The following is a 72,089-nucleotide window of genomic DNA, read 5'->3' as shown; positions in this document are numbered from 1 at the left end:
CACGATCAGGATGTGATCTAGAGGAAAGGCACTAAGGAGGTGGGTTTATCGTCATTTAGTGTCACCATACTTGGCTCAAACTTCTCCAAGAAACTTTACTAATAAAGTAATCAAATTATGAACCAATTACTATAACAATTCAGTTGACCAGGAGCTCATTGACATTTAATATTCTTTCTTTTGTTTCTACATTTAAATTGTTAAAGTACATTTCTTCTTCTTGAGAACTAATCTAGAAGCTGGAAGGTGTAATAAACATTCTAGATTTTTCTTATAGGTTTTTCAGAAATTTTGATTCTTAATGGAGGAAGAATCAGTTATTGTGATTATTCTTGAACAGTCCTCTGGATTTTAGTTGTCTGGATTCAGAACATCTCAAATCCAGATTCATCCAGCTTTGCAGAGTACTCCCTTTTTTGCTACAGTCTGTAAAGGTGGGCCACGATTTCTAAGAGGGTTAAATACTTTTCTATTGTGGTTGCGGTGGTAGGATGTCATGCCACCAGTGTGGACCTCCCGCATTCAGGCTCAGGTGAGGAAGGAAAGTGTATCAATGGCCTGGAAGATTCCACTGTCATATATATATGGCACCACCCCCCAGAATGCATGTGTATAATTACCCGTATGACATCCCTTACAATTTTATTTTACCTCCACAGCATGACAACCCCAAAGAGAGGCCTGATCTTATGTCAGAAAAGTCTAGAGTTCTACATCATAGGTTCTTAACATGAGATCTACCTATACCACATACTATCTATGTGTCCTTAAGCAAACAATTTAACTTACATTAACCTTAGTTTCTCAATCTTCAAGATGGGGAGGAAATAACACTTCACAGGGTTATGATCAAAATTAAATGAGAAAACACAAAAATAGACTCTCATGCATTATTTCCATGGAGGGGGCTTTGTAAAACTAGGAGCAGACATTTAACACCGTTACAATGCTCATTTTAATCAGATTTTACCCGTGTGACTGCGAGGCAGAGGAGAACGGCCTGTTCTCCCCAGGTTCAGCTCTACCCCAGATCCTCAGCCAGTGTTAAGTCACCTAGGTTTGCATTTCCAATGAAATTCTACAGATCTTTCTGCTAGAGTGGAGGACAGGAAGAAACTTTATCCTGCAGGCCAAAGTGGACCATAAACAAAACAGAGGATGAAAAAGATCAGCTCTCCCTCCCTCGTCCTTTTGTTGGGATCCTTCTCCCTTCTTTTATTCCTTTGCGATAGCAAGCTGACCTAGCTTTGAGCCTGATGTCTCAGCCGGTAGTCTTTAATGATGCTTTATGTAGCAATCAGAGATTACTTGTCACATCTCACCAAGTGACTGCCTACCTCTTATACTAAATTAGTTAATCTATACTAAGATATTAAAGGGTATTAATGTCTTAATGCATTAGCTCTCTCGGATAACAATTTTGAATTTTTTATAAGCATCTCTAGGAACTTTATTCGAGGAAGAAAAGAATTTTGGTGAATGAGAGTTTTAGCAAACCATAGAAGGGTGTTTGAGCATTAATGTTGGGGGCCCCTGAAATCACACAGCTGAGTCATGAGCCTGCTCTACTGAAATACTGCTGGCCCCAGACTAGAGGATATTGAAGAGATGATAGTTTTGACTCCAAAATGCCATATTTTATCTAATATAAAATGCCATTGATAAGATGAACCAGGATTTTATGACACTTAAGGAAGAGCTGAAAAAAATATTGAAAGAAATATTTGAAAGAATATTAGTTGAAAGAAATATTTTAGACTGATTTAGAGAGAGATTATTATTATATATATCAGTATTATGTATGCATAAAAAGGAACAAATAATAAAGAGCAAATAAATAAATAAATAGGTTAATATATTTCTAAAACTTTTTCAATTCCAAGTCCTACTTTTCCCAACCACTTTCAACTTTGAATCACTGGTATTTTTGTTTTTCCACACAATATTTTCCTTTATGCCTTTAAAAGTGTTGGTGACATAGCATTACTTAACAGGGTGTTCCACTTTGGTCTACAGGATTTTTTTCTAAGCTTTTGAAACTATGCACGAGCAATGACAACCTCATTATAACTGCTGCCTGACAACATCAGAGAGGTGCATCCTGATGTCAAAGATGTTAAAGTATCCAAAAAAAAAATCTTAGAATAGATAAATTCTGAATTTGTTATGATTGTTAAGGGTAAATATTCACATTCACAAAACATATTTTTCAATGTATGAAGCTAAAATGAGAAATAATCATAATACTTCACTCTGTGTATAACTTTATAGTTGTCAATGAATTTTCATACATATTATCTGATTAAAATATCAGCCTAAAACCAAGATTAGAAAGAGTATCATTTTCTCTGGTGATAGATGATGTTTTGAAAACCAATAAATCAATGTTATTATCCTGCAAATATGTATTCACACATGTTTCTTTTTCGTTTCATTTGCTAGCTGTGGCAGAGACTATATGTCCACCAAAATCCATTCTCCTCTTTTCCCTGGGCACAAAATCTAAACACAACAAATTTAAAGAGAGATATTGGCTTTGTTTTTTATAGTTTAGACTTCTTTGCACTTGTGGATTACAGTTCTTTGAATCTCAAAGATAACCACTTATGCGGATCACCATTAGGTGGTAACTCTGAAGACAAAATTATTAAAGACATCTTGTAGTCATCAGCAGGGACAATAAAAACTTTCAATATACTGGGAAGACAGAAGACAATAATAGCAGAATATTCTGCAGTTATGATATCATATTTTCTGCTAAGTCATTTGTGAACATTTGACACAACTTTTAACATTTTTAAAATACTATATCTAGAGACAGATGGCAGGCATATATTACAGGGATAAAGAAACATTTCAGAACAAAATTACACTATGAGAAATATAAAGGCAATTTAAAGGCATCATTAAAGGAACACACATGGTTATCTCTGAAAAAAGGATTGTTAGGTTGGGACATAACTGATTTTTGGGGAGGAAATCACGAGAGCCACTAAATTATATTAAGATTAATAACTATATTGACGTTTTCACCTTAAAACAAAGGAAGAGTAAGAAATGATCATGGTGCAAAGATAGATATCACCTTCCTTGCCACTCCACTCCTTTGAAATACCATTCTGCTTCCATGAAAGATCTTTTTAACAAGTTATTTCAAGCTCAAGCCTCTTCTCCTCTGCTACTTTGCTGCTTCCTACTTCTTACTCTCTCCTTTCACCAGTTTTCTCTCCTAAGAAGTTGGAGGAAGGACAGAGAATGACCATGTAAAGCCTCAGTGATTTATATTCTGCTTCCTTTATACTGTAAGCTCATTGAACATTAATTTCTTTGACTTCAATGATTAATTCATTTCTTTGGACTTTGGGAAACTAGATAGCTTATTTACTTAGGACTTCAAAACATAGTACTTTCTGTTTACTCTTTGACAAATTATTGTATCCTGGTTTATATGCTGTCTTGGTCTCCAAAGAGTTGAAGGAGGGAGAGGTGTGAGAAGGCAGGAGAAGAAGGTCAGAGGGTCTAAGGGAGTACAAAGAGGCACAAACAGTGCCCAAATCCATGGAATTCTAGGTTCAGTGTTACTTTCCCAGCAGACCTTTGCTCTGTGCTGTTTCCTTCCCTCCATTGCAACTATTGGTAAGAGAGGGTTCGTGAAGGACGCCAGTTCCTACTGGTTCTCTCTATGTGTCCTGTAAATAGATTTTAATACTAATGTAACAACTATAGGTCACTGAATAATTTCCAATATGCCAGATTTTTGCCCTAGAGATTTATATCATTGTGAATCACAAAAAACTGTGCAAATCATTACCATCACATTTGATAGATGAAGAAATTGATGCTCAGAAAGGTGAGTAATTTGTGATCCAGGCATTCAGTGACAAAGCTCCAATTTGAGCAGACTGAACAGACTCCAGTACCAAGTGTACCTAATATTCCACCTTTGTTGTCCAACCCAGAGGAGTGTCTACACTGATGGGAATCTGGGACCACGAAGGAGGGCGTGAAGCTGCTGTGGCAGGTGTATTAGGGGTGGATATCTAGGGCCTTCCTTATGATAGCATTAAAATTATGCCACTTGGGCGCTTGCCTACTTAGTCTACAACTGGGGCCAGCAAAAAAGCCCAGATTTTTTTTTAATCAGAAGTATCTTTTTGGAGTATGTATGAATATGGTCAAAGAAAAGATCATAATGGTGAGCTGAAACTAGTAGACATAATATCACAGAGAGGATTCTATCTGAGATTTATTAAACTTCTATTAGGCTGCCATTTTAAAAAGACAGCAAGTCAAACAGATTGAGGCTTACATATAAAAGAATACATCCCTGAAAGACTGATGAAGAAGGTACAATAAATGGTAAGAAAAAGGTAAGAAGGTAAGGAAAAAAAAAAGATAATAATCCCCTCCCCCCAGAAAAACTGGATTGTAAAACAGAATCACCTGAATACAACTATTAAGCAGTGATTTTTCACTGGTTTTCCTTAAAGACTGATTCAATAGTTTCAAATAGAATATTTGAAAGCTCTGTACGTATATTGTACTACTAATTTTTAATAATCTATTATACATAATGTTTATCATAACTATAAAAACATTATTTTTTTAAAAAGTTCTTCATATTCATATTTCTTTACAATCATCCACTCTTATTGAATTAAACAATGTTAATGATCACTAGGAAATCTTCCTATACTGCTGAATGACTTAGAGTGATAATTTGGAGAATACATGCTGACCTAGAATGAATACATTCCAGAATTTTCCTTTCTACCACCACATGTGTGTCTGTTTATGTGTTGTGCCCCACAAATAACCACAAGCTTATTTTGTCCTGTCCCGAGGAGGGGGAGGAATGTTCTAGTTGGATGCTGCTCTGTGTGGGAAGAGAAAAGATTGATGCTTAAAGGCTCTCCAAAGGAATCCACTTAAGCTTCATACCAGATTTGGGAGGGCTGGTTCTACTAGCCTAAAGCTGGCACAGGAAAGACACCATTCAGGCAATCCCTCGCTTGGGGATACTGGGGACACAGTTCTGCCTTGTGACTCTGGTGTAGCTTTAACTTATTTTTCTCTTAGAAACAGCTCAGCTGACAATCTAAAGCATTGAGACACACCTCAGTTACATGAATGAGGCCCCAGGAAGGTCTGTTCTTACCTTCTACACTTCCAAAGGTAGTGGTTGGATCCCAGATTTACCTTCCCCCATGAGTGAATGAAATGAGAGAGAAAGAGAGAGAGAGAAAGCAGAAGGAGGAGGAAGGGGAGAGGGGAAGGAGGAACAAAGGAGAAAGAGCAGCAGAAGCAAAAAGGAAGGAAGGAAGGAGAGAGAGAGAGAGACAAAGAGAGAGAAAGGAAGAAAGAAGGAAAAGATGAAAGGGAAAGTCTCTTGACCTTGAAGAGATGGGACTTCTGGTGCAAGGATTTGGAAGGCATATTCTCCGGAGTACTTATTTTATTTCTGGCAGTAAATAAAGCCCTCAGGAAAGGTTATTAACTTATCTAGCCTATTTAGTACATTAAATTACACTATTTCATACTCTAGTGGCCTGAAAATTTAATTTACCATTTGAACGACATGAATGATGAACACTTACACCAAGTCCTGGCACTTTACAATACTCGACAAACATTTGGTATTTTTTGCTTAGGTGTGCTTTATTTTTTATTAGCATTTATGGCAAATGAAAATAAAATAGTAACATTCTGTTGGGCATAGCAAGACAGCTGCCGGCTAGGGTGCCATCTCAGAGTGAAAGATGCCTTAACATAGAGCCCTGAAGGAGGGAACATCAGCAAGGAAAAGAGAGGGAGGGAGATGATGCCAAATCCCTTGGCATCCTGTGCTCCTGCTCTTTTCATCTGGGGGCAGGAACCTTCTATTGCACAACCTTGGGTTTCTCTAACCCCAGGCCTGCCCTCTCTATCAATGCTTTATGAGCTGTCATGTGGGGGCTAGACTGGGATTCTGAAAATTAACAGCTGCTTTTTATTCCTCTGGATATATCGGTTGCCTGGGGCACAAGACAATGTGAATTGGTTTTGAAATGAAATATCACCAGTGGAAGAAAAGTGCAAAATATTTTGTTTACTTTAAACAATGGGGAGGAAGGGGCAGACATCTGAACTGCCTTTCCTATGTAAATGAATGTTTATTGGACTTTTGGATGCTCTAGATATACAGTTGCTGTACTGAGGGGGCTTGATGAAACATATTGATCTTGCAAGAGGAATACAGATCAGCAAGAAAACAGCTGTACCCGTTAGTTATTTTGGAGGCAAATATGTTAATCACATAAGGTAACATTAGAGGCTGCTTTCTATCTTTGAAGGCTGTGAGGCTGCCTTTGTGTTCCAGAAAATGCTTGGTGCAGAAGCATCAGATTCCACCTCTCCATAAAGAGGAGGTGTGATGTTGGAGAGAGAGAATTTGGCAAGCCACAGGCAAAAAGCATTCTCCTTATTTTTATACATCCAATAGAGTAAATGAATTAAATAAATGAAAATATAATAAAATATAAATGAAATTTCTAACGTAGCTCTTGGTGAGCCAAAACTCTCAGATATTCGACAAATTATATATGTAAAAGAAAGGCTTGTAAATTGTCAAATGCCTGAGGTTAACCACAGTGAAGTTGGCTCTAGTCCCTCCAAGAAACCAGCAATTGGCAGAAATAAGGGAAGTTAGAATTCCAGAGTACGTTCGGTCTCTGATTCTCTCTCACTGGGTTCCAGGAGTCTAGAGAGGCTTCTTTCTGTCCTGCCTGCAGGCCCCACCAGGCACATCTGACATTCCTCCACGTGCATGCTCTCTGCTCCCTGCTTACCTTGTTTACTCCCTAAGGGGGAGGGAAAGGAATAGTCAGGTGCGACCCAGCAGGGGGAGCGGGTGAGCTGGCCCGAGGGCAGCCCGAATTTGTCCTAACGTGTGGGTGTGGGTGTGGGGTAATTTGGGTGGGAACAACGTGGAGGCTACCACGACGGAGTCCTGCGCCCCGTTGGTGGGGTGTGTGCAGAAAGAGCGGGGATAAATAGGAGGCTCCCTCCTCCCAGCGACACTCTGGGAGCCAGCCGCCCGCCGGCCCTGGGTGTTTGCCTGCCCTGTAGCCAGGGTGCCAGCCTGAGGAGTAGTTTCGTTTCCTGCTGGCTCCGGGATTAGTTTCCAGGCACCCCCTCGGGAGCCGGTGGCCGGGGAAGGGGGCGCAGGAGGAGGCGGGGGACTCGTCTAGGGGCTGCCCGGCCCCGCAGCGCGGGGTTGATGGACCGGGCCGCCCCGGGCAGCGGCGCCAGCTCCCTGCCACTGCTCCTGGCCCTCGCCCTGGGTAAGTGGCCGCGCCGGGCACTGGAGCCCCAGGAGGAAAGTCTGGGGTGGAGTTGCAGGGAGCGCGAACCCTGATCCTCACTGGCATCTGGACCCGAGGGCGCACTGGGGCTGGCAGGGGCGGGTCGGAGAACTTGGACGACGGGGAGAGCGCGAGGCTAAGGATCCGGCAATTGGGCACCTGGGGCTGCACCTGTTGGGGCTGTCCCTGAGCGCGTGGGGCGGCTCGAGGGCGGAAGGGATCCCGCGGGCCCCGCTGCTGCTGCTGCCGACGTGGGCGCAGAGCGGAGGGCCGGGGGCGCAGTGCGGGCGAGTGAGGAGTGGTGGGAGGGAAATCCACCAAAGGAAGAGCGTGGGAGACTGGACGGAGAAGGCTATCCCGCGGGAGGAAGAGGAAAGGGAACTCCTCGGCTTAAGATGCAGGCCGCGAGCGCGGAGCAAGGTGGAGGCAAGGTGTGTGTGCCCTGCGTCTCGGCGAGAGCTAGGAGGTGGACGACCCCTGGAGAAACGAGAGCTGGCCATGGCCTGGGAATGAATTATAACACCTGTTTCTCGCTGGGGCAGTTGAGAAGAGCTGGAGGAGAAAAGAAGACAACTTCTGAGACCTGACTCTCCTGTTGCTGACAAGGAAGGAAAGGGGAAGGACATATTTTACTTAGGACACTGTGGATGAAATACATAGATGCTTTACTTGGAATGTATTATTTCCTAGTTTAAGGAGAAATTGTGGGGCGGGATGGGGGGACTTGAGGTTAAATCTGGGTTGTTAGGTCAAGGACCACTGGGGTTTAGTCACCTGGTGTGAGGGCAAATGGCCAGAGGGAGGAGCAGCAGGATGCCTCCTCACCACCTTGGGGGGTCAGTGCTGGGGAGAGAGTGCTGGAACTTCAAGGTCCTGGGAAAAGTTTATGCAGCTGAAAGCAAGGCCCCCCTCGCCCTCCAGTGCAGGAAGGCAGCAGGAAGACATCTAGGTGGGAAAATCCTACTACATCAAGGCATCCCCTCTGCATCGTGGTCCTTCCGAGGGGGTGAAGGGAAGGGAGACTAGCAATATTTTGTGGTCTTAGCTGAGGTGAGGGGTAGGGACACCTGGGCTTGGGGCATTAATGTGGGAGGAGGAAGGTCTCCACAGCCGAAGTGTCTACAGCTTCAAGCCTGGGAAAGGCTGGAATTTCTCTTATGGAGGGAAAAGAGATGGAATCTAAATGGAAACTTGCATTTGGCTGTGCCCTTGGAGTAAGAGAGGTGGCTAAAACGATGCCATGAGCTTGGTTGGAGGTGGATGAGACTGAGGACCAGGATTAGAAAGAAGGGACTGATTTAACAAATCCTGCAGAGGAAGAAGTCAGGAACAACTTAGTGGTGAAGTGATGTGGACCCTAAAGAAGAGCAGTGGGTCTGAGAGCTAGGCCCAGTAACAGTACTGATGCTTTTGCCAGTAGTTCCCCCTTATCCGCGGTTTCACTTTCCACAGTCAACTGCCATCAGAAAATTTTAAATGGAAAATTCCAGAAATAAACAGTTCATAAGTTTTAAGTTGTGTGCTGTTCTGAGTAGCATGCTATCTCGCACTGTCCCCTCTGTCCTGCTGGGGACATGAATCATCCCTTTTTCCAGCGTATCTCTCTGTATATACTACCAGCCCGTTAGTCACTTAGTAGCCATCTTGGTTTTCAGATGGACTACCGTGTTGTGTTCAAGTAACCCTTATTTTACTTAATAATGGTCCCAAAGCACAAGAGTAGTGATGCTGCCAATTCAGATATGCCAAAGAGAAGCTGTAAAGTGCTGCCTTTAAGTGAGAAGGTGAAAGTTCTCAACTTAATAAAAAAAAGAAAAGAAAATCGTATGCTGAGGTTGTTAAGTTCTACGCTAACTTTATTACGGTACATTTTTATAATTGTTGGATTTTATGTTGATCTCTTACTGTGCCTAATTTATAAATTAAACTTTATCATAGGTGTGTATGTATAGGAAAAAGCATAGCATATATAGGGTTCAGCACTATCTGCAGTTTCAGGCATCCACTGGGGGTCTTGGACCCTATAGCCCCCAGATAAGGGGGGGCTACCATACTGGATGACAGTGGTGTTCTCTTCTTCCACCTTGTCTGGACTGTCCAACAGTCGAAGTATTTACTGGGAATCTATTACAGTCAGCAGGATGCTAGAGTACATGGGAATGGGGCTGGGAAGAGGGCTCAAGAAATTCCTAAGACATGATTCCTGCCCTAAAAGATGATATGTTGAATTTGGGAATGCAAGACTAACAGATATGAAACAATAAGAGAAAAATTCATGAAACCAGACGAGAGAGCTCAACAGTGAGGGTTGGAGTAGTGTACAAAGCTGCACGAGGATATAAGTGGGTGCTTTGAAGTTTGGGGAGGATTAGAAATAGTAGGGAAGACAGGCCAACAACAGACAAGAGAAAAAACTTTTGGTAAAGGGTTGGTGACGGGAATAAGATTGCTTTACTAGAGAGACAAGCAGTCAGCCTGCCAGAAAGTAGAATCTTTGAGAGACAGACAGATTATGAAGAGCCAAAAAAGCCAGATTAAAATATTTGGACATGAATCAATAAACAGTTACACACCATCCTAGGTCTTGAATACGGGAGTGATATCATGGAAACAATGATTTAAGGAGGTAAATCTGACAGTGGGGCGCAATTTGGGAACAGAGGAGGGGGGCTGTGGGCCAGCTGACCTGACTGTCGCATAGGTATGATCCAGGTACCAGCTAACTCAGGCCTAGATTAGGGTCAAGTGCCAGCAGAGATGTTATGGTGGAAATGATTATTCCAAGTTGATGGACGTTCTTCCCTCTTTACTATCACACAGTGCTTTATTTTTTTCTCAAAACTTGTCAAAAGGCAGAAATGAAAAAAACAAAACAAAACTCTAATCCAATGCTATTGAACACTCAGGGTTACCCAAATGTCCAACTGCCCTGGGGAATGTTTGGTTTAGGGAATTGAATTCAGTCTCTAGATGCCCTAACAGCTCCACTCCTTGCAAAATGCCACAGGATGTGATTTGTTGGCATCAGTGTTGCCATAAAGTGGTCCTATTTTTCTCATACTCACTTTACTTTTAAGTCTCATTCCTAATTTGTCATGTTATTTTATTTACTTTTGAAAAGAATGTGAGCAATGAGCTGTGATGCACTAGCGTGTGTGTGTGTGTGTGTGTCACAGTGGAAAGTGCCTTGAGAACTGGCATTGAGCAGCCATGAGACCTGCTTCCAGCTCTGCCATTCCGTGACTCTGAGATGTCTGTAAGTTACAACTTTCTGGGCATTATTTTTCTCATTTGAAAAATGAAGGGGTTGCTTTAGGTGAAACTAAGATCCTTATGAACTTGATGTTCTACTGATCTTGAACCAACTTTTCTACTGGGAGATTTAAATGAAAATCATTTTACAGTCGTATTTAACTTCTATTTACTTTGTAATGGGATCTTTGTTTCATGCGAACTTTATCATAACAAGAGAGAATCATAGATGCTTGCTTCTTTGATAAATATGATAAAGGGGCAATAACTTTGTTTAAAATGTTTTTTTTTTATCTTGAAGAAATTAGATTGCTCCCTTTTAATTTTGTTTTTTAATTTCTCCCTCTCATCCAGTTGCTATATAAAACTAAAGCTAAAATCATAACCAGTTGAAAAAGGGAAAAAATGTTTCTTTTTAAAAAATGAATGAGTTTTGGGGTCAAAAGTATGTTCCCTTCCTTATTAAAATCTAAAACATTAATATTTGTAAGTTGGTTTTAATTTCTGCTTGAAATATGAATGTATTCATGACGTAATATCTAGCTTTCAAGTTTCAAAGTAGGTAGGTGACAGCAAGTAAAATTACCATTGTACAAAGGAAGTAACTGAAGCCCCAAACATGGAAAGATTTTTGGATTTGCCTCCTCAGTTGTACTTTTGGTAGAAGAGCATTAGGAGGTTTTATTTTTTCTCCTCTTCAACAATCCTGGGTTTTGCAGGCAGTGCTTCCACATTAACAACTGTTCCAAGTCAATTTTTGCTATTGCTCCATTCTCGCTTGTTGCGTGGAAATTCCCAAATAATTCTGGAAGACCCCCATAGTGCAGGCATACATTGTTGTGCACACTGAAGGTGCCCCTGCTGAAGCACCAATGTCGGTGCTGAAGATGGAGGTGCAGAGGCCGCAGAGCACTTTGTCCTGGGGGCCCAAGCCTCTGGCATTGCCCCATCTCTGCTACGCTGCTCAGCCCAGTACTCCTGTGCTCCTAAGGTCCGTAGAGAGCCCAGTGGGGAAACCTCATCTTGTTTTTTCTCACCCTTTTATTGTAGTCAGTTCATGCCAGGACATAGGTATGAATGTCACTTGGAGGCTAGGCCAGGGGACAGTCAGAGGGACAGGCACCAAGCTGTACCCTGAGTCACCCCTCTGATCCATGAACCATGCTTGTAAGCTTCTCCATTAGGATTAGTGTCTTCCTAGGAGGTTCCAGACAAACCAGAATCCGGACTGCATGCAGTTTAGGCTTAAGCCATGATCCTGATACACTTCCCAAATTGCCGTGACAAACCCCTGGATCCACAAAGAATCCGTAGATAAGTTGGTTAGGAGTGCTCCAGAGTAAAATAAAGAGGAAGTAATTTGATTAAAATGGGTATGCTTTGTACTGCTAATGACTGCTAGCTTTCCCAGGCATATTTGTATCTTTCAAAGGGAATCTTGGGGGCCGGCCCAGTGGCATAGTGGTTAAGTTCAAGTGCTCTGCTTTGGTGGCCTGGGATTCGCAAGTTTAGATCCCGGGTGCGGACCTACACACTGCTCATCAAGCCATGCTGTGGCGGCATCCCATATACAAACTAGAAGAAGATGGAAACAGATGTTAGCTCAGGGCCAATGTTCCTCACCAAAAAGAGGAAGACTGGCAACAGATGTTAGCTCATGGACAGTCTTCCTCACCAAAAAAAAAAAAGGAGAATCTTGTTAGCTCAAATGAATTCCTAATTGCTACAATTTAGAGAAATAAGGAGAGATTTCTTTAGATGATTGGAGAGAGATGGGGTATTTAATCTTAATTCACATCAATTAGGCAATAATCGACTTTGATTATCAGCAAGGCCAAGTCAAATAGCTATGAAGTACTTTTATTCATTCTTTCCATATTTTGGAGGATATGTAGTATATTATTTATCTGACCTGTAGATCAGAGGCATTGATTCCAAAACAAGGACGAAAAGTATAACAAAGTTTGTGTTCAGCCTTCCTATTTCAAAGTACCCGAGTTGGTTGTATAACAGGATGAGTTACTCATGTAACATTTTCCTCTTTGCAAAATCATGGATGTATTCATTCATTTAGTCTTATTTACTTTTGAAGGGATGCATGAAGAGTGCCTGGCACATAGTGGAAGCTCAAAACATATTAGTTAATTGAATGAATGAATGCAAGTGGCTGTTGGTGATAATGCCCAGTCATTAAAAAGACAGCAGATTCAGTAAAGAAAGCAGTTCTTCTTGTGGGCAAAACACACTCACAATTCAGAGAAGTTGTAGAAGGACGGATTTCTTCATCTTTTTTTACATGGGACTTGCTTTCAGCTGTGCTAGAGGTTCACAAAAGGACTTTTGTTTTGCAAGTAGTAAGTCTCCGTCTTCTGTTTCTATGTTCTGCATTGGAGATTCAGAACGGCTACATCTCTCTCACATATGTGGTTCAAGGGCAGATCTCATTAGTCAAAATATCGTGTTTACATAATTAAAATAAGTCTTTAAAGGGGGAAGGGAAGGGCATTGGCCTCAGGGCACTCTCTAATGGTTCATTAAATAATACCCTTTAAATTCTGTGTGGTGTGAGGTGATTTGCTTTCTTGTTTGATGAGAACTTTTTCTAACATACATATGTTTCATTAACTGGGAATAACAAAGTTGTTATATTTATGGGTTTCTATTTAGTATTAAGTAGAATGAAAACCTTTGGTGGATCCTATAGAAGTTGAGATAGATTTGCTGTGGAGGCTGGCTGTAGTCTGACTGGTTAGCCTTGAGGAATTCCTAACTAATCTAACATTATGTATAAATATTTCATAACCATGAATTGTCTGGATTTCTTGATGGTTAGATTTAAGCACCTGATACACAGACCCATGTCCTCCATGCTTTGGGATGAGCCACACGTTCCAGGCCTTTCAAGTAGAAAAGGACAGCTCGCCTCGGCCTCTTAGTGCAGAAAGCCCGGTAGCGAGGCTGAGAAATTGTCATGCAAGCTGAAGGAGGCACTTTTAGGAGGTCCTGACTTGTCTTATTCATGACCACCTTCCTGTTGAAATGTCATTCTGAGTTTCTGATACTTGATTGGCCCAATCTTCTAGATTGCTATGTACTCAGATATCTGCTTGACCTTCGATGTGGAATCACAGCATAATAATTCTTTACATATGGGGGACATTTACAATTGAAAAAGCATTTTCATACCATTATCTCATTAAATTTTCACACCAAAAATAATAGCAGGGTGGTTATGTAGTATGCATGCCGGGTACTATGCTTAAAGCATAATAACTCGTTTCGTCCACATAACACTACCCACCTAGCACATAAGCTAGGCATCATTATTATTCCCATTTATAGAGGAGGACATGAAGCCCAAAGGCATTAAGTCACTTGTCTAAGGTTCTGGCTTTATGGGCATGAACTATGAGGGTGAGGTGACAGTGCCTGGATCATAGTAGGTAAATATTTGTCACTGAATGAGGTATACAGGGAGAGATAGGACACTAAGGTGCAGTGTAATGACAATTCATTGCATTTAAGAGGAAAAATCAGCACCGGAACCCAATTCTTCAGACTTATTCAAGAAGTATTTGAGTTCATTCTAGCTGTGTCCTAACCTCTTTGCTTTCTCTGCTGCCTACCCATACATCTGTGGTGTTGCTGGCTCTGGCTCTGCCTCTGCCTCAGATCCTTGGACTCCTGGCTCTTCACCCCAGCCAGGAAGCCCTGCCTGCTCACATCCCAGGCCCAGGCCATCCCAGCTGATAGTGAACAGTTGGTGTTGTACTTTGGTCTGTGCCCAGCGTCACTTTGGCCATCCTCATCTGACCCTGTCCTTAAACCTGAACCTGGGGGGTGACTCTTGTACTTCCCTGGACTGCTTGCAGCATTATGACATTTAGGAGACACTCCTTAGGGCACATGGGGCAGGGTGACCTTGCTTTATATTCCCCCTGATTGGACCTACAGGCCTATTACTGAGAACGGGTGAAAAGAGCATGTCCTGAGGCAGTGTGATGTTATGGTCAAGAGTGTAGACCCTGAGCCAGACCCTCTAGGCATGACTTGGTGCTGTGACTCACCACCTCCTTAATCTGGGGCAAATCTCTTAAACCCTCTTGGCCTCAGTTTCCTCACCCATAAAATCCAATAGTAATAGAATCAAGGTTATTATGTGGATTAAATGAGTTACTGCATAAAGCACTTAAAATGTGCCTGAAACATAGTAAGTTTTGGGTAAACATGAGCTATTAGAATAGATAATAGGAAAGTATAGAAGAAATCACTAATTGTGATCAGTATCTTTTAAAAATTGTGGATATTTTGATTCTGGGTACTTCCTGACTATAATTAGGGTCTACCAATAGATGAAAAAAATTTCTCTTGCTTTTATTTCTCAAATTCCTGCTCCCACTGGTTATGAAATAAGCAATAGATAAAAATTCTTAAAACAGTTCTATTTTGACTGGCTTCGTTAGAAAGGGACAAATGTTAAAAATAATCCTGCAAAAGCAAAATGCATTCTGCTTTCTAAAAATGTCTCTATAAATTCTTCTTCATCTGCCAATTCTGATCTTAGTTTTATGCAGTGAAAAGCTATATAGCACTTGCCTGGCATTGATACCAAAACCCAGCATCTTAGGGTGAATCACACACAAAATTTAGCCTGCACTAGCAGAGGAAAATGAAATATTTAGAAGATAATTTTAATATTTTAGGTAATCTCATCAAAATGAGGTTATCTCATTTATTTGAATTTTACAAATAATTATCTTGATTAACAAGAAATAAAACTCATTTTGGAAGAATGAATGTTGACACAATGTCAAAATTTCTTTCTAAATATCAAAAAAGTGGAAAAATAAACAGAAATTATTTTAGAAAAGTTTTCTTTTGACAAAATAATTTTTTCAGATTTTCAAGAGCAGAAAGCCATGCATAAATATTAAGTTGTTCTGTAATAATTGCCTTGTAACATTGAAAAAGTTGCTTAACCTCCCTATACTGCATTTTTTCTATAGAATGATAATAATAGTAATAGTACCTATCATCTAAGGACACAGGATTTTTTTGAGGGTAAAATGAGATAAAATAAAGAGGAAAAGATTTTAGCAGAATAATTGGCAAGTAAATGTTCAATATATTACTAATATTCTCAACTTTGTATAGGTGTAGGTAACTTTTAAATTATTTCATTGGTATTACCTAAAAAGAAGAAATAGAATCATCATATTCATCAAGCCAATCAGAGTGTCAGCGTTTGTACTTTGATCAAAGGAAATTGCTGTAATATTCACCACTGGAAGCAGGCAAAGGAAAAAAAAAGCAGGAATCTGTCCATCATAGCCATGCGTTCAACAGTGCTCTGAACAGTTCCATTAGAATCTAAGTCCCACGATAGCAGGGGCTTTTGTCTATTTTATTCACAGCTATATTCTCAGTGCCCAGAACAGTGCCTGCGCATAGTGAGTGCTGAATAAATTATTTGTTAAATGAATGAATCTGAGTGCAGATAGCCCAGGAAGTCTCCCTAGACCTGTAGCTTCTCATTGTGCATCACAAAGATCTTGATGTAAACTTCACAGTTTCAGCACAAGTACGTACGTGTATATACACACACACACATTTGCACGCATGCACGCACACTTTTGTAGCTTCCATAATCAAAAACTAAGAATGCTTCATGTTTTTGAACAACTCTTCATATTCCATCTTTATTGTCTTCGGATTTGCTAACAATGACTTATTTCAGTCAGTGCCTCGCTGAGATGGTAGTTTTGTCTGGTTTTGCTGAGTAGGCTGACCTGATAGAACAAGATTTGTTCATGAAATTTAGGTATTGACTACCACCATCAGCAAAACGTGGACTTATCCAAAAGCACAACTCTGTTGCCCATGGCGTGGTGTTGGGTGTGTTGTTGGAAAGTACTATCTTTATTTCCAAAACACGTAATAAGGAAGGCATATCTAAAAATTTTTACTATTTTAAAGTATCTAATACTATTATAAAGGGTGTCTAATATCTGTGTTTAGTATTAAGGAGAATTGTCTAAGTCATTGTCTTTCCAAAAAGAGTTTGTACTGTATTGGGTAAAAATTGAGTTATATTAATATATATATATTAGGTTATATTAACATATATATATTAGGTTCATCACAAATGAGATATTGTATAATAGCTCAATATTTAACAAAGTTTAAACTACGTAGTACAGACTAAATATGATTGCAGAGAAGGAGAATTTATTATGGGTTGGAATGATTGGCAAAAATTCACCAAGGAAATAGGAATTGAGTTAGTTTTGCCATGATGGTGGTGGAGGAAAAGATGGGAGAAAAATTAGAAGGTAGAAAAATAAATGATTACAATTTTTTGTGCAGCGGAGAGTGAGGATACCAAAATGCTTAGAACAAAGAATTAATTTTGTGTGGTATTAAGGGAAATATCAACTGAATAAGGACCTGGTTTCCAGAATGAGGACACTAGTCAGGCGCCTGAATTCTTGATGCAGTGTCATCTTTGCAGGATATCCTAAGAATTGGAGCCAGGAGATTTTGGAATTTACATAAATTCATGCTTTCAATTACATGTTAAGACTTTACTTTAAAATATTATATGGTCTCTTACCCGGGGAACTTGTTTGAATACTGTAGAAATATCCAGACTTCATTTTACTGTATGCCCTATAGCTTGGTGAAGAATTGGCTTCACCCTTGCTTAAGTCCAGATTAGAGGCTGACCTGAGTGGTTTGCTTCATGATTCTATCTTCTTGGTCCCTAACCGTGTACTGCTAGGCTTTCTAAGGCTGGGAGTGGCTCAGAATCTGGAGGTAGCCGCTGGCCTATCTTGAGTAGCAATAGCACCTGGAGAAAGAGACTAATCCAAGAGGATGAATTTAAGAGAATTGACTTATGACCACAGAACAGTTACAGAGATAAAACCAAAAGGGAATGAACTTTGTTCTTCTCACTGAAAACTCCACCTTATTCTATTGCAGCTCCATTCTCTAACATTAAGGTCATTTTATCCCTAACTCATGTCAGAGGGCCTCTTTCTTAGGAGTGCAATAATAATGGATAATGGGTAGCTATTGTGGTATTTTTCAATAGGGGAATGATACAGGAATGCAGTGCTTTAAATATTGGTTTTAGTGTGCAGAATGGATCAGAAGAACAGAGACTAATGTAATAAGAGGAAGATAGAGGAAGTTGCTGTTAACTAGCCCAGGAAGTCTGGACCAGGCAATGGAGAGAAAGGAATAAATTCAATAAATATTTCTAAGCAATAATTTATAGGAGATAAAGACAAGTCATATGAGAGAAAGGAAGGGGAAAGAATTAAAGCTGTCTCCAAGACTGCTAACCTGAGAGAGAAAAAGAATTTATGGTACCATATGTGAACGAGAGCTGCTTTTTTTGTGATGTGGGATGTGAACTGTTTTGGAGACATTCAAATGTCCTATGAGCATTTAGAAATATGGAAGTTGACTTCAAATGACAGCAGTGGAACCCAAATCTGATTGTTCTCCCAAGAAATGCAAAATGTGCATGTTATCAGGATTCTCCCCAGACCCACTAAAGTCTGGTTGATATGTCCTTATGAATCTTAAGTTTTAAAGACTTTCCAGGAGAAGAAACAAATTTTCCTTACAGAATAATTGCAAATAATATATGAAGATACTTCCCCAGGAGGTAGATCTTGATTCTTTGCTCCCTTTGAATATAAGCTGGACTTAGTGACTTGCTTCCAAAGAATAGAGTATGAAAAGGAAAAAAATAGTAACTTTACAGTGCAAAAATCTGGCGAACACTACGTTAACCAAGTGGTCAGGGTTAACATCACCAATGATATCATGTGAACATCATGTACCCCTCACATAATGTGATGGAGGAGCACTTCTCTATAGTGTTCATTCCAAAAACCCATAACCCTAGTCCAATCATTATAAGAACATCAAACAGTCCCCAAATTGAAGGACATTCTACAAAATACCTGACCAGGACTCACTAAATTTGTTTACGAAGTCATAAAAAACAAGGAAAGACTGAGAACCTGTCACAGACCAAATGAGACTAAGAATCTTAACACAGAAAAAGGACATTAATGCAAAATTGATGAAATCAGAATAAATTCTTGAGTTTAGTCAATAATAATGTATCAATGTTGATTCTTGGTTTTGATAAATGTACCACGGTAATATGAGATGATAACATTAGAGGGAATAGAAGTGGGTGAGGGGTATACAGGAATGCTCTATACTTTGCAACTTTTCTGTAAATCTAAAATTATTATAAAATAAAAAGCTTATTACAAAAAAAGGCTTTATAAGAGTTTCTAATGACTAGCCAGTTTGAACAATCACTTAGAAAATACAGCTGAATATGTAAATGAATCATTTAGCTGATTGTAATTTCAGGATCTACACAGTGCCTAGCACACAATAACTCTTCAGAAAATATTTATTCAAATACCGATTCACTGGGTATTTTGTGAAATTGAATGGCATTATAAAAAAGGAGACCAAGGCAAAATCACAGAGATATAAAGTAGAATGGTAGTTTCTAGGGACTGGGAGAGGAGGGAATGGGGAGTTGTTGGTTAGTGGGTATAGAGTTTCAGTTTTGCAAGATGAAAAGAGTTCTGGAAATGGATGGTGGTTATGATTGTACAACAATATGAATGTACTTAATATCACTGAACTGCACATTTAAAAATGGTTAAGATAGTATATTTTTTATGTGTATTTCACCTCAACAAAAAAAATTGAAGAAAAATAAGACTGAGAGTAGAGTGTTAGTGGCTTCCATGTTTATGGTGTGGGCGTCAGAAAAAGAGCTGGCATGGTTGAGTGAAAAGGGAAGGATAAGTCAGGAAGCCAAGAGTGGGGGTGGATTTTAGATGGAAGATTTGGGAATGTCAACCGTATCAAATACTGTGGAGATGGAAGACACTGAGGCTCAAGAAGAGGCCACTGGTGAGTGAGCTCTGAGGAAATCATTGGTGCTCTTGAAAGACCAGTGGCAAGAGATTGGTGGTAACTGAAGAAGCCAAACACATACGCACATGTGCGCATGCACACACATGACTGAGAGGATAGAAATTGGAGTAGTGGATAGAAAAGGGAGACTTTTGATTTATTGAGAGCCAACTTTCAAGTACTGTAGTTGAAAAATTGTTTTAACAATTTTTCCTCTCTTTAGTTCAGAGGGCACAACTTGGATTAATGAACTAAATTTCCAGGAAGACAGCTCTCACCTTAATTTAGGAGGAATTTTCTTCTAAGTAGAGCTGCCTTAGGATGTGGTAAGCTTCCCATGCCTGGATATGTTTGTGGCCTGGATGGCACTTACAGGGAGTTGTGTAGAGGTGATTCCTAGGTGAGGTAGGAGGTGGACCAAGTGACCATCAAGGGTTCTTACGTCTCTAAGAGCACAGGATATGTTACTGCACTTTGGGATTGCTTTGAAGGTTGGTAAATAGAGTTTCAAACCAAGAAATTGTTAGCAGATTTCCCTAACCTAGGAAGACAAAAAGGGGCAGGGCACTCGAAGACCTGGGAAACCAATGGCGAAGAATTTTGAAAATGAAAATTACTTGAGTTTTTCCCTTGAAAACTGGATTCAGTGACCATGCCTTCTCATGATCCTCATCTTGGGATGTAGGACCAATCCTATGTCCCAGGTTCAGTTTTTGCCTTAAAGTCTCTGCATTCTTTATATTTTACCATCTATTAGGATAATAGTTATCAACTGGGATCCTACTGTGGAGGGGAAAAAACCCAGCATCACTATAATTGGTAAATTATATTGACAAAACTTTCAAATGTTATTGTTTCAGGAGACACATTTCTAACATTGCCATCCTGTGATAGAAAACGTCTGTGAGAAAATTCTCTAATCATTTTTAGGTAAATGACAATTATCCTGTAATGGAGGGTAAGAAGAGCGATTGGAAGTGTGATTTAGATGCAAGATGAAACTACACACAAGAATGATAAGCTCTACTTCCACATGCCTTTACAGAAGCAAGGACAAAGGAAATGCACTCCATTCTTTCTTACCGATTTCTACTCAGCAGCATTCACCACTATTAAATACTTATTGAGGGGTTTTCTAGACTAGTCAGATTCTTTATTGGGAATCTATCTTTCAGGGTGTGGTGAACAGACATTACAAAGCTTCAACGGGAAATATGTGGTGTGACTATTTCTTAATGAGTCTTATTTTCATAGGTCACACAAGAAAATCAATTCAGTTATTTCACAGTCACACCACAGACATCAAGAAGGTCCTTGTTTCTTAATACTTCTTTGTATATAATTCTTGACTCCAGCTGGACAGCTTTAGTCATTGTCTCCCAAACACACTAGGCTCATTTCTGTGTCATTGCCTTCCATCCAGTTTAGTTCCCAAAGTCTTTTGTGAAACTTTTCCCTACGATTTCTCCAGCTTAACACATTGCATTTTTTAGGAATACCAATAGAATTTATTTTCTACATACCTTGCACTTAAAATATACTGCCTGATTTTATTTATTTATTTAATTTCTTGTTTCTGCAAATGATTTTATCAATAAAGATAATAATGGATTAATGTTAAATTGGGTTGGCTTACCCTAACTCATTTTAAGGGCCAACATTCTGGGGTTTTTTCAGGTTTAGTAAGCACCTACTCTGAAATCCTATGTTATTTTCTTTACCATTATTAAAGTTTGCTGACTATTTCCTCCTGGGTCAGAGGCTGTGTTATCGCTGGAACCAGAGGCCAACTCCACTGTTCCTCTTACTTTGCACTTGGATAATCCTCACTGATAACAAATTGTTCTTTTTCCTTGGTTCCTTTTTTGCCTCCTCTCTTTTAACTATTATGGAAATTCAGCAAGCCCAGAGCTTTTCATTTAAAGTATTACAATGTCTGACTGTCTGGTCCAGTCTTATCATAAAGGAATGGGAATCAAAAAGTCAAGCTTTGACAACTGATGATTTCTAAGAAACTAGATCTAGGTTATTATGGGGCTCCCATTCAATTTAGTCATTGTTGTCACAGATTTAATAATGATCATGGTGGGGGAAATAAAGAGGTTGATATACTGGCAAAGGCATTATTGTGGTGTTGGCAGTTTTCAGATATATGAGTTAGTTTATGTATGACAGGTTGTTAAATTACTTCTCTCTCTGGGCTTTAAAAATATAAGATTGTGGAGTACTTTTATGATTTAAAAGACGTGTTATCCATCATTCTTAGCCTTTCCTAAACAGCAAGATATTGTTTCCACCTTTTGGGATAGAATTTTACATTGGAGGAGGAAGGAGTTCATATTTTATTTTCCTAATTTTGAATGGTCATAAACTATTTGTGAAGACCTTCTTATTTTTTCTCTGCCCTTGTCTCTGCTTCCCCTCCCGGCCCTGAAAATCCAGAAGCCTGTCTTTCAGTTTTATAGACTAGGCAGTTCTCCAGGTGGTGTGATTTGTGGGACCTTGGAAAAATCCCTCCTTGTCCTGGAAGCTGGCTCTCCATGAGATGTCCTGATGCCCCAAATCCTCACTGTATTGGGGCGCAAACATTATGCACCCCTTAAGAGCCCTTCAACTACTTCCTTTGTCTCTTGCTCAACTCCCCACCTGTAGCAAGTCACCCCTCTTTGTGGACTTGGATACAACACCATGTTCCAGGGCATGCATTCTGGCCTCTCACTTACCAAGAGACCAGAGACTGAAGAAGTTAGCACCCAGTAGGGGAGATTTTGTCTAATTAGAAATAGGTGATGAAAGTGATTGGGGCAGGCAAGTTCCTCCTTCCTTCTTTCTTCCCTGGACTACTTCAAGGCAAAGTTCCTTTTTGAACCCTTTACATAGCCCATATATGAGGGACCATGTCATCTGAACAAGTTTCTGTGTCCCTATATGGCTCGTCTTGGAGCTGCACCAGCATGAAGGGTACACATATTGCGTCGCTTTGTCTCTTTCCATGCTTCATTTCCTTTCTTCTCATTCTCATGGCCCAGAGTTTGTACCTCCCAAATTAAGTGATAATCCCCCAATCTGTATCTCAGGCTCTGTTTTCTAGAAGACCCAGGTTAAGGCACTTGATTCTGGAGTATTCATTTTGAGTTAAGCAATTTCTATCCTTGCAGGTATGCTTTGAAAGAAAATACATTTAAAAAGGCAAATATGTTAAAGAATTATGCTCTATTTAAGGGAATGTTAAAGCAGGTTGAGGATACTTGTTTACAGGAGGGCAAAAGATGACAACAACAGAAAAAGATAGAAAAGGAGCTAACAAAAAACGATGGAAGAGAACACCAGTGCCAAACTTGACCTATTTCACAGTTTTTATCTCAGCCAACCACAAGCCCACGATAATGTTAAACATCATTTCCACCCTCTAATATTTTTTTCAACTCTATGTTAGACACGATCTCTTTTTGGACTTGGAAAATGCTCTGTGTCTAGTATGTCTCCTAAAGATTCTGTTTTTCTTTTTGATGATGTAGATACAATGGGAAAATTCCCCAGATGCTTATAGTTTTCACTCTGAATGTCGATTTAAACTTTAAAAACTTTATTAACTTTATTTTTCTGAAATGAGGGATATGATTTATAATCCATTTGGTTGTTAGTACTATCTAAGATCTGACTTCTTCTGCTCTATTTGTATGGTTGAATCACTTAACCAACCAACTGAATCAGTAATCCCATCTGACATAAACAGTACACTGAGTCACTGGCAGAACTGTACTGAGAATACACAGAACCATCCATGTAGAAGATGCCATATTTCCATTAATCACTTGAGGCGCATTCTCTTCAAATATCTTTAAAAAACACTAGAAGGAGGGCCGGACCCATGTCGTAGCAGTCCAGTGCACGCGCTCTGCTGCTGGCGGCCCGGATTCCGATCCCTGGTGCCCACCGGCCCACCGATGCACCGCTTGTCGGGCCATGCTGTGGCGGTGTCCCACATAAAGTGGAGGAAGATAGGCACAGATGTTAGCCCAGGGCCAGTCTTCCTCAGCAAAAAAGAGGAGGATTGGCATGGATGTTAGCTCAGGGCTGATCTTCATCACAAAAAAAAACTCACTGGAAGGAAACAGCATGTGGAAAGACCAACATACAGTCTTGCCTGGCTAAGTACATACATATAAGCCCACTGTGAAATGTAGCATGTATGTATGTGTATTTATCTTTTGTAATTTATTTCATAAACATATTTTATACACAATTCAAATCATACTATAAATGTAGCAGTTTGTCAATAGCCATTTATAAGAACGAGAATCTAATTTAAAAAAATTTTTTTATTGAGGTAACATTGGTTTATAACATTAAATAAATTTCAGGTGTACATCATTATATTTTGACTTCTGTGTAGACTACATCGTGTTCACCACCCAAAGACTAATTACCATCCATTACCCTACACGTGTGCCCTTTTACTCCTTTTGCCTTTCCCCTGGATTAATTAGAATTCTGTTTTTTTCTTTTTCTGAGGAAGAGTCATCCTGAGCTAACATCTGTTGCCAATCTTCCTCTTATTTTGCTTGAGGAAGATTGGCCCTGGGCTAGCATCTATGCCCATCTTCCTCTACTTTGTATGTGGGATATCTGCCACAGCATGGCTTGATAAGCGGTGTGTAGGTCCACGCCTGGATCCCAACCTGCAAAACCCTGGGCTGCCGAAGCAGAGCGAGCGAACTTAACCACTATGCCACCTGGCCAGCCCACACTAGAATTCTTTTTTTTTTTACTTTAGGTCTCTTATAGCTGCTACTTTATTGGGTGCCTACCCTGTGCCAGGCATTACCAAGGCTAATAAATCATAATCTATTTTTTCCCTTTCTTTAACCACATAGCTAAATCTTTACCACATAAGTTACATATTATGGGTCTCAGTTTACAGATAGGGACCCTGGAGTTCAATGGCTGAGTAAATTAATCATAATCACAAAACTAGTGATTAAAAGGTACATCTGGGATTCAAATCCACCTCCATTTGACTCCAAACCTATCCTTTTCCTGTTAATCTATATTGCTTCCCCTAATATAAGTGAAATTTCAGGGATTTGAGTGTGAAATATTCTTCCAATTTCTGTTTATATTCATAAGTTGATAAATTCTCCTTTGGTTTGTAGTTGGATTTGCTAATGGGACATGGAGTGGATTCAAATCCTAAAATGAGATTGATATGATATCATAGGAAATCACTGAATTTAGGTGACACAAGTAGAAGTTAGGATACCTAAGAAGATGTCCTAAATCATCAGACTATAGATGAATGGACATTTTGTGATAATATATTTACTTTTAAAATACAAAATGCACTGGGCTCTCAAAGTGGAAAATTCAGCTCAGAGATGAGGTAAATACAACGTCCATGACTGTTTAGGTTCGTCACATTTGATCTTTGTAAATAGTTGACCTAGCTGGTGTACAACTTACCTTAGCATTAGCAGTCACTTTGAGACAGTGGATCACGCTCCTTGCCAGGCTGTGTCTCTTTGAATACTTGCATTGTTCCCAGTGACTTCATTCCCCATGCTGGCTGACAGGGATAATACTTCCAATACATTCTGTAATTTTTAATTTGAGAATCTCAAGGTGCCTAAACGTATGGAGCTTTGATTCACTCAAGTAGAATTGGGTTTCTTTTCCTTTTTGTCTTTAATTTTATGAGTGGAGTTGGTATTTAAACACTAGCCCCAGAAATAGGGACTCAATTTCCAGTCACTTAGCAAATGCAGCTAATCTAACATTATTCTGTTTTATTTTGTTTTTATTGCTTTAATGCATCTGAGAAATTTTGCAGGTCATAGGAAGCTGGAAGGTATGGATAATAGATTGAATGAAAGAATAAGAAAGCAAAAAGATTATGAAATATTTGAATGATAGGTGAAATTTAACACAATAACATTTAAGAGGGAAAAGTGTAAACTCATTTTTTAGGTGAAAAATAAAAATGAAACAGAACAACAATAACAAAGAACAAACCCATCAATATACTGCTTTCCAGCAGTGTAAGAGATTTAGGAGCTTCATTTTATTCTAAGCACAGTAAAACCCTAGTATGTAATGGGACAGCCAAAAAGGGCTGATATACAATGGGGCTGCATTACTAGAGATAGGGTGCCCACAACGTGTATCTCGGCCAGACCATGTGAAATGGCATTTTATTTTGACCTTGCATTTAGGGGAAGATGACAAGGCTTATGAAGGGTCTTGATGATGCTAGTTAAAATATGGTTGAAGGAACCAGGATGTTTAGCCTAAAGAAGAGAAATCCTTTCAGGAAGACCTGATAGCTGGCTTCAAATATATGATAATCTATCAAGGGAAAGAGAGATTAGCCTTATTCCAGGTGATTCCAATGAGCAGAGTAAAATTACAGGAAGGCAAAAAGCAGTTCAACATAAGGAAGCATTTATAGAACTTTAGAAATAAGTGCTTAATAATTTTTTTGAATGAATGAATGACTGTGATTGAAAGAATGGATGAATGGTCTCACTGAAATGGGATGCCTTATAGACAGTGAAGTCTTGGCACTGAGATTTTAAAGTTGGGCTTGACAACCTCTCCTGGGGATGATTTTAGGGGCATTGAGACTTGGTTGGTAGGAGATTTTAATATCTCTAAAATTCTTACTAATTTTGAAATTTAATATAATCTGACACACTTTATTTTATTTCATTTTTTTTTGGTAAGGAAGATCAGCCCTGAGCTAATGTCCATGCCAATCCTCCTCTTTTTTGCTGAGGAAGACTGGCCCTGGGCTAACATCTGTGCTTATCTTCCTCCACTTTATGTGGGATGCCGCCACAGCGTGCCCTGACAAGCGGTGCATCGGTGCACACCCGGGATCCAAACCTGGGCCACCAGCAGCGGAGCGCGCGCACTTAACCACTACACCACAGGGCCAGCCCCTTGTGACCCTTTTGAATGAAACTCTTATTATGTTTTTCATATCTAAGTACTATGTTTTCTTTCATTTTCTCTAAAATGCAGTCCATACTTTCACTAATAATGATTATTTTAATAATGTATGATATGTTCTTTAAAAATTATTTTACGACGTTATTTCATTTGATTTTCATGAACTAGATTATGAGATAGGCAGGGAACCTATGATCCTAATTTTTCTTGAGGAAAAAGTTCAGGATAGTTCATTAATTAGCTCAAGGTCACATGGTGAATTAATGACTGAGTCTAGTGATCTTTCTACAAGATAATGATACTTTCCCTAAGAAATTTTTTAAGAAGTCGAAATTTGAGCTTTTGAGGCTGTGCAATTGATTTAGATTAAAGGAATATATTAAAAATGAAAGCTGTATTTTGGATAAAAAATATTAAAGGAGGTTGGAGAAAATTGCAATGGTTCTCAACCAGGGTAATTTCTCCCCCAAGGAAATGTTTGGTAATGTCTGGAGATATTTTTTATTGTGACAACCGAGGAGTGAGGGGAGGAAGGGAGGTGGGATGCTACTGGCATTTTGTGGATAAAAGGCAGGGATACTGTCAATCGTCCTACAATGCACAGTCTCTCATAATACAGAATTATCTAGCCCAAAATGTTAATAGTGTGAAAGTTGAGAAACCCGTTAGATGTTTCCCATTTATTTTAAACCAGAACTTGGATTTCCTTAAACAATGAGGTGAGATGTATACGATATAAAATAGTGAAGTGAGATGTATAGAAGATAAAATAACTTTAAGCTCTTATTTTTCAAAGATTTTTCATTCACTCAAAATAAAGTTATATTTGCCCAAATTGATAACTTTGACTGCAAAGGGCTATAGATTGCAATTGCAGAGGAGGCCTCTGAGTTTTGGGCTAAACTTTTTAACCTCTTCTGCCTCTGTTGGTAACCCATCCTTTGCCTTTCTTCCGTACCTTTGGCTCCTTCCTGTCAATTATCTTTCCCATTATAAACAGAAACAAAAACAAAACAGCTCTCTTTTTTTCTGTGTATATTGACTAATCTTGCCTCTCCCTTCCTCAATTCAACGTCTTTGAAGACCAGTCTACAATTATTTGCACGTTCTTCATGCCATTACTATTTCTCTAGCAAGATGTTACTAGTGCTGTTTGTTGTCAAATCCAATGCATACATTTCAGTTCTTATCTTTAATTCTCCATCAATTTTTATACTGTTGATCAAACTCATCTAGAAAAATTATCTTTTCTTAGCTCTGTGGCTGTTCTTTCTCAGCCCCTTGAGGACTCTTTTCTTTCTGGCCCTCTATCCTATTGGTATTCTTCAGGATTCTGTGCTTTCTCTTTTCACATGGTTCTTTCTGAGAACCCACTCCCATGGCGTTAAATACCAGTTTATTTTTCCATGACTCCTAAATATAGAAACTGTAGCTTTGAGTTCCTGACCAAATATCCACTTACCATCTCCTAGATGAAGAACAATCATCTCAAATTCAGAGTGTCCAAAACTGAATTTCTCGCTGCATGCCTGTCTTAGTCAGTTTGGGCTGCCATAATAAAATACCATAGACTGGTTGGCTTATAAACAGCAAACATTTATTTTTCACAGTTCTAGAGGCTGGAAAGTCCAAGATGAAGATGCCAGCAGATTCCATGTCTGGTGAGAGCCCTCTTCCTGGTTCATAGACAGTCATCTTTCTGCTGTGTCCTTACATGGCAGAAGGGGCAAAGGAGCTCTCCAGGGTCTCTTTTATAAGGGCACTGGTCCCACTCATGAGCACTCTACCCTCGTGATCTAATCACCTCCAAAGGCCTCACCTCCAAATACCGTCACATTGGGGATTAGATTTCAACAAAAAATGCAGTCTATAGCAATCCTCAACCTGTTTTTCTTCTTGTATACCTTACATCTGTGATTGGTGCCACAATCCAGCCAGTCACTCAAGCCACAAACTCTGGAGTCATCCTAGACTCCTCTTTCCTCACTTCCCACCCTATCCTACCAGTCACCAAGTCTTTTATATTTCACTTTGTGAATATCTCTCATAGTCATTTCTTCTTCTCCGTACCTAGTGCCACAACCTTGGTTTAGGTGTATCTGAATCATCTGTACTGGAGTTAAAGATTTGTGCATCTATCTTCCTTACCAGAACGTGAGCTCTTTGAGGTTAGTGATAACATCTGTTATTTTTGAACCTTCAGTGTCTTGCACTAGTACCAAACACAGGGCTTAATAAATATTTGTTGAATTACGGATGGAACAAGAGTGTCTTTTCTCTCTGAAGTAGCCTTCAGTATTGAGTAGATGGTTTAGTGAGCATTTCTCTGATTTCTGAGTCACCTCATACAGATCACAAACTCAAATGCCTTTCAGAGTCTAGGCAATTAAAATAAGAGTACAGCAAGCCTGGTGGGGTCTGTGGCATTTAAAGGAGTCATCTGCTACTTAGCTCCAGACACTTGTTGCCATGAAGGTGTTTCAGACTTATGTTGCCAGTCCTTCTGTTTTCTCAGTGGAAGCAGAAAAATCCAGGTTTCATATGAACTATATTGATTCAATTTTTAAAAAGCATGCAGACCAAGAAAATGGTTCTTCAGGCTGGATTTGGTTCATGGCCACCAGCTTATGACCTGAAGAGAGTTGGGTGGGAGTAGGAGGAACTGGTACACACTGCCCCAGCCCTTGTGCTTGGTGTCTGGTTTGCTGGAGGATGTCTCCTCCCCAGAGGTCCTCTCCAGGGGCTCTCCCCAGTGGCATCCCTTCGCCAACTGATGCCAGCGTGTGGAGGGAGCCTCAGCAGAAGAGAGCCTGAGCACAGGACCCAGGCTGCCAGAAGGTTCGGAGGCACCAGGCAGGGTTTCAATGGAATCAAGATTCCCTCTGTTAGGCACAAGTGGAGAATGATGAGATAAATTATAAGTGATAGTGGGAAGGAAGGTGAGTAGATTGAAATTTGTATGCTATGTGCCTTTTCTTATATTATTTAATTTAAATGTTACAATAAGCTTGAGAAGGAGATATTGTCATCCCCAGTTTGCAGATGTTGAATCTCTGTGAGATTTAGAGGTTTTTTTTTTTTTTTAAATTCCCACTATTAGAACAGATTAACTCCAGAATTAAGGCCTCCTGATTCTGCCCATGAAGAAAGCCCATGTATGGGGTTTTAAAAATGAATTAAATTTCTTTTATAAGAATAAAGAAATTGATTGAAATTTTCCACTAGAAATTGATATTGAGATTTTTTGAATTTGAAGGTTGTTTTGTTTGTTTGTTTATAGGTTGACTTATTCATTCTTTCAACATTTATTTAAGATCCATTGTGTCTGTATTAGATACCGGGATTGCGAAGATGGGTAATACATAGTTTCTGTGCTTGAGAAGCCCTCAATGATTGCTTGTTTCTGCTTTATTCTATGTGTGAAATAAGGAGGCCAGATGTTGGGTAAAAGATATGAAAAATCTAGAAATTTGGTGGCCAAATTGCATTTAAAAAAAAATTTGAGTCACTCTTTTTTTTCTTGTTGCAACAAGCAAAATACGCTAGTAAAAAAATTAGAAAGTGCAAATAAGGAAAATTAAGGAAAAAGTCTTCTAACAGTGTGAGCAACTCTCTGTCTACCTGCCTACCCACCTTTTCGACTATTTATCTATATGGATATTTTTCACACTTATGCACACATGCAGACAAATGCTCTCACAGATCACACTACATTGCTATTCTATAGCCTGTTTCTCTCACTTAGGAATATATTGAAATGCTTGAAAATTATTTTTTCTGGCTGAATAGCATTTTATTTCATAAAAATTGTTCCATATATATTTAATCAATTCTCTATTGTTAGATATTTAGGGTAATTTCTAATTTTTTATAACCTATGTCATATAGAGAATTTTTGTAGCTAAATTTTTTATGTATCTTGAATTATTTCCTTAGGAAAAATTACTAGAAATGAAAGTACTGGATTTAAGCACTTGTATATTTTTTGAGTTTTTTGCTTTTAGTGCATATAGTGCTAAATTGTCCTCCAGAAAAGTAGCACTAATTTACCCAACACCAGTGGATTTGAGTGTTCGTTTCTCTTCACTGTTTCCAATGCTAGTTACCACCTCTTTTAAAGACCTTTTCCAATATGATAGATAGAAAAGAATCTCTGTTTTGAAGGATTCTTTTGGAAATCTCTTTCGGCCTTTGAACTTGCTAGGTACTATTGTGTTATGGCTAATTGGTTGGCTGATTACCTGCCTTCGTAGCTTTGCAGCAATTTGAGAGTAGACCAGTCCCATCCACCCGTGTGTTTCTGCATGCTCATAGATGTTTGTTGAACTGAATTGAACTGGAGAACATGTGTAGTTTAGAAATGCATAAATGTGGGCACGTTATTCCTACTATTTGCATAATAATGAGTAATTTGAGCATTGTTTACATGCCAGCACTGTGTTAAATGCTTTGCATACTTACCTGGTTGAACTCTCACAACAATGCTCTGAAGGAGAGATAATAATCATCTCCACCTTGCCATTGAAGAAACTGAGAGGTTATGAAACTTGCCTAAAAGTCACATGGCTGTAAAGTGGCAAAGACAGGTCATGAATTCAGGACCAGCTAACTCCCAAGCCCGCCCTCCCCTGCCCTCCCATCTCCTGTCCAACTTCTTATTACAGACATTTTCAAATATATATAAAAGTGGAGAGAACAGCATAGTAAACGTTGGTATACCCACCACCCAGCTGCAACCATTATCAATATGCGGCCAATCTTGTTTCATCTATACCTCTCCCTCACCACTTTGCACCCTTCTTCCCTTGTTGGATTATTTTAAAGCAAATCTCACATACATTAATTTCATTAATATGTATTTAAATATATATCTCTAAGAGATATGGACTCTGTGTTTTAACCTAAGCCACAATATTATTATCACACTTTAAACTATCCTTAATATTATCTAATGTCCAGTCAGTGTCAGATTTCCCTGGTGATCTCATAAGTGACTTTTTATAGTTGGTTTGTTTGAATCAGGACCCATGCAAGGACTACCTTTTATATTTTAAACTGTTCTAATCATAACACAGCATTCCTCTCTTCCCCATACTTTTCCATGAGGCCTATCCTTCTCAGAGACAGAGATACTTAGCTGGAGAAACCTGAAATTTTTAAGTAATTCCCATGAATTGAATATCTAGTTCACATCTCCCCATAAGGAAGCACACTCAATAGTTAATACCTGAGAAATAGTGGGTCTCTGTGGAATGGAGAGAGGACATTGCCACATGGGTTCTGTTGATACAAATAATCTATAATCAATCTATAAATCAAAATTTGGAGTGAGTTTATTATGAGCCAGGTCTGAGGACTATAGCCCAGGGGCTTCCTTCCCCCAAGGAAGGAAACACACCCCAGAAGTGGGGTGTACAGAGTGGTTATATACTGTCTTGGAACAAAGAGCATACATCACATATGACAGGAATATCCCTTTTACTACTGTCACAATATACTTAGCTAGCACAGCAGATCAGTGGTCACAAGGCGAGCACAGCAGGTCAGTGCTCAGCAGGTCAGTGGTCACAAAGTGAATGCAGCAGGTCAGTTTATAGGAAGAAATGCTTATCTTTAAGGAAATAATGATATGGGGGGAAGCTACATCCCTTTCTTTAAGGGTGTCATTCTTGTCCTTGGGACATTGTAAATGTTTAAAGCAGATGTACAATGTATGTTCAACAGGCCACATCAGGCCCTTTTGGAAAAACTAGGTCAGGCTGAATTAGTTTTAAACCAAATGACTTCATCATATACTCCAGTATATACTATTGCTTTTCATTTATTCATCAGTTCATCATCTGTTCTCCCTGGAAATTAATCAGTATATTCATCCAGTGGCTGAGAACTCCCTCTATTTTTCTGCTTGTATGATAAAGCTCCATCACAAGCTATGATCAAGTCTCCTCACTTAAGGTGCATAGTTAGATGTAAGCGATGTTGGCTTGAAAATTCTGTCTTGAGCCCTGAGCTTGAAAAATGAGACAAACTGGCCAGTGTACCCCTCACTCACTGTGGGAGAATGACTTGGAAATGGAAGCCACAGACATGTTATTTTTACAAATGGGATATGACTTCGATAGAGTATTTCACATTGAGCAAATTTTCAAGTTTTTGTATTTATTTTGGTTTTGTTTTGAACTTGAAGGTCTAGTGATCCTCCACTGTGTTGTGGCAGATGGGAATTCAACCAGAAGTCCTGAAAATGATGGCCTTCTCTGTGGAGATCCCAGAGAAAACTGCGCAGGTAATGGTTAACAAGCGATGCATGTGTATTTTATCAGCTTTATATTCAATCTCGGAAAGTTGATCTTTCTAAGTTTTAATTTTTTGCTGTTATAGTAATCATAAAACTAGGTAGTTCTTTGAGCACATATTAACGTACCAGGCACTGTGCCAAGTGCTTTACATACAGTAATTCATTCATTCCTTGCAAGAACCCTATGAGCTGGAGAGTATTTTTTACTTATTTTAAGGTGAAGCCTAGAAAGAATACACAACTTGCCAAAGGACACACAGCTGGTATGAAGAAATCTGGGATTCACACTCAGGTCTTTCCGATTCTAGTGCTTCCATTCTTATTCATTATACTATTTTGGGTGTCACAGATGTGTGGTCCAGACTCTAGCATGGGATATCTTGGACTAGATTCATAGAAAGTTGACATATTCTATTCAAATTAAATTTTTTTTCTATTCCATAGCTTAAAATAAGGGAAGAAGACAGTGATTTTTACATATTTTGCCTGGGAGATGCTTGAATTAGTATTCTCAAAGTTATTAGTCTAAGTCAGGGGTCAACCTCAGTAAGGGATCAGATAAGAAGTATTTTAGGCTTCGTGGGCCATGTAGCCTTTCTTGCAACTGTTCAACTCGGCCATTGTACTATGAAAGCAGCCATAGACACTATGCAAATGAATGGCCTTGGATGTGTTCCAATAAAACTTTATTTAGAGAAATAGACTGTTGACCATATTTGGCCCTTGGTCCATAGTTTACTGACCCCTAGTCTAAGGTTCTGTCTGTCCTTTATAGATTGTATGATCTGGTCTTCTACAGGGGTTGTTTGTGATTTTAAAACAAAACAAAACACAGGCTAATTCCCAAAGTAGGGTGGAGTGGAGAAGACCCTTCTGTGCTCCCTGGAAGCGTCTCTGAGCTGGGAGTGTGGTAACTTGGTGTTAAATGCTCTTTACCTAGCACCCTGGGGAAGTTGTAACTGAGCCAGGAACATGCTGAGCAAGTTGTCCTGACGTGAGTCATCAGTTCCAGACCAATCTTCCTCTTTCTTCCCTCACACTAGTGGGTGGTCTGGAGAGTGCCCATAGGCTGTGGAATCCATTGATGTCTTAGGTCATGCTTGTGTGGGTCCTGTCACCCAAGTAGGATGAAGGACGAGGCCAGCTTTATGTGTTTGTGTGCTTTTCTTCAGCCTTGTTTCAAATGTCTTAAATGATGCCATTTTCACTTTTCCTTCAGGAGATTATTCCATAATTTGATGATTGACAGTGTTAAAAAATCATCCTTATCATCCTAAATGTGTTTTCTAGTTTTTTTTATTGTAGTAAGAGCATTTAACATGAGATCTACCCTTTTAACAAATTTTTAAGTGTACAATACAATACATTAACTATAAGCACGATGTTATACAGCAGATCTCTAGCAATTATCTTTCATAACTTATATAACTGAAACTTTATAGCCAATGAACAACAACTCCTTATTTACCCCTCCCCCCAGCCCCTGGCAACCACCATTCTACTCTCTGCTTCCGTGGATTTGGCTATTTAGATACCTCATGTAAGTGGAATCATGTAGTACTGGTCCTTCTGTGATTGGCTTATTTCACTTGGCATAATGTCCTCCAGGTTCATCCATGTTTGTTGTGTATTGCAGGATTTCTTTCTTTCTTAAGGCTCAGTAATATTTCACTATCTGAATATACCACATTTTCTTTGTCCATTCATCTGTTGATGGACACTTAGATTGTTTCCACATCTTGGCTGTTGTGAATAATGCTGCAATAAACATGGGAGGGCAACAATCTCTTTGAGATCCTGATTTCAATTCTTTTGGATAAATACCCGGAAGTGGGATGGCTGGATCATATGGTAGTGCTATTTTTAATTTTTAAAGGAAACGCCATGCTATTTTTCATAAAGGCTGTAGGTTGCCTTTTCAGCCTGTTAATTGTTTCTTTCCTGTGCAGAAAATTTTTGGCTTATTTAAGGTCACACAATAAGCAGAGTAGCCTGTCATGAATTTGGAGAGACTGGCTCTAGAATGTGTGTTGTCAATCGCCATGTTAAATTGCTAGAATCATATAGGAAGAGCAGAATGCTGAATATATGAGGGAAATTCTGAAAAATAATTGCTTGTAAATCCAAATAAGGACAATAGGTTCTTGAAAGAGGAATTAATGTGGAGCAGGAGCAGATTGTCTTTATTGACTGACTGTGTGACCTTGAGTAAGTCACTTAAGCTTTCAAAGACTCAGATCGTAACCTGTAAAGTGGAGAAGTTAATCAGATGATCTTTAGGAGTCTTTCCTATTTCTAAATGATTTTATGATTTTATTTTCAAATAGCCCCAATCTCTAAGCATTCCATTTTTAGTTTGTTATTTTCTATCTTGAGTGAGGCATTTATTCTTTCCACCAATACTTATGAGCACCTACAGCAGGCCCTGTTCCAGGGGCCAAGGTTGCAGCAATGAACAAAATGGTCTAAGATGAGGTCAGAGAGGTGATGTCATGTGGAGCCTTGCTGAGGATTATAAGGCCTTCAGCTTTTACTCTGAGTGAGTTTTAATCACTCTGGTATTTGTGTGCAGACTAGACTGGCAGGGCAGAAACAGGGAGACTAGTTAGAGGTTGTTGCCATGGAGACTGCTTCCGGCCTAGAGATGATATTGGGCTTAGACTAGGGTAGTAGAGATGGAGGGATGATTCTGCATGTATTTTGAATGCAACTAATAGGATTTTCTGATGAATTGGATGTAGAGTAAAAGAGAAAGAAGTCAAGGTGATTCCAAGATTTTTGGCCTGAATAACAGAAAGAATGTAGATACCATTTACTGAGATGAGGAAAGACCAGATTTGAGAGGGAAAATCCGGTATTCCATTTTGGAAGTGTTAAATTGAAATGCCAGTTAGACATCCAAGTGGAGATATTAGTGGGACAGTGGCATTGAGAGAAGAGATCTGAGATGGAAATATAAATTTGGGAATTGTTACCATAAGGGTGTTTAAAGCCAGGAAACGTCCAAGGAGAGAGTGGAGAGAGAAGAGATGAGAAAGCATTGAGTCCCAATTCATTGCAAAACTTAAGAGCTTGAAGGACATGAGGAAGAACCAGCAAAGGAGAATGAGTAAAGGAGGCATTGTACGAATAAGAATTCCATAGCATATTGCTCTTGAAAAACAAAAGGAAATACAAGTTTTCTTCCTGTCCATTTTTCTTTGCCCCCCAGCCATGAATAATTTTAAATACATGCAAATACACTCACACCTCAACACTCGATTTTTTTTTTTCTTCCTTTAAAGGGATAGAATGAAAAAGGGCAGCTCTAAGTGAAGGTCCTACTCCTGTAAGCTCAAAAATGTTTGGCACACCCTCCTGGTTGGAAGACAGGCTGATCTGACTTGATTGGCCCCCTGTATCAGAATATCCTAGTAGCACAGGAAGGTTAACAAGCACATATATGAGATTTATTTTTCTTTTCCTGGAGTGACAGACCCTTTCATATTTCTATAGGAAGTGGCATTGAATGTAAGACAAATGGGAATCCTCAATTATAATAAATTTTCAAATTTTGCGCTTTTTCAAGGGCATCGTGAATTTACATTCCCCTGTCTCAGGGAGATAGTTGGCAAGATAAGAAGGAAAATTAACTTAAAAAATATAAAATTTTCTTCTTCTCCTCTTGTCTTAAAAAGGTTGTAAAATCAGGAAATCCCTATTGGGAAGATGCCTGGAAGTCTAGGATGAGAATATTAAAGCCTTGGGCTCTGCTTCACAGATTAGGAAGAAACGTGTCCCCAAACTCTGCTGCACCCACTTAAACTCTTCTGTACACTAGTTATTCCCTTTTTTAGGACAGATATCTGTGTGGGAAGGTGAATTTATAAGTATTTGTTTTCCTTCCTCTCTCTCCTTGTTAACGCTTGTGGAACTCTATCTCAAAATTTGGCACACCCACTTAAATCCCTTACACAGAGATTTAACTACGTATCTAACTAAGGGGTTAGAGATACTATGAGGTTGTAAACATGGTAACGAGAATTACAAAAACACATTGTAATCATAATTGTCCATTTCCCTCAAGGTTGATTTCAGAAGATTTGCCGATATTAATATCATTTACAAAATCATTAAATAGGTCTGTAATGAGCACTACTGCAATAAGTAAGTGAAGGTTTTATGAAAAATAAACTTAATATATCAATTCTGAAGAATTTTAATCACAAAGGCATCATAAAACCTGTTTTGGCTTGAGAATAAGAATCATGTACAGAAAGATTAAGGAACCATCCTGTTTAGTCAAATTGAGGAAAATTCCATATTTAAACTAAGTCATTTGGGTGTCTGCTGTGTTCCTCCATTTTAGTTTGCCCCAAGAGAATCCATCACATGTCATCTAACTATCCATCTGACCCAAGGAAGATGACTACTTCTTATCTACCTGCCCATGTGATCGAAGAAAGATTTTCTTACTTCTGATCCCTTTTGCTAACTCTTAGATTCAGATTTTATCACACACTGACCTGCAGTAACCCTTGTGGTTTCTTATTTAATTGGCTTTAGAATCTTTGGAAGATACTGCCTCACGGAGAGATTGAGATATGTTACCTGTGGTGCCCATCCACTTCTGAGATTGGGTTGGAATCTGGCCCACTAGTGGATATAGTTTTCCAGTGCAATTTTGTGGGACAGACTCACTCCCAGAGGAATGTTTTGGTTTTGGGAATGTGGGTTGGAAAAGAGTAAGGTGGGAGGAAAAAAGATCAATTAAGGTCCACCACCCCCAGTATCAGGGGAATCTTCATGGCTGTTACATTTTCAAGACCATATCATTCACTTCTCATAGAGAAATGCAATATGTGGGACTAATCATTCTTGTGTCATGGGATTAACTTTTCCTTCTTCTTGATAAACATCTCTGGAATAGAAGGGTAGATTTTGCCATCCTCTGCCCTGTGTCATCAGGTCTCATGATAAGCAGAAAATGTTAGATTTCACAGTTGTTCAATTTTCAGATAATGTGAACTTGATGAATATTAGATGAAAGCAACTGGAATTTTAGGTGCATTTTGAAAGGGATAATGCTCATAAGCCTTCTCATTTCCATAAGAGAAGAAGAGAGGATCCCATCTGTTTTGAGAGGGACAGTATGTGTGATTTATTTTTCTTCCAGGTTTTCAAGTTCCACAGAGAAATCACCGGACATTTTCTGCTTGGTAGCATGGAAGGGTTCTTAAATCCAAATAATGCTGGGAATATTTAAGAGCATGCTTATTTGGCAAAGGAGAGAGCTCTGTGAGTGATCAAAACAGAGTCTGGCAACAATTTCCCTGGCATGGATTTGTGCTGCTTAGAGGAACCGAGGCTGAACAAATCACTGCATCCAGCAGCTGCTGGTGAAGGCGCTTTTTGGTATCATCTCTGTATGGCGTTTATTGGAAGGCCAGCTACATTTAAAGGGACACCACAACCAGAGGAATTAGTAAAATTCAGATACAGAGCCAGATGGCTTATATTTAAAGTCGAGTATGCTTCGCAAAGTAGGAAAGGCCTCTCTGGAGCACAGTGGATCTGTCACTAAGTCTTGCTGCCTCTTAAATTCATCTCCTTGCCCTTCATCCCCCTGGCCCACACCCATGTGATGTATGTCAGCATGGCTCAGGTATGGCCTGGTATTCTTCTTGCCCTTGGCATCTTCTACTGCAATCCAGCCTGCACTCTCCTATCTAATACACTGGTAAAATGCTTCACAATTTAAAGTAATTTTTTTTTTTGAGGAAGATTGGCCCTGAGCTAACATCTGTTGCCAATCTTCCTCTTTTTCTTTTTTCTCCCCAAAGCACCAGTACGTAGCTGTATATCCTTCTAGTTGTAGGTTCTTCTAGTTCTTCTGTGTGGGACACTGCCTCAGCATGGCTTGATGAGCGGTGAGCATGTCCATGTCCAGGATCCGAACCAGCGAACCTGGGGCCACCGAAGTGGAAAGCATGAACTTAAGAACTTAACCGCTACACCACCGGGCCGGCCCTAAAGTATTTTTTACATGTACTGTTTAATTCAATCTGTAAGAACTTTCATCAGCTTTCTCTTGCCTTGTATTTCAAGCGTCAACACTTCAGCCTACTGAAATCCGAGGTCTCTAATTTCCATTCACCACCATCCTCAGCTGCTCCCCTTCACGCCTCTTCTGTTCCCACTAAATCTGCCTCCTACCCCCTGTATTAGGCTTGCATATGTCTGACCCTGAACTTTTGCTCTTGATACTCTCCATAACTCAACTGCGTGTTCAATTCCTTCTAAAAATCTACATTTTCCAGGAATTTTTTTAAATTAGGTAAGCACTCTTCATACCAATATAAGATTTCTTTTAGAATTGCCAAGATTTTCAAGATTCTAGAATCAACTCAGTTTTGACTGAGGATTTTATTGTCCTGGGCACTCTGCTAGGTGTTTCCACATGTATTTTTTATTTGAGCTTCTCAACAGCCATTTAAGTATAGCATAACATCTCCTTATAAGTGTTATATATAACAGTTTGTAGATGAGGAAACTGAGGCTCAGACAGCTTAATTAGCTTGCCCAGACCCATTTGGCTAATGAAAGGCGGAGCTGAAAATGAAAGACTAATTTCCTTCCTCCTAATCCAGTGTTCTTTCCACTGCTTCCAGAGCACCACAACTGTTTATATGGTTACTATGGTTATTTTTACTGCTTGGTTGCATATCATTGTTTTTAATTTGTTCTATTGTACCAATTTAGACAGTTAGATAGGATATCTTTTTTTTTTTTTATGTTTTCCAATGCCTATTACAGGACTCTGGAAATAGAAAGTACTCGATGAATGGAAGTTGACTGATTGATTTATTTGCCAAAATATACAGATCTTTGCCTTTGAGACACTGTGCAGTTATTTCTGGGAGAAATTTCAGTAAGATTCCCGTTGATTGGCACGCATGGGAGCAAATATCTGGCACGTACAAGCAGTCAGCATGGCTGGTAATCAAGTCACCAACCAAAACCAGGTCAGCCAGTTCTTCAGCAACATTCTGCCACTCCTGAAACTCTGTGACCTGGCATCACAGGAATTTGCTGTGATAGATCCTCCAGAGTTCTTTGCGATTCCTCTCTCTGGTGGCCCTGGACAATTATGTGTACTCATTTCATATTAATTAGGAAATTTAATAGTTATTGGTATTAATAAAAGGATTCTTTAATGTCCTTGGGATACCAGGGGCCATACCCAGCCTAAAGTGAAATGCCCTTCTGAAGCGAACACTGTGGTCTTCCTGGCTCCACAGGTGTCTGAGTCCTGTAAGCTGTTGGTCATACCATGAATATGGAAAGTCCAACCCTGGGCTGCAGCTGGCTAGTTAGCTGTTTCCTCTGGGTGTGGGCACGTGTCTGTTGTGAAGCAATACATGGAACAGCTAGTTAGTATTTCTGTATTGTTTTTCTTGACGGTCCTTATTGGTTGAAACTTTACATGTAAGCGATGGAGAAACTGTTACATATTACTGTCCCTGGTTGAAAAATTAGGCCATCAAGACTCTATAAGGGCAAGAAAAGAAGGTCAGTTCAGGATTGAAATCCTGGCTATGAAGCTTCCAGTATTTTCCTCCTTCTTCAGGGCAAGAGAAACCCCCCAGGGGTCAAATGAGAGGAATAATCTCCCATTCAGGCAGGCATGACTTCTGGGTGCCCCAGGCTGAGAGCAGATGACACCTCCCTGCTGAACAGCTGGCTTGACAGTGAGCCAGAGTGGAGCAATCAGGAGCATGGACTCTGGGGCCGGACTGCCTGGATTTCAGCCCTGGTTCTGCCTCGTACTAGCTGTGTGATCTGGGAAGGGGACTTAGCCTCTATGTGCTGTGCTGTGCTCTTCCACAAATAGATGTTAGAATGGTGCTTACCTGGCAAGGCTGTTATGAGCATTAAATGAGTTAATATACATATAAAGCATATAGACCAACATCTGGCACTCAGTAAGTGCTACGTAAGTGTTTAAATTAAAAAGATATAAAAAAGAAAAAAAGGAAAAACACCCTTCTCTCTTTACAATGCCATCAGCCCCATGGCTCTGATAACCTTCGCGGAAAGAAAAGCCTTCTCTCTTACCATGACTGTACTTTACCCTTTAAACAACACCAGTGTGAACACAAGTCTTAGTTAAAATATGAAGCGTTCTCACCACAACCCCCATTATCCAACAATCTCTAGAGCTATTTTGGGGCCACGAAAATCTGATTTGTATCCCGGTGTGGAGAGAAGGATAAATGCGAGATGGGGGTATTATGTTCTGTAGAAAAACTGGCAGCAAAGATAGGAATATGAGTCTAATGTACACGTGTGTTGAAAGTGAGTTGATTTATTGAACTTTTTCTCATTTTTCAGCTACTACTACACAATCAAAGCGGAAAGGCCACTTCTCGCGGTGCCCCAAGCAATATAAGCATTACTGCATCAAAGGGAGATGTCGCTTCGTGGTGGCCGAGCAGACGCCCTCCTGCGTGTAAGTGGAGCGCCCTGAGCCAGCAAGCAAGGGGGTGCAGAATGGTGCCGGCTGGCTTGGGGCTGGAGAGGACTGGAAAGTCTGAGCTAACCAAGCCATCTGCAGGGACACGGTGCCGCCTGGTCCTGGCCCCGGGCCACTTGTTTAGGGGCCCATTCAGCAACTACTTCTGAAGCAGCTGATGCACACTGTCCTCCTAAAATATGAGCGTGCGCTAGTCCGGATCCGCTTCCAGGCAGGGCTGTGTCCTGTGCTGCCTTACGCAAGCAAAACTGTTTCTGTCCCATGTTAGGGATGCTTTTCAGCTCGAACAAGCTCCTAGGTGGTTCGAATGGAAACAAATTCTTCTGGCATGTGTTAGGTGGTTCAGACTTAATGTAAATATGAAGAAATTTCTGCCAAATTAAAAGCTACTTTTGCAAGTGTCAATTAAGTGCAATGAAATCAGTCCTATTTATAAACAGAGATTCGCAAAACGTGTTTAGTACAGCAGAGAATTGGAAGAAAAGTGCTCTTTCCAACTCTTAGTAGATTAAGAGTCCAAGTTTAATTTTGCTCAGGCACAAACAACTTTTTCGCATATTTTAAATATTCATTTTCTTCTAAAGAAGTGTCCCTCTAAAGTGCTGTCTGAGATGTTTCCTTATAGAGGAGTCAGGTGATTTTTTAAGTATAAATTTGACCTACAGTTCACAGAAAGTTTATTCTCTTATGTGTTGTTTCCCCCAGTATACATTTTTTTTTCATAAGTATCTCAGAACAGTGATTCCAAACCCTAATTTAGTGGAACGTTTAAGAGTCATGGACTTCAAAATTTAATTATAATTAAATTTAATTAAAAAGATAAATATTTATGGATAATACTTAGAGGAGAATAAGAATTGCTAATGTAAGGAAAGAAGGAAAATGTGCCTGTGTGTGTTGCAAAAGATAGAGCTGGTTTTTTGTTTTGTTTTGTTTTTAAATTACATTTAGTTGCTCACTGGCTTGGGAGAATATATTGAGTTTTAAAAATATTAATACCCTTTAACCCAGTACATTTTTCTAACTGGTCCTTGTGTCTGCAGGTTATTGTTCTTTAACACTGCTGCCTTCTAGAACGCAAACCACAGTGTGTAATCCACCTGCCTGAGATCAATATGCAGCCTGTCTCCCTCAGTCCGAGGTTAAAACATTTCCTTGGCCTCCATAGCTCCTCTGATCCTGGCTTAACTTTCTAGCCATATCTCTCATTATATTCCCAAATGTTCCTCTAAAACCCTACATTCCTTTGCATGGTTTATTATACATACTCTTCTCATAGTCTGCAAAACTTACTCTTCCAATGTTTTAAGATGCAACTCAAACTTCAGCTCCTCCAGGACTTCTGCATTGACTTGAGTTAGCTGTCCTTCCTCTGTGACCTAGTCACGCTTTCGTGAAAGCTCTTCTCCCCTGGAGCGTAACTGTTGTTTTCTTTGAATGTCCCTTCTGTGACTGGGAGCTCACAGAGGGCGGGGCTCATGGTTTGTTCATTTTTGTATTCCAGTGCCAAGCACAGTGCCTAGAATTTACTAGGTGTTCGAGAAATGGCTGATGAATGAATGAATAAGTCCCTCTATCGTGGTTCATCTAATGCTATGCTAGATGTCAAAACTAAGGCCTTAATCTGAACCGCAAACACCTTCTTGGTGGTGGAGTGATACAGCATCAACAGGAGGCGGAAGAGTGTAGGAGTCAGGACATAGATTTATTTGGGAGTCAGATAGACTTAAAATTTTGTTTCCACCAATTATAAACAGTGTTAACAATGGGTCAGTTACCTTCCCTGAGCCTCAGTTTTGTCATCTGTAAAAGGGGATAATAATATCTTCCTCTCAAGTGTTGAGAATTAAACAAAATAATACCTCAAGCAAAATACTTATCATGGTACGCAACACAGAGTAAATGTTCCAGAAATTGTACCATTGAGGTGACTGGGAGATATTCAACGTAGGCTGGACCTTTCAGATGACTTAGTGTGGCATGGATTCAGGCAAAACTGTCTTGCCGTTGGCGACTATGCTTTTTTGGGAAGCCAGAAATATCTCCTTTTGCTTGGGATCATAGGAATTTGTGGACTACTGTTTTTACATAAAAAACCAGAGTGTGCTTCAAGTAACTCAAATTCCCTATTAGTTTTCTCAGTATTTTCTTGGAATGAGGATGATTTGTTTCCAGATATACAATTTTTATTTATTTCTGCAGCACAGTTTATTTAAGCATTATTACAATGTAGTTGGGCCACGAACTTGGGAGCCAGACTTCCTGCTTTTGAATACTAGCCCCACTCACTCAGCTTCTCTATACCTCAATTTCTCCATCTCTAAAATGGGGTTAATAATAGCACCTACCTCAAAGGTTGTTATAAGGATCAATTGAATTAATACTTATAAATCTCTTAGAACAGTGTCTAGTGATTATTTCAGAACAGTGATTCCAAATCCTGATTTTGCAGAGTCCTCAAGGGTCATGGCCATGTTTAAAAATTATTTTAAATTTTATTTTATAAAATATTTATTAAATAAAAATTCATTTACTCATTTACTAAGCATTTAATAAACACCTACTAGGATCTTGCACTCTTTGCCTCTTCCTCTCCCACTGAAATGGCCATTAGCTGATACATTATTAGTTTGATGAGAAGTGAAATAACATGAGAGCCACTATAACAGTCTATGTAAAGGTTTGACCTTCTGGCATGGCTTCATTGGGTTATAACTTAACAGGATGTACTGCTAACTGAGAAATTCAATTAAAGCATGGCTAAGCCACTGAACCCAGAGCTTAGAATCAGAAAAACGTTCTAAAAGAGCAGCAAGTAATTGCTGTGTATTTTATAGGCAAAGTTATTGTTTAAAAATGTCATATTTAGTAAATTTGTTAGAGAAACATTTAAGCTAATTGGAAGAGACTATATTTGTAAGATTTTAATTATGCCCTTAAAAAAAACTCTTTAAATTTTCCTCCCACACATGCAATTAAAAGTATATTTTCCCCCAGTTCCAGTCTTATGTGCAAGAGATTTTTGATATTTCATAATATTTCTAAGCTCTCTTCCTGTTATTTTGACCTTGCAGTGAAGATACCTGGCTTTCTTGCAAGAAGCAATTTTCCCTCAACATCCTGGTGTCCTTTGCAGTAGATGGCATTAGGTGTCTTTTCTCTTTTGCTTGAGTTGAACCTCACCTTTCAATTGTTGGTTGTGACTGAGCTAGTTTTTTTTTGTTATTTTGAAGCATTGTATCAGCTACAACATTGGCACTAAGGGATCTCCGTACTTGAGATATACAGGTTTTGTGGGAATTAACTGCCTTGGCTTTTGTCAAACATAAGATAAAGAATGGCCTGGCAATACATCCTTTCTTAAAAGCAAAAAGCAAAATCAAACGAGGTTGCACAGAAATCTTCTCCAGAAGCAGAATTTCATTTTTTTGAGATTTAAATAAATACGTATATCACCAGTATCTCTGTGTTTTGAATGAGTCTGAGGAGAAAAAAGGAAAAATATTTGTTAATGCAATGGTACTGGTGTTACAACATATAATTTTGGTTTTGAAAAGTCCTCAGACAAACATCTTTTGTGTTTTTTAAGTGTCTGACACAATTCAGAGAATACTATGGATAGTACCCAAATCACTGAGTCTTGAGCTTGTTGAGTGTTGCTCATACACGTGTTGGCTTGGTCAAATGGATCCATAACTGTCACCTCAGACTTGGGGCATCTGGTGGGTTGAGGTGAATCCTAAGACCGTATTGATAGAGAGTTCAGAGAATGAGGGAAGTGACAGTCTCACTTGGAGAGCTTGTTGATTTTGGTCATTCCATTTTATGAAGGCCATGGAGAAAGGGGGGCCATTTAGACGAGAGTGGAGGGAATGGTGTACAGATCTGAAAATGTGGCCTTTGAGGATCAGATAAAGGAATGGGAGAAGTTAAGACCTATTGCATTTTGGGGGGGTGTAGTTGGGGAGGTGGTGAATAGCAGAGCATTACCTAATCTGTGAGCCCTGCTCATGGTAGAACTAGAAATGATGGCTAGAAGTTACAGAGAGAGAGAGATTGGGGGGTGGGGAGAGAGAAATCTTGTTGAAAAACATTTATGAGGTTTTCTCTGTTTGCGTGTTTGATCATATAAAACAGTATAATGTTTGATGATCTATAATAAGAGAGCTTGGGCACACTAAAACTGTTCATATTGCCCCACAATGAAATGGGAGATCCTGAAGATTTTTGAATTCCTTGTGGTATTCAAAATCCCTAGAGGTATTTAAGTGCTTGGGGGTGCTCTGGAGGGAATTTTATTACCCTCCCTGTAATTTAGAATCTAAAATTTCAAAATAAATTTTAATAAATTGTCATCATCTCTGTTTATTTATACCAGACATATTGTTAATAATGTTTAAGCGATGACAGGTTTTCAGCAAAGAAAGTGAAATTACTCATAAACACAGTGGTTGTACAGCTTTCTAAAAAAATTTTTAAAGGAATTGTGTTCTTTATTAATTCCAAGTAATGAAAATGGTGGTAGTTCCTTCAAAAAAGAAATAGTAGAGATTCTTACAAGTCTAGCGTTTTCAACGGGTTGCCCTCCTCTTGTTTTATTTTTCTAGCTGTGATGAAGGCTACACTGGGGCACGATGTGAGAGAGTTGACTTGTTTTACCTGAGAGGAGACAGAGGGCAGATTTTGGTGATTTGTTTGATAGCGATTATGGTCATTTTCATCATTTTGGTGGTCAGTATCTGCACATGCTGTCAGTAAGTATTTGTACATTTAATTTTAAGTAAATCTGAGAAAGCGTATCTTGCTCTCTCTTTTCTTTCCTTTCTTCTTTCCTTCCTTCCTTCTTTCCTACCTTTTCTCTTTCCTTTTTGCTTTAATTTAAATAAATCACTTTTTGAGGTTTACCATCATTTATATTGAAGTATTTATAATAAAACACATGATACATGATTTTTGTCATTTTACTGAGCATAATTATTATAATTTAAAATAAAATTTGTATAAATCTCCTAATTTAAAAAAGGAAGGAGGAGGAAAATAGATGAAGATGGTCAAAAGGTAAACTTCTGGTTCTAAGATAAAAGGTCCTGGGTATGTAATGTGCAGCATGGTGACTATAGTCAATAGTACCGTATTGTATATTTGCAAGTTACTGAGAGAGTAGATCTTAAAAGTTCTCAACACAAGAAAGAAAAATTCTGTAACTATGTGAGGTGATGGATGTTAACTAAACTTACTGTGGGGATCATTTTGTAATATATACAAATATCAAACCATGTAATACACCTTAAACTAATACATTGTTATATGTCAATTATATCTCAATTTAAAAAGCCAATTATTTAGTTCTAAAGCCAGTCATATTTTATATGGGTTTGTTAGTAAGCTAATTAAGACTTTCATTTTCTTAAACTATACCATGACAGAAAAACTTTGAAAGATAGAAATAAACAAAAACTTTTTTTTTCTTGGCCACATTAAAATAATGAATTTTATTTACAAAAGATGATTACACTGTTTTTCCTGTCTTTTCATTTTGTACCACAACTTTGGGAGTCAAGAAACACCTTGCTTTTTCTCTGAGACAGAGTGGCTTGGTACAGTTCTTAAGTTAGTTTCTTTTGGAAACTCATCAAACCAAAACTCCCACATAGTATGCTAAAAAGGCATTTTTTTATGTGCTATCTTCTTGTCTTGAGAAGCTAGTCTAGCCTCCTAAACTGCTACATTACTTTTGGGCTATGGAACACACCAGAAGAGGGTGTCTCGTGATTCCTTTCTTCACAATGTTCTTGGTAGAGAAACTTTAGCACAGTTAGCGGGAGTCAAGAACCTTTGATTTTTGTCTCAATTCCGCCATTAAATATATTGGAGACTGTGGACAAATTTCTTAACATCTTTAAACTTTAATTTTATTTTCTGTAAAATGAGAGGATTAAACCAAATAATCTGTAGGATTCTTTTTACAGGAAGGAATTGAAAAGGTATTTTTTAAATTTTACCTACTTTATGGCAAAAAGGAGTGTTTATAATGCAAAGTTTGGGGCACAGCTGGGAAATGGCCTATTTTATTACATTAATTTTGAATTATACTTTAAGAAAACTGGACTGCAGTCCAGAATATTTAATACATTTCTTAAATAATGTATCTAGAAGCTTTGTTAACATATCCAGAGACTACCCTCACTTGCTTGGTTTTCTTATGTCTGTTTCCAATTTGTGCTAATTCTTATTTACCCACTAAATAATGCTTATCAGTCTATCTTGTAAAATGACTAGGCCTGAAAAATTTTCTTGTGCTAACCAAGCCCCATCAACAATCGGGTAACATATTCATTCTATTTAGATAACTCTACTCTATCCATACTGCTGCCTATTGTGGCTATCATTTGAGCCTGGAGAAAGAGTTGAGCTGAGAGAGAACCTAAAATATTTACAAAAAAAAAGGAATCTATGCATTTTTAACACTCTAGAAATAAGATCATAGGCTCTCTTGATGATTAACTTTGTGTTCACTAAATTAATTTTGTTTTGACTAAAATTTTCACTGAAATGAACTAACAGGCCTATACTAACCTCTAATACGTTATTTTCCAAGTCCTCTTCGGAAACGTCGTAAAAGAAAGAAGAAAGAGGAAGAAATGGAAACTCTGGGCAAAGATATAACTCCAATCAATGAAGATATTCAAGAGACTAGTATTGCTTAACAGTAAGTGTGGTAAACTTGGTAGATGGGAAACTACTCAGGTGACATTTACCTGGTGAAATGGGGCTGAACTATGTCTAGTAAATCATTGATTGGAATTTGATTTGTCTAAAAACATCTAAAAATTAATTAACATTTTTTCATAGAATCTGAAGCCCAATAAAAGATTTTCTCTTATCTTTCTTTTGCATGTTATCACAGAGATAGGTAGGGGGAAGAGGACTTTTTTATATACTTTTGCTGATGTAGCAGATCAATCTGCTTTCTAATTCTGCATCGTTGTGGTACTTATTTTGTATTTTTTCTTCCTCATTTTTGGGCACAAGGGAGAGGTATTTTAGTTTAGACATCTTACTCTGAAAGAAAATAACAGCAATGTTTTAATAATAACTCCATTTAGTCAGCATTTACCATATGCCAACCACTGTTCTAACTACTTTAAATGTTAGGATCCCAGCAGGAATCACAAATCCTCTCAGATGATCCAATAAAGAGATTTTGATGAAGAGACGTGGTGGGGGGCAGGGTTGAGGGGACCCACAGGAACATCGAGGCTCCTGTCTTCTAGCAGTGGCAGGAGGCTGTCCCCCTCCTGTGCCTGGAAGGACCGGGGAGTGTTACCTTGGCACTGAGGTTGGCCGCTGGAGATTCTACCAGTCAGGAGCGGACAGAAATAGCCACTGCTGGAACCTAAACAAGCAAGGAGGCAGGAAATGGAGAAAAAATACCTCACATCCCCTTTCCTCCTGCCTCAGACTTTCAGCAGGTGCCTTCCACTAGCCCAACCTAATCAGAACCTGAGGGCAAGGGAGCCCTTGTGATGCAATCTGGAGTGTCAGCACCCTGGAGCACAGAGCAGGGCAGAGAACAGCTCCAAGGGAGCACGTGGAGCATAACTAGCACAGCCAGACAGGGTAGTTTGGGCTGTAATAGCATCAAACCCAACTAAAATGGTTTAAAACAAAGGAAATTATTGGCTCACATGAACCGACAGTCCAGAGGGAAAGTGGTCTTCAAGCTTGGTTGAACCAAAGGCTCCCACATTATTTCTCTCTTTCTGTTCACTGTTCCAAGAGTTGGCTTGGTCCTTGGCTAGTTCCTCTTAGGTGATAGCAGAGGTCGGCAGCAATCGGGGCCACATGCATCCTTGTTCCCATCCAGCAAGAGACAGCAGTGACTTTCCATAGCTCTCCCAGCAGTACGAAGAATCTCCTTTCTCAGAAACTCCCAGCAGCCTCATAGGGTATAGTAAATGCTTATCGAGAAATTATAATGTTCTCCCAACTTATGACCAGGATGACATTAATGAACTTAAAACAAAAATACTGGCTCTAGATTTTTTTTTTAATTGCATAGTACATTTATTTTAAATGGCTTGCTCTTTTTTTCCTTATTCCTACAGGCTATAAAGGTACCTCCAGGCTGGTGGCAAGCTACAAAATGCCTTGCTCATTTGAAAATGGACAGAATGTGTCTCAGGAAAACAGCTAGAAAAATGAATTTTAAATAATGTATTTACTTTTTGTTTGTAACATTAGTTTGTGTTGTTTACTATTGTTTTTATAGCAATAATAATAAGTAATTTTATTATTGCTTAGTAATTGGGAAAAAGCACCCAGTGAAGAAGGGAAATTTTAACAAACTTCCAACTGAGTTTTGTCACCAGGATTATTAGTCAAACAAAAAAGAAAAGTAAGAAGGAGTTTAGATTTTAGGAACTGAATTAATAAGAAAGCTACCATTTATCCAACACTTACCGTGTGCTAAGAGTATGAAATATATTATTTCCTTTAATCCTTTCAGGAACCTATGAGATATCTTTTATGATCCTCATTTCCCTTATATGGAAACAGGCCCAAAGAAGTTAAATAATCTAGTGCAGATTTTCAGAGTAAGGAATTAGTGGAGCTGGAGTTGAAATCAAGATTTACCCAGGTTCAAAGTTTGTGCTCCTAACCATCATTTTTGTTCATCCGAGTTGGTGCAACCCAGCTCACTAATATAACCCAAGACTTTATACAGAACTGTGTCTTGCCATGACTCTGAGGTGCTGGGGCCATTTTCCTGCAGAAACTCCAAACGCAGAGTTCTGAATATATGTTACTGTTACCAACATGCTTTCTGTAACATGGACTTTTTTTATGTTTCTTTGCTCCCTTATAAATTCTCAGTGACATGAATGAATTCTTACATTAGTAAAGCAAACAGATTTACCCTTAGCTAGGGTAATGAATAGGGATGGAAAATAAATACCTGACAGTCTTTAAGCCCTGGGTAAGTGTTTATGCTCACTAAAGTATACATAAGAGCACTGGAAGAGGCTATTTATCCCAGAGTGATGGTCAGCGAGAGCATAGCAGAGCCCACGCAGAGACTGGTTGTGACCATATCCTCATTTTTGTTCTTAAAAACAGTACCTGGGATTGCCCTTGGGTGAATTTTGGTGCAATGAAATCATGACCATAATTTTCTATTATTTAGGATTTGCCAAATACTCCTTGCCAAATACTCTTTAACTCCACAGTACATTTGATAAAGACTCTTTTAAACCTGAAAAGGCAAAATCTACATTTAGCCAATATTCCATAGAATATGGAACTTTCTACATTGACTGGGTGGATCAGTCACAAAAAATGATGGAAGATGTCCCCAAATTGCTGCACTTTGGCTGTTGTGCCTATCAGCCAAGCATCTTCTTTCTCAGAATCTTTGTAAGTTTTACTTTACAGTGTAGATTTCATACACAAAGTGAAGCAGAGAATTCGGAGAAAAGGTGAAGTTGTGTATCACCTTCTATCACATATTGTGTCTTGAGTGAGACTGAGGCTGTGCTTCTATACAACACAGAAATAGCTCAAATATCAATAAGAGCTAAGTCAAACAACTGATAATTTTCTAGATCTACTTTTCCTCCTGACTTAACGCCCGTCCTTAAAATAGGATTATATCCAACAGATCTATGTTATATATGCTTTATTTTCAAAAGCTCGCTTCTGAGCCCATTCATTTCTTTTCTCCCTCTCAGTCTTCTTTGATACTAAGAGCGCTTGAAACAAATGCTTGTTAGAGCACTTAAAAATAAAAAACAATGCTGTAAATGTTTCTTCTTTCCTGAACTGAGGTTGATTGACCAATGGAATCTCTCAAGCCAATTCAGGCTTGGAAATTTTGTTTTGATCCTAAAATGTTGATGGTGTCTCTTGAAATTTGGTAGGTCTGATGTCAAGAAGGAACTTGAAAGATTATCATATCTTTTCAAAATGTATTTTATAATTGTTTTGCATATACTAAATGACATTGTTTATGTAAACGGTCAATATTATCATGTAATAAATAAATTTATTTTTAAAACAAAGCATACATATATTTACTTGGGAATTTTCTGTTGGTACCATAAATTATTGACAGAAATAAATTTGAGCATAATTGCCTTAAAAAACTTTATATTTTATAGGGACTACTACTAATACATTTGAAATAGTCCTTTCTGACCACATGCTTTTCTTAGAAACTAAAGAATTTAGAATTGTGGTGGACACCTAAGGGATTGTCTGCCCAACAGTCTGGCCATATTTTTGAACACCTTCAGCTACATTTGGTTGGTTGAAGGAAGTTGGGTCAACCGGAGTCATTCCCATGGGGACTGAGAACTTGAACTGAAGTTAGTCTTCTTTGGGCTCTTGGGGTATAAAAATATGCCTTTTGAAGCTACTGGCGGTCACGTTTTGCTCCATGTGGACCAGAAAAGCAAAGGAAGCTGGTCAGAGAAGAACAGAGATGACACTCGAGTTTCCTGACAGTGTGAGTCCCTGTTATGTGTGTTCTCAAAGTTAGCCTCATTCTGTTCCTGTCTGCAGGCTCCATGAGACATGTCAGCATCTTTATAATAAGTTTCTCATTTGGCCTAAGCTAGTTCTGGCTGGGTTTCTGTAACTTGGAACCCAGATCCTGACCAACTCTGGTGCATCATGAGATTGTGGACAACAGTTTCTTAAAGCAGAAATGACATTTTGATATCTATGAAACGGATGTCAGATTGATGAAACAGAATATCAAATTATGGTTTTCAAATAGTTCCTTCAATTGTATTAGAGGATCATTTCTAGTAACAATATTGTATTTTCACCATCTGGCCATTCAGGACGATGATTGCAGGGGAGCATGGAGAGGGAGCAGGGAGTTCAGCAAGCATCAGTTGGGCACCTTCTGTATTGTAGGCCCTGCACCACCCACTGTGGCAAATGCTGAGGAGGAATATGACATGGTCCTGCAGGAAGTTTACAGTTTAGAAGAAGAAACAGCTGCTCTCTGATAATTTCAATACCATTTGGTGCTCTGACAGAGGCTCAAGGTATTACGGGATCAGGGGGGAGGATGACTTAGCAAGTTTGGAAGGAATTGGGGAAGGCTCCTGAAGGAAATTACATCTGATCTGATGACTGGCTCTGAGAAATAGAGGTCCCTGCCCCAAATCCTGGGTAAAGCCAGATATTTCTTGGATTCTTGTCAAATTCTACAGAATTTCTTGGAAAGCTCTAACCAGTGGGTGTTGCTACAAGGGAATAAGAGAAGAGAAGGAATCAAAGCTTCATTCCTTGTTCCAGAATGCCCAGGCCTGACGGAGTAGAGTATATGGGCATATGAGCTGGGAGGTGAGATGTTCCTAGTTCCAATGATGTTATATTATTAAATGATGGGCTGAGACAGGGAAGAGTTTTTGATTTCTTTCCTTAAGTGGATTACTTGGGCCTTTCACATTTTCCTCTATATCATTGCCCACGGTGTAGGTAAGTTACATAGAGGGTGGAGTAAAACGTCCTGGGACAAATAGCTTGCTATTTGGATAAGGCTCTGGTTTGTGCAAAATTTGTGAAGGAAATCCTAGGATGTTTTCAGTGCCCATGGCTTTAAGACCAAGCTATTGCCTTCATGAGACCTTCATTTTAGTATATTCTACATAGACTTTATGAGAGCCTAAATATATTGGAGCATTAAATATATTGGGGCATTTGAATGAATGAATAAATGAATGGGGCATTCATTCATTCAAAAATATTTACTAAGTACCGACTAAGTGCCAAGTACCTGAGGTGCTGGGGCCTCATCAGTGAACAAAACAGCTGAAACAATCTGTGACCTCATGGAGTTTATATTATAGTGGATATAATCTTTCATAGCATGGAATTTAAAACAAGGCTTATCCAAGAAGTTATGTTATTCAGAGGATATTGTCATGACTTTTAACCTACACCACTGTCTTGGAGCATAATACTCAAGATGAGCTTTCACAGAAGAACTCAGTATGTGGTAGGATTAGCAGATTTCTCTTGACCACCAAATAATTGACATATTTTAATAGTGACTGTCAAGAGCAAAAACAGTTTAACTATGTTCCTTTGGTGTAAAAATCTTGGTTTTATATATATATTTTTTGCTATGGTTGATGAATATGGGTGCTACATTTGGGCATCTGCTCTTCTTCAAAGAATCCTCTGTGCTTCAAAGCATTTTTCTACACGGGAACCTGTTTCCATGTGATCATCTTTGGCAGCTGAGCATTAACGCTGGAACATAAAGTGCAAAGAGTCTATTCTTGCCTGTTTGCTAATGTTACTGGATCCTGGAAATGTGTATCTTATAATAACATCTAGTTGGCACTTCTGTAAACTCATTCTTCCCTGGGACCTGTCAGCTATTGGTGTTTGAAGTAGTCTGAAATTCTATATCAGGAAACTAAACAAACGATAAAACTCCAAAAACTATATCAGCAATTATTTTCAGGAGAGAAATTATTGGGAATGTTTCTGCTATTGGAAATTTCAAAATGTGGATATCTAGGTATGTTTAATCAACAATTACCATCAGTACTTGTATTCTAAAAGAAATATTTAACCAAAAATGTTTTTTAAAGACTTTTTCCTCCATGTTTTGTTATTCTTACTCAAGTTTAAGTTCCAAAAAATAAATAAATGTGCGACAGAGGTATTTCAAGAGAGGTTTTCTTTTTTTTTCTTCTTCAGTTTATTTAAGAAAAGTCAAACAAACAAAGTTCTTCGCAAACACAGAAATCCTTAATGTCATTTGCTGTGGCAAGTGTAATTATTCTTGTAAGATATGTGCTGAATAATAAAAGATTTTGAAACTCTGTGATCCAAGCTAGATAATTATTTGCTGTGTGTTAGGTTTTAGTAAGAAGTGAGAGAGAACCTTTATCTGACTTACTCTTTAGAACTATTTTTGAAATTTTAATCTTAATAAACCTGTTTCTAGCATATTCTTTTTTAACACCCTAGGAACATTTGTTTACTCAATGAACCAGAACTAGCAATTCTAAAAATAATCATTTACACAGTGTTTTTGTTTGTTTGGTTGGTTTTGTTTGTTTTATTCCTAAAGTAAAGATAATCTAGTCTTGGGTACTGTACTGCCCCCTCTCTGCCTCCTAACTCCATTACACTGAAGTATCTGCACTCGTAAGCAAACTAGTGCTCCTGATCATTCTATAAATGACATAGAGATAGGGGAAAACTTGCTTCTGGAACTATTATAATGCAAAAGCTACAAGCATAGGATCTTTATTCAGACAGATCTTGGCTTCAATTCCAGGTCTGTCACTTACTGTGAGGCCCTGGGCAAGTCACTTCAACCTGCTAATGTTCTCACCACCAAGGGGAAAATGAATAATAAATAGGGTGAGTCAAGAGGACTAGATGAGATAATGCCAGCAAAATGCTTAGCCCAGTACTTCGGATTATTTTAAGCACTCTCTAGATAAGGGTTCAATTAATGTTAGTTATTATTAGTAAGATCAATAACAGTGATGATGATGATGATAATGATGTTCTTTAATCACTCTTATGGAAAACAAGAAATTCTTTGCTGAAGCTGAGTCACTGCACTGACACAGGGAAAGTACTCTGTATTTTTAAGGATTCATGATCCCTGTAGAAAGGAATGTCTTTCTACTCTTGTCGGAACAAGCCATGTTTAGGTGAAGAATTCCAACTCAGCGACTGGCCCTATGAAATTGCCTTATTTCTCTCCCTATGTTCCTCCTCTCTCCCTTCACTACTCTCTCCTCATAAGTACCCAAGGAGAAAAATTAAGGAAGAATTATTACAATGCTGTTGAAAATAGGTAGAGGACTAATACTTTTTAAATTGTGCTGAGTTAATTTAGCTATTTTTGGAAGTGCAGTTGGACTTTATTACTCATACACACAGTGTCATTGGAGGTGTTACAAATGGCTTGGGCCAGGGACTGGGAATAACCCCTCATGTTTGTCATTCACAATGTACCTGCATGGTGACAATTATTATACCCATTTTCTTGATGAGAAACCTAAGGCTCAGGAAGCTTGAGTACCCTGCCAAATCTTATCACTAGTAAATTATTGTCATCTGCCTCTTAACTTTGGTGTCTCAGACTTTGAAATAAAAGTGCATGAGAATTATCTACCTGCCAAATGGAAAGAAACAGAAATGTGTTGTTCTGGACTGCCAGTTGGTTAAATAAATGGTTACTAAGACTATGTGGTTGACAAAATTTGAGACATTTTAAAAGGTGAAAAACTGAACAGAAATAAGATAAGATTCTGTAGCAAACAGCTGATTAGTTTTTTTTGTTTGTTTTTAAAAATCAAACTTTCAGCCGGGTTTAACAGGCTTAGCTATTTTTTTCTTAAGTTAAAATATTTGAAAATAGGAGAAAAGGACATTGAATATATGAGACAAGCGCATATAGATTGAACAAGACGGCATGCTCACTAACTTAAGGTATGCTTATTATGCTCTTATTAGAGAGCATTTAATTTGGTGAGACTAAAACAATTTTTCCAACCCCAAAGGATATGAAGAGGTAAATAGTTTGGAAAGTATTTGGCCGCTCCTGAAGCTTTTACAAATAGTAAAGTTTTATACAAATTGACGTAATTTAAAAAATACTTTTCCAATAACCAAAATCAACTCCACGTTGCTCAAGTCTCTTGAGTTCAATGCAAATTCATTCATTTAAACCCTACCAATCTAGAATTTGTCACCGTTCAAGCTGGAATGATACTTTCATGATAATTAGGAAATAGTGTTTTTTAAAAATCATAGGGGAGATATTAATGTTATAAACCTTTCCAATACGTTGAAAATTACACTTCAACATCTTTTCTTTTTTCATAGCAGTATCATCACCTCATGTGACTTCAGTTACTTGTTTAAAATCAAACTCATAATTTTTGTAAACTACCTTCAGATTCCAATTCAACTGATTAAATATTACTGAAAGCTGACAATAGGCTCACACAAAAAAGTGTTCTAAGTCCAGGGAGGGTAGAGAGGAGACCAAGAGACAGTGTATTTTTTCAAGTAGGAGAAAAGATGTGCACAAATAGCTGTAATAAAAAGCCAAATAAGTTCATTCATTCATCCAATGAATATTCAGCATTTCCTATATTCATTGCATAGTGCCAAGTGCTCAGGAAACAGGATGAGCTAGACTTGGTCCATGTCCCCAAGAATTTTGTTCTCTAGCAGAGAAGTGGAGAGTTTTACATGCACAAATAATCCCTTGCTAGCATGGACTAGGGATTGAAGGGATTAGGGAAGACTTCTCAGAAGAGGTGGCAACTATCTAGGCCTGAAAGAATGAGTGGGATGTGAGAGGTAAGTAGAGATGAGAAGACATTCCTCTAGGGACGCTTAAGCTGAGATCAAACTGACCCTTTTCCTGCTGGATCATTGTCTGTGTGGAGATGCTCCAAGTAACCTCAATAGCCCACCTTGAAGGGATGGACGGTCAGCCTATGACCAGGAGATAAGGAATACTCACTCTCTTCCTGTTCCAGATGCTGCCTGGCCTACTTTTCCTTAAAGCAAATCTGTGCTGGACACCTCTATAGTGTACCAATTTCAGCTCTAAAGAGATTTCACTGTTCAAGTTAAGAACAAGGAGGGAGGAATTTGGACCCAATCAAGGTCATCCCAGGCCTTCAGAGGGACTCCCAGTCCCTACCTCTCTTCCTCTCTACTTCCCCCTCACAGTATTCTCCTTTCAGGTACCCCCCTCCCCTCCCTGTTCCCTGCAAGCCAGTTCCTCTTTCCCAATCAAATCTCAGTCTCCTCAGGTCCTTCTGGTGTCTCACAAGTTAAGGAGCCTTAATCATCGAATGCCTGTATCTTTTCACAAGAAGGATTCGGTTTTGTCTGGTGGGTCTGCTGACTTCTTTCCTATCCCCTCCCGAGGCAAGGTGGAGAAATATGGAGGGCTTCTGTGACTCCCCTATTAAGTATCTAATCAAGCAAACCATTCTCCATACCCCTCCAAAAGAAATCCGTGTCCCTTTATTAGTGAATTTTTTACTCTGTTTCTTGAAAACAAATACCTCGGCATTATTATGCTAGGCAAGCATTTCTGCCTCCCACCCCCATCCCCTGAGTTCCATCACAAAGCTTTCTCTCTTGAATAAAGAGCAGCTTAGGAAAGAGGAGGAGGAGGTCCTGAGTTTACCTCCCTATAGAGCTTTAGATAAGGTCCATGCCCCAGGACAGAAGCAGAGCCGGACCTTTTCCATTAGTAAGAGATCTATAAGATGGATGAGAGATCAATAAGTGAGAGAGTAGGGGGAAGAATTCCACTTGAAGACAGCAACCATTACAAACAAGGTTACGTGGGTTTGTAAATATGGGACACATTTGGAGAAAGCTGCATGGAACAATGTTGAGAGATAAGAGAAAGACACCCAGTCAAATTTGAATTTCAGATAAACAAAAAGTAACATTTTTGTATAAATATATTCCAAAAATTCCTGTTCAACTGGGCAGTCTGTATTTTTATTTGCTAAATCTGACAACCCTAGTATGGAAGAGTGGAGCCTGGGGTGTTTGGGAAATATACTTGAAGACGAGGCTGTCAGGTAGGGACAGGGCAAGATCATAGTACCTGATACATCATGCTGAGAATTCTTGGACTTTACTGGGTGGAAAAGACAAAACATTTTGAGCAGGCAAGTGAAATGATGAGATATATCTTTTAGGAAGATAATCCTGCAGACATTGAGAAGAGTAAATTGGAAATCTGAGAGAAGAAAGGCAGGAGCTGGAATTGGGAGGTATAAATATAAAGGCTGTGATATACTCTGGACATTTTCATGCAAGAATCAACATGATTTTGTGATCTGTTGAATTTGAGGATGTGAAAGAGAGCAGGGTTAGAGAAGACTGATAGCTCCAGACCCATGACCACGCCATTCTTGGTGTGATTAATTGAGATATGGATTGGAGGAGGAGGAGCAGGCTAGAGGGGGACGCTTGAGTGAGGTAGTAGAGATAACGACTTTGGCTTAAAAAAAATGAGATTTGAGGACTCTGGGAACATTTTTGTAGAGGATCCAGCAAGCAATTGGGAATGTAGACTTGGAGTTTGAAAAAAGTCCAGGTCAAGGAAAAGATGAGCCTTGAGCAAGGAAAAGACATAATGAAATAACAGCTTCAAGAAGAATCTTCCAAGACTACTGGAGATGGACTAAAAGGCACGGATGCTGAGGTCACGAGGAGAAGCCTGTATCTTGATTTGCAGTATCTTGATGTGCAATAATAATGTAATAGTGGAAATGGAGAAATAAGAGATAAAACCTAGATCCACTTCAAAAGAAAGAAAATAGTAGGATTTGACATTAGATACAGTTGGGAATAAATGAGAAAGGAAGAGACAGAGGTACCTTTGATTCTGTCAGCAAGGGGAAGTGGGACATAGAGATGTCATGTTCACGAGAACAAGACCAAAGTGAGATGGGAGCTGACCTTAGTGAGAGAAGATAGGTCTCACTGTACGTTCGCTGAGTTTCAGGTTGCCTATAGAACATCTAAGTTAAGATGTCTTGCTAGTTGTTGCAATATATAAATTACACACAAGGGTTGAAAATACAGATTTTGCAAAAAGGGGGAACCATAACAAATGAATGGCATTTCTGAAGGTATGAATATAGAGGAGTCTTAATCTTCAGAGGTGCTGTGAACTACTTGAAAAATGCAAATTTGCGTGGGTGTGTTTCAGTAAAAAAATGCAACTCACACTCTAAACTGGTTGTGCAGAAAAAAATCTAATAAACTAATTTAGTCCATTACTAATTAGTTTTTCTCTCCTGAGTGCTCATATGCTAGTAAGTGGGAAAACAAACTAATTAAAGATTCAATCTGGTTTGAACTTAGCCCAACTGAGTAATGTAAAAGGTCCCTTCCAGAAATCCCCTGAATCTCTTGCAATACAAAGTTCAGGCTCCATCTGCTCCTGTTTCTCTCACTAAGGTGGTGTGCAGGGGATGACAAAAGGGGCTTAGGTCTCGTGTGGGTCCTTGGATTGTCCTGGCAGGCATCCACTGTTATCCAGGGGCACGTCCCCTGACCTGACTGCTGTGTGTTCTGCTGGCCTTGGATGCTGAATTCTGAGGCAGGTGACCTCTTGGTCCTGCCTGTTGGCCTAGGCGTGATCCCAGGGAGCAGTGACCTCCTGTCCTTGCTGACTCATATCTTCTCCTCATATCTTATTGGCTTCTATCACCTCATCCTCCACCGGCCTCTGACCCAATGGTCCATCACAGCCTCCATGGTGTTATCTCACTCTGCTGTGGCAGGCCACTGATAGGGTGTCTAGTTCTCAACTCAGCATCCAGACCACAAAGAAACAGATGCATGCAGGAGAACTGAGCTTCCTAGTTGGCAGTAGCTGACTATAATGGCCAGGGAAGCCTAGGGCAGAGTTGTGTACTCAGTGAGGCAAAAGGAGAAAATTAAAATTTAATATTAATTTTAACCCCCCCAATACATACTTATGTGCATTTTCCTGGGTTGAGGGTCTTTAGTTTTATCAGACCCTCAAAGTGATTTGTTATGCCTTCAAGTATGAAGAACCTCCAGAGAGATAAATGCAGAAAAGTTTGGGTAAAGCCCTGAAGGGAGCACCCAACTGAGAAGAAAGAGGGGCCGTCATGGAACAGAAGGAAAGGCCAGAGATGGGAAGAGAACAAGGAAAGTACAACGTAAGGAAAACCACAGGAAAAGAGGAAGGAAATAAGCAGGAGTGAGTGACCTATGGTGGCATATGCCACAAGCATGAAACTGAGAAAAAGTCAGAATTTCAACGAGTCAGAAGCAATGATCTATTCTGATAATACATAAAGTTTTAGTTTTCCACCCATTTGCAAATGGCCCACTTGGAGTAAAACTTGTAGGAGTCAGCTCTTAGTACATGACAAAGTATAGGCACAAGTATGTACTTGTTACACTGGTTTAACTTAGAGAATCCAGGAGGAGAAGCAGGGTTCAGGCATTAGTGGTGATGATGGCTGTGGTGGGACAGGGTGGTGAAAATGATTTAAGATTTGGAAGATGTTGGGGCTGGCCTCATGGCGTAGCGGTTAAGTGCGTGCGTTCCTTTGCTGGCGGCCCGGGTTTGGATCCCGGGCGCGCACCGATGCACTGCTTGTCAGGCCATGCTGTGGCAGCGTCCCATATAAAGTAGAGGAAGATGGGCACAGATGTTAGCCCAGGGCCAGTCTTCCCCAGCAAAAAAGGGGAGGATTGGCGTGGATGTTAGCTCAGGGCTGATCTTCCTCACAAAAAAAAAAAAAAAAATATTTGGAAGATGTTTTGTAAGCGCTAAGATCTTTTCTAAATACTTGGCCGAGAAGCCTAGGTAGGGACATCTGACCAGTCAAGGTGACTGAGTATGTAAGTTTAACACAAGCTTGTCGTTATCTAAGTCTCTGATTTAACTGGTTGAACTGGAACCTTTCTGCATATTTATATTATGTCAAATGATGTGATATGTGGCAGTCCTCATGGAGTCAACAAAAGAAGAAAATCGGTAGCAAGAATTTGTCAGTGTTTCCCCAGCATTGTCTAAGCTCAGGCTTATGGCCTCGCCAGGGCACTCTACCTGTGTGTGCTGAATTTTGGGCCATGATCTTAACATTACCACCTCCTTTTCTCCATTCCCCTCTGCACTGCAGGGCAGAGACCAGGAACTCTATTTTCTAGAATCCTTTTCCTCTTCTAGTTCTAGATGAGAATCTTCCAATCCACACAAAATTTGGAAGGTGGAAGAAAGGAGAAGTTGTTATTCACCAGCGGCAGTTGTGAGCTGATGTCCCAACAGATGACAGACAAAAGGTTTGCAGGGGTCTCCAGGTGCGTTCCTGAGATTCATGTGCTTCTGGCTGTAGCTTTCCTAACCCTTGATTCCCCAGCTCTTCCAAGGATTGTGCAGGCCTCCAGTTTCCTGCAGGAGAACTCTTCCACATGGAAACCTAGGGAGGTTCTTCTTCCCTGATGGAAACCAGAATGAGGTGTTGGGGCAGTGGTGACCCTCAAAAATATCAACTTCCTTTGCTTTAATTATTAATATTATTTTCTACGTATATTGATGCCAAGAAGGGGATACCCTACTGTCTTCTTGTCCCTTCACCTAGAAGTAGACTTTGAGATGAGTATGTGGGAGCAACTGTTTATTTGGGAACTGGTTCCAGGATATACAAGTGAAGAAGTGAGGAAAATGAGGCAAAAAAGCAGGAGAAGCTCCAGAAGAGTCTGTCGGTGAGAGAATTACCGCTATGGACGACTGAGCTTAATCCCACGTGGGTCCATGTGAGGAAGCACAGAGAATGCCCGTCAGAGGTGTGCCACCAACGCTTGTGTCAGGATGGAGTGTTGTCCACAGACACCTGCCCCTCTTGGTTGAGGGTTACCTCTAGGGATGGTGTTAGATCCTGTGTTCTTTAGGGCTGTCCTGCTCACAGGTGAGAAATCCCCCTCTATGTTGGAGAAAGCCCTTAAGCAGAGAAGCAGAGAATTGGAGGCACGTGAGGTGGGAATGTAGAAGTTCTAGATCTGTGGAACTGATGTCCAGGTGGTGGTGGTGGCATTGGTGCATGGCTTCCCTGCAAGTCTGCCAGCCTTTCTTCTGCTTCACTGCAGTGACAGAGGCAGAAGTCATAGTGTAGAAGGATGAGAGAGGTGGAGAGAGGAGTGGATTAGACAAAATGCCCTAGGTTATGAAGGCAAGCAATGAAAATGGCTACAGTTTAGCTGGGGTTGTCAGGGAAAATCCAAACACCACACTTGTGTTTATTCCCTTCCTCCTTCCCTCCCACCCTCCCTCTCATCTTCTCTCTTTCCTCTTCCTCCTCTTCTCCTTCTTATAATTGATTTTAATTTAATCCATCTCTCAGATAATGTCTACCACAAAGTTTATTAAATTAACTCAGTTATTTTTAATGATTTTAGGCTAAAATTCCCACAAAATAAAACAAGATTCCTGTTGCTAAATGACCTCTCTCCTGGGCCGGCCCCGTGGCTTAGCGGTTAAGTGCGGGCTTGCGGTTAAGTGCGTGCCCTCCGTTACTGGCGGCCCGGGTTCAGATCCCGGGCACGCACCGACACACGGCTTCTCCAGCCATGCTGAGGCCGCGTCCCACATACAGCAACTAGAGGGATGTGCAACTATGACATACAACTATCTACTGGGGCTTTGGGGAAAGAAAAGGAGGAGGATTGGCAATAGATGTTAGCTCAGAGCCTGTCTTTCTCAGCAAAAAGAGGAGGATTAGCACAGATGTTAGCTCAGGGCTGATCTCCCTCACAAAAAAATAAAAAATAAATGACCTCTCTCCAGACTGCCTTTTCCCCCCTAAGCTGAGCAAAAGCAATCACCTGCCTTCAGCAAATGCACACAGAAGTGCCCAATAAATACAGGTTGCCATGAGAACCAAACCAAAAGAGAATAGAAAGATAAGGCTGAATATTAAGGATTTGTTTGGACTTAGTGACTGTTTTTTCAGGTCTGAAATTCTTTGGTCTAGGAAAATGCGAACCACAATTCCCTTTCAGAGATATACAGGGCAATTCTAAAGCCATCCCTAGCCCTGAGTTTCTGTGCATTTTAGTAATTTCTCACCAGCCCCTCCTCCGTCTCTTTTTCTCTCTTCCAGGAGCTCACAAAAGAGCAATTGCAAATGACCTGGTGGCAGCATGCGTTGGTGGGAGTGGTGTGGTGGACAGGACAAGGTATTTGGAGTCTGACAGACCTGGGTGAGCATCTCAGCTCTGTGGTGATATTTTCCGATCAACATTTGACGCTGGAGAATCTTATTACATAAAGGTCTCTTGACAATTTATTTTGTAGGGCGAAAAGCTCTCATTTTGTCTTTACAAGATGAAGAGTGCTTCAAGGACCAGTGCATTTTTCTCTGCACATCTTATTGCTCATGTTCAAATCTGAGACTTACTTCCTGTTAATAAGTATAATTTGCTTAGTGCTATAGTTAAAATACTCTGACACAAATAATTCAGAGTGGCAAGAATTCCCATCTATTTCTCCAACAACTCAGAAACTTTTCAAGAAATTCATCTTCACTGATATGGAAAGGATTAAGGGACATTATTACCAATGGTAGTATTATTATGTCAATTAACCAAGGATTGTTCCCTGCGGTTCCAAAAGGCAGTTTTTACTGGAGCTTAGGGAGGCCCCTGGGTGAGCTGGAATCAGAAATTGCATGTTTGAGTTTCAGATCATAGAATTTGTTAGTGAGCTTGGGCAGGGACCTACACTTTTTGAATCTCAATTTCCTTAAAAGCCATAGAATAATTTCCAAATTCCTAACTGGACTATTGTGAGGTTTCTTTATTCCTAATAGCAGCTAATATTCATGCAGCACATATCATGTGCCAACAATTGTCTAATGCTGCACATAAGAACTCATAGAATCTTCCCAACAGCCCTATGAACAGGTATTTAGTGTTATCCTGAAGAGGAAGCTGAAGGTCTCGAGGTGAATGTCCTGCCCAAGATCACACAGCTAGTTAAGTGGCAAACCCAGGATCCAAACTCAGGAAGTCTGGCTCCAGGCTGTTACCATCGCTAGAAAACATTTACTGAGTACTTACTAATGTCCTAGATACTGCATTAAGCAATTTACAAATAAAATTGCATTCGTCTCTCATAAGAACTCTATGGTACAGGTACCACTCCCTTTGTGCAGAGAAGAAAATGGGTTCAGAGTCTGAGCTCAAGAAACTTGCCCATGGTCCTACAGTTCATAGGCAGAAAATATTCCTTTTGCTTCTAATATTCTCCTTCCACTCCCACCCTCTCCTTTGTCCGGCTAAATTCTCATCGTTCTTCAAGTTTCAATTAAACGTTGTTTCCTCTAGAAATCTTCCCTGAAACTCTATACTAGGCAAATTTTGGCTAAAATGGACAGAGACAGTTCAAAATAAAAAAATTCTCTGGGTTCCAAATTTTTATAAGTAGGAAGGAAGCAATCTAAGAAAGCTACTTAGTTGCAAACGTGTAATTTCATACAGAAAATGAAGGACATCTCAGATGGTGGACGCAAGAGTGTAGAGAGAGGAACCAAGAGATGAAATAAACAATAGACAAGGTAATCACTCTGAGGAGCAGAACTGCATTCTCATCAGAGATCATTCCTTTTCCCCATACGAGGGAAATCTGACAATATTTACTCAGCTGGATTTCAGAATTCCTATGGAAAAGCAACTGCTGTGTTGTCCTGTTTCTTCCCTTTTTGAATGAGAGTCTCTGTTATGGTTATGCTGTTCTTGTTTCTTCATTGCATGTTAGGTGTGTGAAGAGTAGATATCTTCTTGTAAGTTTGGAGGTCTCTGGATGAAGAAGAGGCATACCCAAGATGTCTCATTCCAGGATTCCATCCGTATTTGAATAAGATACAAATTGCAAAATATTAGATCTTGAGACTGACACCATATTGGATCAGACTTTGGGAACAATCATGGAGAGGTCAGTGTATTTTGCATTGGGAGGAATAGAAATCATTATACCCAGAGAGTGGACTGTGGTAGACTGAAACAAATTGGCCACAATACTTAGCAGTTCCTCCTATCAAGAGGTGGAATCTATTTCTCCACCCATAAAATTAGACTTACCTATGCGATTTGCTTTGGCCAGTGAGGCACTAGAAACCATGATATAAGCAGAGGCTTGGAAAGTTCCTGTGCATTGGAGTTTGCTCTTTCTTTGATCTGGGAATCCTCCATGTGAGAAAGCCTAGACTAACTTCCTGTAGGATAAAATTTGACGTGAAGAAAGTCCCCATTAAGCTCCAATAACCCAGAGAGTCATGTGCTAAATGAAGTGGGTTTTGTCTTAAACCATTAAGTTTTTTTTTTTTTTTTTTCCCCCAAAGCCCCAGTAGATAGTTGTATGTCATAGTTGCACATCCTTCTAGTTGCTGTATGTGGGACACGGCCTCAGCATGGCCAGAGAAGTAGTGCCTCGGTGCGCGCCTGGGATCCGAACCCCGGGCCGCCAGCAGCGGAGTGCGCGCACTTAACCACTAAGCCACGGGGCTGGCCCTTAAACCATTAAGTTTTGAGGTGGTTTGTTATGTAGCAAATCTCACTGATATGGGTTGGATTTGCACAGATAGACAGCAGGTAGATAAGAGGGAGTTCTATTTCTATCTTCCAATAATATAGCATGAAGTGAGGGCCATTTATTAAGGTAATACAGGAAATCTATGGGCTAGAGAAGCTTCTCTCTTCACCTTCTGGATTTAACTAACACACACATACAAACAGCCGCACAAATCCAGAAGGTACAGAGATTTCTGTCTGCAATAATCAGGCCTTCCAGTGGGGATTATGCTGTGGGATGATGCATTTACAAGAAAGCTAAGATACCAAACCAACTGATGATCACAGCCATGAGATAGTTGAGAGACAAACATTGACAGTGTGCTGAATGAAGCAATAAGAAGCAGTTTCATTCATTTGTTCAATATTGACTTAGGTGTCTACTGTGTGCCATATCAAGGCAAAGGAAAAGAATATGTGATTCCATCAGGGTATTGTCATTGCAACTTAGAAATTTGCTTTCTAGGGCATTTGCTGTACTTGGAAACTCTAATTAAAAGGCTCAATAATTAGGAAAGCAATAAAATTGAAATAAAGTATTATCTAGGCAGTAATTTCACAGTAAATTTGGTTTAATAAAAATTTCACATGAATCATTTTTTAATTGACACTCAAACACTGTGAACTCTTTAGCACACAGACATCAGGGAAATAAATGTTATGCCTTGCTAATTTTAAATGCACTTGCTATATGGTGTCCAATATGAAGGAAATGCTTCTATCTGATTTTTGCAATTTATTATCCTTTCCTGTTTTTCAGGTTGAGGAGGTATTACAGTTGTTCATAACATTTTTTTTTCCTTCAGGTGTAGAGTTTTTAGTTTATTCCTATTGAAAGAACTCTTTAAGAATTAGGCAAAATTAATTAAATTATTCTTAAAATTTCTTCACATTTAGAGTCTGATTCATTTAACCCACTTTTTAAAATGAACTTTATTTTTTACAATAGTTTTAGATTTACAGAGAAATTGTGATGATAGTATAGAGAATTCTCATTTATCCCCACACTCAATTTCTCCTATTATTAACATCTGATATTAGTGTGGTATAATTGTTCTAACTAATGAACAAATATTAATATATTATTATTGACTAAAACCCAAATTTTATTCATATTTTCTTAGCTTTTGCTTAATGTCCCTTTTTTTTTGGTTCTAGTTTCCCGTTCCGGATATCACATTACAATTTCTCATCGTGTTTCCTTAGGCTCCTCTTGGCTGTTACAGTCTCTCAGTCTTTGTTTTTGATGACCTGGGAAGTTTTGAAGAGTACAGTATTTTGTAGAACGTCCCTCAGTTGCGATATGTCTGATGTTTTTCTCATGATTAGGCTGGATCATGGGTTGTCAGAAGGAAAACCACAGAGGCAAAGGGCCATTTCCATCACGTCATATCAAGGGTACATACTATCAACGTGATTTATCACTGCTGATGTTGGTCTCAATCATCAGGCTGAGGTAGTGTTTGCCAGGTTTCTTCAAGGTAAAGTTACTCCTCTTTTCACCTTTTCCACGATGTATGCTTTGGAAGGAAGTCACCATGGGTATCCCACACGTAAGGGGTGGGGATTTATGCTCCACCAACTTGAGGTGGAGTATTTACATAAATTATTTGAAATTCTTCTACATGGCATATTTGTCTATTCTCTCCCCATTTATTATTTAATCACTTACTTATATTACTTTATATATATTTGTATATTATAATATATATTAGTTAACATATAAATGTTTTTATAGATTTTATTTATCTAATTATATATTTATATATTGTATTATATCCCCAAAATTCATATGCTGAAGCCCTAACCCCCAATAAGACTGTGTTTGCAACTAGGTATAGAAAGATGCAAACTTGCAAAGTGAAGGGGGAGGACAAGGCAGGAGTATTCCTGGGGAAACCCTTGTTTAACTAACTTTAGGCAATATCATGATATGTTATTTATATTATCATTTACTTATTTATATAAATCTCATTTTAACCTGGCGCATTCCCTCTCTGTCCCTGTCCCTATACCTGCCTTTGCCTCTCTCTCTCTCTCTCTTTCCTTCCCTCTCTGTTTCTCTCTCTCTCTTTCTCTTTCCATTTCTTTTATTCATTATGATCTAAAAATAGGAAAGGATATATGATATCAAATTTTGCTATTTGAAGGCAAATTAATTCTCCTTGGAGCCTAGCCAGTGGTTCTCAAATGTTAGTGTGCAAAAGAATGACCTAGAGAACCTGTTAAAATGACAGATTCTTCCTCTACTGTGGACTGAATTGTGAGCCCCAAAATTCATGTGCTGAAGCCCTAACCCCCAATGAGACTGTGTTTGCAGACAGAGCTTTTAGGAAGTCATTAAGGTTAAATGAAACCATAAGGATGGGATCCTAATTCAATAGGATTTATGGTTTTATAAGAAGAGGAAGAGAGAGAGAGATCACTCTCTATATGCAAGCATCTAGGAAAGGCATTGTGAGGACCCCGTGAGAAGGCAGCCGTCTGCTAGCCAGGAAGAGAGCTCTCACAGGAGACGGAATTGGCCGGCACCTTGATCTTGGACTTCCCAGCCTCCAGAACTATGAGAAAGTAAATTTCTATTGTTGAAGTCACCCAGTTTGTGGTATTTGGTTACGGCAGCCTGAGCTAAGACATTCTCTGTGCACTACACACCCTCCTCCCAGCCAACATTTTGATTTCTTAGCTAAACGAAGGGGCATGTTAGGATTCTGCATGCTAACAAGCTCCTCCGGGGATACTAATGGAGTTCTTTGAGAGCTTTCCTTTGAAAAGCAGTGAGCCTAATTGTGGAGGAAGAGCATGTCAGACTCTTTCCTGAGGGCAGGTAGCTGTTCTGATGCACACTTTTTTTTCTTGTGGCTTGTTATGCTATTTGGACATATATACCTACCGTTTTTGATAAAAGGGGTATAGATTTCAGGATTTTCCAACACAAAAACTACTGTACCATTGAAAAAAGAACCTAGTATATTCAAGATTTATGCTCAGAGTTAGGTTTTACATTTTAACATTTGAGTGCATACAAGATCCCGCTTTTTTTCCTACACATTATGGAGTGTTTAGGACATAACATGTTTGGGCTGGAAGGGAACTGGGAGATCATCAGCTCTGGTCTTCTTTTCTCTTAATGTACAGAAAAGAAACCAGGAGTCCATAGAGGATTGGGTTTTCCAAATTCACGTGCTTATTGCTGGTGGAGCTAGGTCAAAAAAAGATTTTCATAACTGGGGATGATTGTTCCATCAAGACAGACACAATTTAACATAATTGACTTAATTAGGTTATTGTGAAATGGAAAATTTTGGATTATTCTTTCTGTTTTCATATTTTTACATAAAGGTACAATTTTACCTGGGTTTTAGGATTATAGCTTTTTTCAGTTATAAAAGTAGATAGTGTAAAATATCAATGTTTCTCATTTGAAGTTCTGTGTTTAAGCTATTTTTAAATTGACTGTTAAAACTGGCACATAGCTCTTGGCTTGGCCAAGCTTAATCTGAGTATATTCAGCAAAATCAGCTTCTACTATGATACAGGCAGCTAGGTATAGAAAGATGCAAACTTGGAAAGTGAAGGGGGAGGGCAAGGCCTCATGCCAGGGGTATTCCTGGGGAAACGCTTGTTTAACTAACTTTAGGCAATACTGTGATGACACATACCAAGACACAATTCATATCCTTTTTAGGATGCTTCATAAAATGCAACTAGTTGGCAGAAGAAAGACCTTGGCTGAATGTTTCACACGGCTAAAGGTGACACTAATTCTGGATGTGCCTGGAGCGGAGAGGTAGCACTTTTGTGGTTGTTTCAAGAACTCGGGACTAGATTTGAGTCTTAGCTTTACCCCCTACTAGGGGTGTGACCTTTACTTCTCTTGTCCTCAGTTTCCTTATCTGTAAATTGGGGGGACTGGTTTCAGTATATTAATAACTCTCCCCGATTTAAAGGTGCCATGATTATGGATTTGTCTTTTCTGGACCATCGCTAACAAATATCTCAAAAAGCGAATTCATTTAACCTTTTTTTTGGTTTCTTTCCATTCTGGAACTTCGACTTGTCTTTTGGAATACTCAGTTATTAGAACTGGGGGAGAATTTCAGGCCATTCACATTCTAACTGTTATTTTATGATCTACTGGAGAGCATTTCATGAGTGAAGTGCTCAGGCCTGCAAAGCTGGCATCTTTAAGCTGGAAAAGAGATGGTATCTCATGTCACGGCCATGTACCAGAGGGCTGTGTGTGTGTGTGGGGAAGGATCTTTGAATAGGATTTGGAAGCAGATCCTTTATATATCTATTTCTCTCTTTGGCTTTCTATATATATCTATGTCAATTTTTATATGTTCTATATATTTCTATATATCTGTATCTATGTAGAGAGATCTATATCTCTCTCCAGAGATATAGATAAATATATATTTTATATATGCGAATATAAATATATATTTATAGATCATTATTACTAATACATTTAATAGTGTATATATTAAATATAAACATTTATTTCTCCTCTTAGGACAGATGTGTCTGTCTATCTATGTATCTATGTATCTATCTATCTATCTATCTATCTATCTATCTATCTATCTATCTATCATCTATCCATCTGTCTATCTACATCCCAGGAGGAGAAAAGTATAGATGAGACTGATGGGAATGCCCCCCTCCAGAATGTGTCACACTAGGGCAGGTGGGCAGGAATCTTCTCTACCTTTGTGTTGTGGCGACATGATTAACTCATAAATATGCCTAACTTTTCCTTCCCTCCTGCCTGTCTCTCCTGCCTTCCGAGGAGGTTCCTGCCTAGCTAAGCTGGTTGTTTGGGCTTTTATGATGAAGAATCCAGAGGACTTGGAGCAGGAGAAGGGGGATGAGATAGGATTGAGACAGGGAAGGAGTTTTCCAGGGAGCCTGGGTAAAAGAAGCACAGCAGACAGGGCATGAGAGAAGGGGCTGAGAGAAAAGGGGAGTACTAAGAAACACTGTCAGGGTTCCTGTATCCCCTTCCTGTGATTGGAGAAGTCCAATTACTTCAGAACTCCTTTTTGCTTCCGGATTCTATTTTGGGTGGCACTGCTGCTTGGTGACTGAACCACATGATCAGTGGCTCAATAAGTGTCACAATAGTTTCCACTCTGCGAGGAGAAACAAAGAGCCTGCTGGGGAAAGTACTAAGCAGCACTTTGAACTTCATCATTTTGCTCCTGCAAGTTAGCATTAAGGCTCTTGATATGACGTTTAACAGACAGGGGGCAGTACTCCAGAGGCACAGACCAGAAACCCCACGAGGACGGGGACTGTCTCTGTGCCTGCTATGTAGAAGGCTCAATAGACATCTCTTTGGAATGAATGTGTTGAATAAATAGGAGAGTCTGTGCAGGCAGAATCTGTTTTTTAGGTCGTTGATTCATACTTAGTGAGAGGAGTTAATATAGGGAATTTTCTTTGGATCAGTCCTGGGGAAATGTATTCTAAATTTCTTGAGAAGGAGAAGCAGTAAGATATGTAAGGAGTTGGACTTGAGAAAAATATTGAAACTATGTGGGAAAATAGAGGTGCTGGTCATGGAGGTGGCTTCCTTGTAATTTACTCATCTGTAGCTTGTGACATGCTGAACAGAGTATGAGAAATGGAAGGGACTTCACCTGTGGGGTCATTGAGCTCATCTGTAAAAAGGAAATAAGACTGTCTCTCCTGCAGCGTTGTTGTAAGGACTAGATGGATGCTGATGGAGAGAATTGATGGGGCCAGGCATCGTAGAATGTTAAAGCAATACATTTTATTATTATAGCTACTATTAACCATTCCCGTTTTTCAATTCTTCTTAAACAAACAATACCCCCTCCCACCAATCCTACTTCTTTCTAGCAAAATCTTATGTGAGTTAATGTATGCAACAGATAAAAGCTGGAGGATGGGGACCCCAGGCTGCCCCTAAGGCCTGTGCTCAGACCCCTCCAAACTCCTTCGAGAGCAGCATGGAAACCACCCACCTGGTCCAAGGCCTCATGTACAGCTGTGGGGACCAAGTGCCAGATGCAGTCAGGGTTTACCAACTGAGAAACCCAGTTGTCTCAAAGCATCTCTCTTAAGCCAGTGAAATTGGTTTTTCTCAGAGCAGGGTAAAAAAACATTGTTACAAGATTGAGATTTCTTTGATCCCAAGAAAAATGCTTAAACTTTTTTTTCTTTTTTCTTACTTCGCTTGGCTGTTTCTTTTCTCACTCTGCCCTCCTTCCTTTAGTAATTAGTTTTGGAAGGAAATAACTCACATAGTGAAAATGATCTAGAAACTCAGATTTAAAAAAAAAAAATCTAGCCAACGTGGATATGTGTGATTCACAGTTGCTTTAAACCCACAGAAATTTGTTTGTGCAAATTAATAACAACTTTTAATAAACAAACTCTACTGTCCACTGCTAAAAATATTCCAGTCGGGCTTTAGTTGAAAGGAAAGATATGATAGGAATCTGTCCCCATGGCAACAGCACTTTTAGGAGTAGTTTATGCTACGACAGTGGTCTGTGACAGCTTTTGAAGATGTTTGGGGATTTGTGTTTCACAACTGCCAAGGTAGGTGAGAGGGGAGAAATAAAAATGAGGCAAAGCTGAATAC

At 39.3% G+C, this 72,089-nt stretch overlaps 1 protein-coding gene across 1 annotated transcript; it reads left to right on the top strand.

Moving 5' to 3' along the window:
* Nucleotides 1–32,134: 32,134 nt before the first annotated feature.
* On the top strand, nucleotides 32,135–48,030 carry BTC (betacellulin). Its single transcript, XM_058546349.1, has 5 exons — nucleotides 32,135–32,195; nucleotides 32,704–32,796; nucleotides 41,182–41,299; nucleotides 45,931–46,077; nucleotides 47,922–48,030. The coding sequence occupies exons 1-5, from the start codon at nucleotides 32,135–32,137 to the stop codon at nucleotides 48,028–48,030; spliced, it is 528 nt and encodes a 175-aa protein (XP_058402332.1).
* The last annotated feature ends 24,059 nt before the right edge of the window (nucleotides 48,031–72,089 follow it).

This window comes from Diceros bicornis, chromosome 8 (assembly GCF_020826845.1).
Source record: "Diceros bicornis minor isolate mBicDic1 chromosome 8, mDicBic1.mat.cur, whole genome shotgun sequence".
In the NCBI taxonomy this organism is placed as follows: Eukaryota; Metazoa; Chordata; class Mammalia; order Perissodactyla; family Rhinocerotidae; genus Diceros; species Diceros bicornis.
Note: the sequence above shows the minus strand (reverse complement) of the source record. Positions and strands in the feature narration are given on the sequence as shown.

Excerpts from the sequence above, each read along its gene's own strand:
- BTC (XM_058546349.1), top strand. The coding sequence starts at position 32,135 with ATGATATGGGGGGAAGCTACATCCCTTTCTTTAAGGGTGTCATTCTTG. Across the intron at positions 32,797-41,181 it reads TCCCAGAGAAAACTGCGCAG|CTACTACTACACAATCAAAG; the intron begins GTAATGGTTAAC and ends CTCATTTTTCAG. Across the intron at positions 41,300-45,930 it reads GAGCAGACGCCCTCCTGCGT|CTGTGATGAAGGCTACACTG; the intron begins GTAAGTGGAGCG and ends TTATTTTTCTAG.